At 41.1% G+C, this 72,089-nt stretch overlaps 1 protein-coding gene across 1 annotated transcript; it reads right to left on the bottom strand.

The window, feature by feature from the left end:
• Positions 1–8,948: 8,948 nt before the first annotated feature.
• On the bottom strand, positions 8,949–24,511 carry LOC147421554 (aquaporin NIP1-4-like). Its single transcript, XM_086502562.1, has 5 exons — positions 24,315–24,511; positions 24,025–24,234; positions 9,838–10,038; positions 9,648–9,712; positions 8,949–9,447 (listed from the first exon to the last, which is right to left on the bottom strand). The coding sequence occupies exons 1-5, from the start codon at positions 24,429–24,431 to the stop codon at positions 9,276–9,278; spliced, it is 765 nt and encodes a 254-aa protein (XP_086358688.1). The 5' UTR covers positions 24,432–24,511; the 3' UTR covers positions 8,949–9,275.
• Between the last annotated feature and the right edge of the window lie 47,578 nt (positions 24,512–72,089).

Here is a 72,089-nt window from a genome sequence, read left to right on the forward strand (position 1 = left end):
TAGCCTGCTCTCATCGTCGACCTTCTATGGATTGCTGATGGTGACCGTTCGGTTGGTGTTGATGATCAAGTCTACTTTTTTAAATTTGTGGATGGCTCCTAGGCGACAGATGATGGAGTGCTCAGCCCCCCCCCCCCCCCCCCCCCCCCAACCCCCAAACAACCTACGAAAGGTTCTTAGGTATGTTGAATTCATTGTGTTTTGATTTGACAAAAGCTAGTGTTATGTTGAGTCATGACTAGGACTTGGTTTTCCTGCAGCCGAGGGCTTGCCACCTATGGAAACCAAGTAAGACAATGTTGCCAATTATGTATTGCCAATTTCTAAAGCCAAGCAATGATGTTAGTAGTGATGGTTTTGCTTCATCTTCACAACGGTGGATGTCTTGGCTTAGTACGAACACGGTTACCTTTGTAATTGGTTAGCTAATAGCAAAAAAGAAAAATATTTTGGCTTTTTTTTGTTTTTTTCCATACTCACAATAGTGAGTGGAGATGTTATATTAACTCAGCAAAGAATGTACAATGAACGTAGCATTGCTTCTTTGCACTTTTCGTCCATGCTTAACCATTTCACTCATAATTCTCTCTTCCCTGCTGGGTCCAATTTAGTGAAACTCGATTAATCTCCCTTGAGATTTTGAGAGTTTGAGAATTTTGAAGAAAAGATACTTGCCGCGCCGTGATCGTTGCTCTGCACAACACACTGCCATTGCCATTGCCATTGCCATTGCTTACACTCCATGATCCTTCCCTTCCTTGCCCTTGCCTCATTGGGTAGCCATGCACCCTTTCCTTAATATGTTGACAACCAGTCGCGTGAGGCTCTTGCCACACACACACACACACAGAAAACCATTGATTTAATCAAAAAAATCTACAGTCTTGCTTGCACTCTCTCTCACTTTTCTTTCCATGTGCTCATCTCACCGACATTTGTGGGCGCTCTTCCCTTTTTCTTTTTTGTTTCCAAGAAGGTATCTTTCTAGATACCTTCCAATGAACACCAAAACAAGAACTGAACACACCTACAAATTGAACAGACCTACTAATGTATCTTGTTGCTTGCATTTTGAATCCTTGAGGATCATTATTTTATCGTATTTTTTAGTCAATTGCATTCAGGTAGGGCTGAACCCATGTCATTTTAATAGGAATCAACAAAGATCCCTTCACTTTCATTGAAGGGAATGAAAAAGCACGCATGAGGTGTCACTAGGGGGGGCACCTGGCACAACTCTTGGCAAGATAGAAATCCCTCTAAAAAAAGTTGGGTTCAAAATCCCAATCATGTTGTGCACAAAGAGGCGGACACCTGGGTGCTGCACGCGGTAGATGATGGGGACATCCAGGTGAGGAGCATGGAGCATGGACGAGACCTGAGGGACAAGGTGGACAACTAGGTTGGCTTTGCATCGTGCGATGGGGTGAAAGGGCCAATGATGCTTTTTTTTATAGCTTGAGGCTTCTTGCTAGGTGCAAGTACATGCTCGCAGTGTGGTGGCCAGCAGATATTTCTCATTTGATGGGAGACCTTGGTTCGATTTGCAGTTGCAGCATAGGATACATTGTTCAATTTTAGTAGACTCAAAGTTGAGAAAAGAAAAGATGAAGTTTACATTGGAAGGAATCTATGAAGATGCTATTTAAAGAAAAGAGGAAGAGGAATCTTTTTTTTTCTTAAAATGCTCTTGATGATCTTGATTTGCATTAATCACAAAATGTTACAACTAGCCCTGTCATATCCTTTGCACATGGTTGTCCAAACAAAAATACATCAAAGGAGATTGCCTCCCCCGACTACTTTTTCTTGCATAGCTTGGAACTTTGATTCCTTCTATTAAGGAGATGCCACCAACACGTTTCTAGAACCAGATTTGTGTCCAGAGGTTCATACTTTGTCTAAAAGAGAATCACATTTTTGGATTTTCAAACAGTTCTCAATACCGTAGCTCTAATTGTGCTTATTGCAGTTAGGAGATCTTCATTGTCAATGCGCCTAGAGCCCATTGCAAGGTCTTGTCTAAAGAAAGGAGTGTCCAATGAGTGTACACCCACCTGCAGACAGTTCTTGTGAAGATTTTGACTTTTGGACAATCATAGAACAGGTACGTGAGGGTCTCATTCGGGAGTTTGCATCTGACACAAGTGCCTTCACCTAAGCCTCTTGATTTAGTCTCATCTCCGATTGGCATTAAGACAAAAAGAACTTTCAATAGGAAAACCGTGTCTCTCTCTTAGCATTTGGCCTTCTAGATGTTTCCAACTACTTGTCTCCATTTTTTCTTTGCCTTGTAATCAACCTATGGTAAGTTGTACAATACTTGTTTTTAGCTTGACAAATAAATTGCCAAAACTTGGTAGGAAAACAAGACACTTTAGTGTCTCACCACATATGAATGTCTAATCATAGAACTAGTGTTAGTGCAAATGAGACACTGCATTTGGTTCCATTGCCACAAGGCATAAAAGAAATTTCTTGCATGTGGATCTATATGAATAATAATGTAGATGGTATTGTGGGAAGGTACAAAGGTAAATTGATACAGAAAGGGTAAATGCATGATTAGATGGACCAAAAACGTTGTTCTAAACAAAGGTTATCCCCTTTTGAAAAATAGTGAAATTGTTTAAATATGTACTTTTTGGTTTTAATTTTAGTTAAATGCAAAACTTTCAACTATGGACCTCCCAAATGATACCATATTCCCTCCAATTTCAAGCCTCTAAGAAAACCCTAACGGTACGTTTAACTAGTAAACCTAATCATGCATCCTCCCAGAAGATCATGCACAACCTTATGGAATCAATTATGAGGGAAGGTTTAGAACCATAGCTAAGATGGCCATCATCTATGCTATTATTGCAATGACTGTTTCAAAAAGTTGGGTTTTAAATAAAATGGAACAAATACATCCTCGCATAGTGACCTACAAAAAGAGGTGTGTATGGAGAAACCACACGGATATTAGGATTTGAGTCAACCCTAAATATCTTTGTGATCTATGGATTGAAGCAAGTACTTAGAGCTTGGGATAAAAGGATTGCATCATGTTTGGTTACTATTGGTGCTCATATGGCTCAAGCGGATCACTATTTGTCAGTGGGGGAGAGTGAGACACATATTGCAATTTGATGCATCTGCTTGGATAATTGCAGTCAAGAGACTCTATTTGGCCATGAAAAGGGACTAAATTTGACATGTGAAAAATTTGGGTGAACTATGATACTTTTTGGCCGAAATGGTTGTCTCAAAGGCAATATGCACTGAATATGCTATCAAAGTATTGGATGATTGTAATTATAAAGTTATTCCCTTGGATTAGAATTAAACGATGAGAGCTGATGTAGGTGACATATTTAAGAATCCCACCATGTATAGAGAGATTGTGGGTAGATTGATCTACTTTTGTTATAAAATTCCACATCTCGAGCCAACAATGTGTTAACAAACTCTTGTGACAATGGCATGCATGGTGAAGCTATGTCCAACAAGGCTTATGGTGATGGCATGTCATGTGGAGATATGCCCTACATCATATATCCGTTTAGTATACACATTTGGAGAGTTTATGATAATTAATAAATTGGTGGAAAGTCCTATAATATCAGATTTGAAATTCTAGGACGTGTATCTTTTTCAGCACTGATTTGCAAAAGCAAATTTATTTGAATATAGTTATTATCTCTAGAGGTATACAAAGAACATTTTGATCTACTAAGTATGGTTTGGTAAGAGGAACCATCTTGATTCAACCTCTAATTTATTTTGTGAAGTTGACAAGTTGGCTACCCATAGAGGCGCACGGTAGCTACCTACCTGACTATCTACTTTGTGATACAAGTCTTTGAAGATTTGAGTGCACACACACACACGCGCGCCCGCGCATGCACACACACACACACATAGAGTGACATTGAAAGAACAATCGCAAGTGCTCTCAAATTTGTATCCATAGTGTTGAACTCAGGTGCACATTGTGTGTGTGTGTGTGTGTGTGTGTGAGAGTGTGAGAGAGAGAATAAGGAGAAGAAAAAGAAAAGATATTCTAACATAGTTGGAACAATCCCAAAAGATTTCAAAGATCCACTTGATGAAACTTGAACTCAAGTTTGGAGGGAGGGAGAGAGAGAGAGAGAGAGAGACAGAGAGAGAGAGAGAGAGAGAGAGGACATATGGTAAAATTGGATCAATATAAAGGATGATACGCACAAGAGTTGAGCACAACTTTTGCGTCGTGTCTTGTGTTGTGTGTGTGTTCCAATAGCATTATACATAGACACCAACGAATTTGAACAATTTCAAAAGATAGCTAGAGACTATGTCAGGGAAGGGGGTGTATAATTCCATTTCATTGTCTAGAAGGGTCTTATACAATAGTGGAGAGGTCTAAAGAGCCTCCAAGTAAGATTGAAGAGATACAAGTCCTGCAAATCTTCAAACCAGCATACTTTGATAGCTAGAGTTGAGAAGGTAACCCTCACCTGCACCCATAGAAACAATACAACACTCAGTTAGTATTGGCACTGTATGCAGGTGATGCATGGGTATCTCACTTGTTATCGATGTCACCCAACTTTAGATTGCTATCAAAAAAAATGTAAAAAAGTATGAAACCATTATCATTGTAATAGATAACCAATGATGATAGTACCATGTATATCACTTTTATGTGTCAATGATTAATATGCATGTACCTTCATTTAACAAATTACCATGACAGTATCAACCATATCAAGTTACAACCTTGCTATAGTGGGAGCCGACTAATTATAGATGTCATGTAACTAGTTTGCATTTAAAGAATGGACAGTATAGACGGTATCTTTTAAAACGGATTCATGTATTTCAAAGGCTAACAAGGACAATGTTTAAAACCCTTTTTAGCTTTACAGGCCCTCAGCAGAAAGGGTTGAAGACGAGATTTGGAGGCCAAATTTGCCCCGAAGTGATCCATGTATGCCTGTCTCTTCACCTTGCAGAGCTTGGCATTAATGGCAGCAATTTTTTCCGGTTCAGTGATGGTGCTCATGCATGCAGTCATTGTATACTTAGGTGTTTGTTGTACACATACAAGTATTAAGTGTGCTTTTAAACATTCCAAATAAGTGTGCTTCCAAAACAGTCCAAGTACTACGGGGTCAATATAAGGCAAGGAAAATCTTAGTTTTCTACCTCATGGTCAGATGGGTTCAACACTAAGAAGGTCATGTGTAATTTAATACTAAGTCGGTTGGTCCTTACTAAGTGTGCATTCAGCTATTTCAGGGTTAAGTTGAGGCAAAGAGGAGCCTTATATCCTATTGTATGCAAAGTAAGGAGGCCAAAGGGTCAACTATAATAGAATCAGGGTGCACCCTAGTGTAAGGTATGACATGTAGAACTTCAGAACATGATTGACAGGCATCGCTCGGAATTAAGCTACTTGATGCCCACATCGTTAGGCTCACAGTATGTGAGTCTACCATTATACTTATGTAAATGCCAAGTCCTTCAAAACCATTATTTCTTCAAGGATAATATGATGCAAAGGAGAGCTTTACTTCCTACTATATGCCAATACAAAGGTTAAAAAAACAGCATAAGAAAACACACTTCATTCCTTATGTAACTTCTGGCATGCTTTGAGTAACACCACAGCGACCTCTCCACAAGAAGCCAAAAGACTTTTCAGACTAGCAACAGTACAAAGGGGACCTCAGTCACCATTAGTCCTGTTTAGCCAGCACAGTGATATAGCCTAATTTTACATAGACATCAAACAGAGGCAGTTCAGCCCCAAATCGAGAAGCAGCACTGCTCCCATCCCTAGCTCCAAATATCAGAAATGCTCATATCCATAGCTAAACCAAGTGGAGTTCCACCAGGTCCAACTCAAACCAAACCAAACCATAGGTCATATCAATCAAGCCAGAGATGTTCCAACAGGCCATGTCTTACCAAAACAACATGCCATAGTATGCATGTCAGAATGTTGCAATAAGATGCCAAAAAAATATATATTTATATGAACCAAGTTCTCAGCCATGCTTTGCCTTAACGGAATGGAGAAGAGTTGCCATGAAACCATGTAAAATTGACAGTAATGAAGCTCAGTTCTGATGCATGCATACCACAGTTAATTAACCGAGTTCTATATGCATCATCAAGTTAGGTTTACTATCCAAAAGAAAAGACTAAACACCCAACACTCATTATGGCCCTAGTGCATACAGTGCCTAGCCAAGCATAAGAATGCTTTTGAATCAGTGAATGTTAGTTAGAAAACTCAAAGGTCAAGGCCGAGATGCCTCATTACCATCAGAAACTAAACACATTCCCAGCATGTACAAGTGACTACATGCCAGAAAAACAGTAAATTACTTACGATACTCAGACTGAATCATGTATGGTTTACCTTTCTGTCATGGCAGTAGTCATATACCTTTATTCAATCCAAGTAGCCAAGAAGTCAGAAAGGCCAGGAGTTAGTTGCCTTGTCAGTTTGTCATGGTATGTCGATGAGAAAATTTAACCGGCAGTAAGTGTTAGTAAGAAAACTCAAACGTCCAGGCCGAGGTGCGTCATTACAATCAGAAATTTATCATATTCCCAACCTGTACATGTAAATGCAATCCAGAAATTCAGTGTATTACTTCCAATACTCAGATGGAACCTTGTACTGTTTACCAACTTATCATTGCAATAGTCATATACTTTTATCCAAGTAATCAAAGAAGTCAGAAAAGCCAAGAGTCATTTGCCATTTAGATTAGAAAAATTAAAAAGCAGTATGTAAACTTGCAGAGATCAGCTCAGAGTTTTTTTAAAAAAAACCTTTAATGGTGCGGGTCAAGGTGCCCACTAGCAACAATCCTTCCAATATGTGAATGTGAAACAGAACAATGTATTTCTTAAGATAATCAGACAGAACCGTGTATACTTTATAACTGTTTATTGGAGCAGACAAATGCCATTACTCGAATCAATTAGCTAAGAAGTCAGAGTGGTAAAGTGGCCCAACATCAAGTAATCATAAGCGCCTGCATGTCCAAGACTTGTGCATGTAAAGAAAAGATTACCTGAGCTTGCGTCGGAGCACCCAGCTCCACTATGGCTAGTTTCTCTTTGCCTTTAGCCATATTCCCCTCTCTTGAATTGCAAACACTCACCACAGAGAAGGACCAGTACAAATACTAAGTGAGCTATAGAGTAGCTCACCTATTTATATACACAAGAGAGCAGCAGCACCCGGATGGCTTGTGGATGTCATGACGGGCCTTGCAGAGTAAAGGGTATTTGGCACCATCCCATACAGAAGGAGAGGCAGAGAGAGCGCGCGCGTACACAAGAGAGAGCGAGAGAGAGAGAGGCAGAGTACGCAGCCAAACCAGAACGCCAGTAGTAAAAGCCAAGACAGTGCCCGATTTAGGGAAAACGGTCATGTACTCACCTACCCTTAGGTCGCAGTTCACATTGTGCTGAATTAAAGGCCTTTTATCAACGGGTCCCATAAGTAGTGTGTAGTTAGAGGTAGTGTGTAGTGGGTTAGAGTAGTGGGCCACGGCAATGGCAGGTAATAGGTTTTTAAATCCCAGTAGATAGTGTGTGTGTGTGTGTGTGTGTGTGTGTGTGTGTGTGTGTGTGTGTGTGTGTGAGAGAGAGAGAGAGAGAGAGAGAGAGAGAGAGAGAGCTTCATTGGAAAATCTGTAATAGAACTTATGTATTATCTGAGGAGTGTTGAAATTAGGAGCTCTTACAAGTGACCTCAAAGATATAGCCAACAAGTCTTCTTTAACTTAAGATGTGGGGAGAGAGAGAGAGAGAGAGAGAAGAGAGCTTCTAAATTTATATAAACACTTCCAAGAGACCTCAAGACCTATGTGAGGAGTCGTGAGGAGTCTTCGACTCAAGGTCGTGTGGAGAGAGAGAGAGAGAGAGAGAGAGAGAGAGAGAGAGAGAGAGAGACATCTATGATCTTCATCAAAGGCGACCCTATAGCATACTTGAGTGCATGCAATGCATAAGTCCACCTTAAATCCTTTGTTGTGTTACTGTTATCGTCATTAAGTAGATTAAAAAATGTATTATTGTATACGATAAAATCTTTATACGTTGATGTAGCATCCATTGTATAATTGATATTACATGATAGGAACATAAAACCAACACTATCTTTTTGTGCTTTGAAACAAAAGTTAGTTTCATAAGAATAAAGGCCATGTTTTTCTTTTGAGGCAAAAGCGCGGAGGTCATGTACTAGAAGAAACAAAATTACAATGAGCCTCAAGCACAATAAGCACAATTTGTGTCTTGAGGAGCCAAAATATACAAAACATTACATGCATTTTCCTTTTCATAGCCACCTACACAGTTAAAATTGAAGATGTGATATGGGCTGCTAAAACAGGGAGCCCTTAGCAAACACTTTCTTAATAGCTACTTTTGACAAGTGTTGGCTTCCACTCATCAAAGTTTTTTTTTATTTCCAACAGATAAAATACAATCCTCGCTTTCGCTTTCGTGTATGATTTCTTCAGATTTGGCTGTTGTAGGGTATTTTCAAAAACTCAAAGGTTTCTTGATTTCCACGCTTGAGATAACATAAGTGGACAATCTCGAGGTTGGCCAATCTTTGAAGAGGTTGGGGGGGGCGGGGGCGGGGGTTGCAATCACTATTTTTCATCTTAATGTATAGGCACCTTAAGTCCATTGGGCATGGCTTCTCTATCATATTATACCTTGGCTTCTTATTTGAAAATTGTATTACGCCTTGAGGCCCATGAAAAGCACAATTAAAGATACAATATGGCAAGGGGAATTGGCCTAGCGGTAAAGGTGAGGGCCTTAAGCACACCCACTATTGTTCAACCCCTACGACATGCGGGTGTGTGGGCACAATCCCGTAAAACTATCTATGCAAATCATTAGCTTGCAAACAAAAAAAAAAAAAACAATGACACTTTGGATAACAAACAAAAAGTAATATTTTTTATTGCATTAACAGAGTTGGCTCATTTGTGTCCTCCATTCAAGGCCATAGCTTTTACTACGGTTGTCTCCTAGAGATCACCTCACAATTTTGATATTTATACAAATTTAACAAGCAAGGAAAATATAGGTTTCACGTAGTTGCATACATTGGACTTGGACTATTTCCCCATGAAAGAATTGGCCATGTGAGCTCTGAGATCCTTGAAACCTCCATCATGTGTCCGGACTTTGTCTTGATCATTTGGGGACTTTGAGGCTATACTTCAAAATTTTGGACCTATGGGTAAATTGGATTTGGTTTATCAACACAATTTACCATTATCTTTTGGGCAAATTATACCATAAGTGACTCCACTAAGGATTGCTCCTCCTACTGGCCCCAATATAAAAATATACAAGGACTCAAACTTCAATCCAACTACTGCAGGTCCAATTGATCTTGCAGGGTTCATTGACAAACCACCGCACAATGGCCTGCCAAAAAAAACATTAAGCTCTCTCTCTCTCTCTCTCTCTCTCTCTCTCTCTCTCTCACACACACACACACACACACACACACTTTTTGAGTGGATATGATATATCCCTTTCCTTATCTGCATACAATTCGAGCTTCATTGTATGCTACTTGTGCCTAAATATTCTTATTGTAAAACAAAAGTCCCTTTTATTCTTACCCTGCGTAAATTCCCAACAACGCAACTGTGATCCCTACCATGAAAGCTCCTCCAAGAACTCCAACCTAGTCACCACATATGCAAAAACAAAAAAGGAATCAAGCACAAAGTCAATCTCCTTTGGTTTGGTTGATCTTTCATTGTAAGGTAAGGTGGAAAAATATATATAGTTTTGAAGGAAATGTCTCACCTTCCCAATGTTACATGCCACCTTCATGTTCATAAACATGAGAAAGAAAGTGGCAACAAACTCGAAAACAAAAGATGCACCACCATCCTGAGAGGGTTGATTAATGGCAGCAGAGAACAGCGTAGCATCGTGCACAATGACTAGCAAGCTTACTGAGGCGAACAATGAGCCTAAGATTTGCCCTATGATGTAAGGAACAACCTGCAACCAAAAGAGACAAGTGATCAAATGATGAGGCCTCCTAGTGGAAAAGCTTTTTAATTTCTCCATTGTGTACTATGTATAGAGAAAGTAGATTTAGAGGCTTAGGGTACAGAAGCCAATAAAAATATGGGTCCCAAAATTAGAACAGTGTTTGAGTAAACTTAATGAGGGAGACCTTTAATACCTAAAGAGTTTCACATCAGCTATCTTTTGACATCACTTTGATTCAAAATCATGGAATATCATGGGAGATTGAATTTAAAAAAATCTGAATTTCCCTAAACTGGCGCATACAGATTTGAGCGTCTCTAAATCGACTGCTCTACCCTAGACAATGTGGAGTCCTTGCTTCAAAATGTGTGGAGATTAAAATCCTAAAAACGGGAAAATCTAATAAAAGATTAGAGCTATAAAATAAAAAATTTGAAGAACATGTGTTATCCCTTTGAGCAAACCGTTTAGGTACCCTCTCCTTCCTCACTTCATCGTAGAATTTTCCATTCCAAGTGCCAAATGGCCTGTGGATTTTCTAATCATATGCCCGTTTGATTATAAAAGAGTTTAGATATTTAAAATATTCTTTTTCGAGTTCCTCAGTGTGTCAAACTACAAAACTAAAATTAATATGTTCAAGGAAAGCCCATCGTTATATGCAAACAAGAAAAAAAAAATCACTTATATAGAGCTAAATCAAAATAATTATTATTTGCGATAATTGATATCAACTTACATTCAAACATAATCATCATTTTTTGACTTAAGAAAACAAGGTGAAGATTCACGTTAGCAATGTCAAACAAGTAATAAAATTGCGACGCCCTATCAATTGAACTAGAGATGATCAATTTTAAAAAGACCGTTTTGGACAATTCTTCAACATAGCTGGTGGGAATGTACTCTTAACTCAAGAACCTCCCTTTTTTCTAAAGGTTTATTAATGTGCTTTTTACTTATAGAAATAATTTTTCCAAGGCATGTAATTTTTCCTTCAAATGTATAACTTTTTATCAATTTATCATTAGCAAAAAGCTATACTAACCTCTCAAAAAATCAAAACTAATCTTCAAGTTTGAGTTTAATGAAGGTTTTAAAAACAATAGAAAACTTACCCCACAGTTTTTTTTATTTTTAAGTGATACTTTAAATTTTCCTCCTTTCTTTTACAATAAACCTCAATAGTGCACATATAAACTTACCACGCCATAAATGTTTAAACTACATTTAAAACTTATAGCCTAATTTTACTAAGTTGATTTTTAGATCAAACTATATAGATTGAAAGGCTAAATTTAAAATTCACATTATATACTATATTACGCTCCTGATATTAACTTGATTTTTGCTCCTTTTTTCATAAAGTTTCATAATGAAGTTAAAACATTGTCGACTTTCAAGAAAGAAAACCATATCAAACTAAGGAGGTGTGTTTGAATGAATGACAATTTTCAGCTCTATACTTGATTTTCCAAAAGGTAAGACACCTGAAGACCCTCCTTATACAATTGCTATTTGATATATCTCTGGAATGAGCGGCTTAAAGGCCCCTATATAAGTTTCTGTTTTGTTTTGTTTTGTTTTGTGTGTGTGTGTGTGTGCGCGCGCGTGTGGGTTTTTTTTTAACCTTGTTAAAAATCTTAGTACCCCAAGGGTGATGGTCCTTCAATTTTCATCGTTAACCAAGTGTCCCAAGGGGACCTTAAAAGTCTTGTGAATAGAAAGAAATCGTAGCCTTTTAAATGTTATTCTTTAAAGCTTTTATTCACTTTTTTGGCATGTCTGGACAAGGTGAGGAGTCACTAAGGCTTAACTTTAAAGTTAAGGGAGGTTGGTAGCTACTAAAAGTAGGTCTAAATGAGTACTTACAATCACTTGTGATTTGCATTGTGTTTTAATATCAATTTTATTATCTATTATACACACAAAATCACAAATGTCTTGTATTTAGAAAGGCCCCACTTAATCAACAAGGTGAATCTTGAAAGGCACCCATTGGCATTTTAAAACAAAATGAAATGAAAAGAAAGTACAATAAGGAAAAAAAAAGAATGCATTGACAAACTCAAACAAAAAAAATATTTTTATGCTTTTATAAGAAAAGGCAGTTTAATAGCCAAAAAAATTAATTAAAAAATTTAATGGAGCTTTATGAGATCCTTAAATGAAAGAACTCTTTCATAAAATAAAATATTACAAAAGATTTCATCAAGTCAATATTTTTCATCATGAAATCAAACTCCTATAAATGTAGTGTTAGAATGGCTATAAAGTTTGTCCTCTTATTTTACCTTAAAACTTATTTTAAGAAAAACAAGTGATAAAATCACAAGGTCTGTCTCCAATCAAATATGGCAAAGGAAAAGAAATGACTTTTTTATAAGAGGAAAATATTAATTATCGAGAAACCAAATCCACTTTGGTATGCCAAACTTTCGCCTACAATGGGCTTGGAGGATTGGTAAGGCGAGCTTGAATATGAAATACCAACAAATATTGTTTTTGCTTGGTCACTTCAACCCTCTTTCTTATTCAATCTTGAATATGAAATAGCAACAAAAGATTGTTTTTGCTAGGGCTTCCTAAGCCACTTCAACCCTCTTTCTTCTCTTGACGTGCAATGCAACTCTCTATAGCACCACTCCTTGCTATCTACCTTGCTAGGGCTTCCTAGGCCACTTCAACCCTCTTCCTTCTGTTGACGTGCATTGTAACTCTCTATAGCACCGCCCCTTGCTATCTACCTTGTATCTTCTACCCATGTTCACCAATTTCACTCTACAATCTCGCCCTCGCAACTTGTGATCCACGTATGTGCAATTTGTAACACAAAAGGCTTTTTTTTTTTGTAGCATTGTTTCTCTATATAAAGCTAGCATATGCATGCTCACCCTTAGTGAAGCATGTATTGTTTGAAGAGCAAAGGAAAACTCTCTTGAGAAAGACACTCACGAAAGTGTCATTTGATAATCCAAATCAGGGGAGAGGGACCATCAAGAGTGGGAGTGTGAATCATTCTTAAAAGAGGTTTGGCGAAGAAAAAAGAAAAGAAAGCAATTGGGGAATCCAAGTTTGGCATTACAAGACAAATGTCTACTCCTTTCAAGAAAAGAATCTCTTTCAAAACTATTTATACATAGATACTCTCTAATTTTTTGTTAGTCCTTTCAATAAGTTTCTTGCATAATAAAATAAAATAAAAAGACATAATTAAAATAAGAAATGTTTTAATATTTTCTTATAAAAAAGATAGATTTAATAAGCATAGAAAATAATAAAACAACTTGATAAAATGATTTTTTTTAAATGCTTAAATGAAATGACCCTTATTAATATCTCATACCACGGAATCAAACCTCTATGAATATATTGTTTATTCATTTGTTCTCTAAAGATTTTGTCAAACATGCCAAAAAGTGAATGCACCTTTGGACCTTTAGGGAATAGCATTCAAAAGGCTATGATCTTTTTCTATTCATTCACAAGACTTTTAAGCCCTGTAGGGACACTTGTCGAAGCTCTGTAGGGACACTTGTCTAACAAGGAAAATTGAACGACTTTTACCCTTCGGATACTAAGGCCTTTAGAGGCCCAAAAGGCTTTAGAGAACAAAAGATTAAACAATATATTCATACGAGTTTGATGCCACGAGTTTCATTTAAGGACTTTAAAAACTTTCATTTCACTAAATTGTTTTATTATTTTTTATGCTTATTATATCTATCTTTTCTTATAAAAAGCATTAAAATATTCTTTTGGTAACAATTTTAATGTCTTTTTATTTTATAGTTTTTATTACATATCAATTTTCCACAAAGTATTATAATTATCAAATTTTTTACATTTTATTATATATTATGCATAATAGACCTATCTTTTTTTATGAATACAATTAAACTTTTCTTTTGTTTTAATTTGGCAATGGGTCCGTTTATTAATTTTACTTACTTTTTATCTTATTGTGCTTTTGAATGCCAATGTAAGCCTTTCAAGTTGTTATTTAAGTGGGGCCCTAGGTAACATATAAGCCATTTATGATTATCCCCCCCCCCTTGGCGACATGTGTCGCAAGCTCCTTGATCCAGCCACCTCTGACAGTGTTGCCTACAACTGAATGCGCTCAAATAGAGAGAAACGCCGATTGTACGGAGAGAGAGAGAGAGAGAGAGAGAGAGAGAGAGAGAGAGAGAGAGACTCTGATCGTATTAGCGTGTGTATAATAGACAATAAAATTTTATATTATACTTAAAAAAATCATGTGATTGTAAGCACTTATTCATACCCGCTCCCCATAACTCTCATCCCCGTTGATGATGGGTCTTATCTTTAGTAAGCCTTAGGGTAAAACCCCCAACTTAAGGCCACCTAAGAGAGGGAGTCTAGATCTCCGATCTTCGAGCCCAATTATAACCAATCAGTAGCTCATTTGATTCGCTTCATCGAGAGTTTTACGAAAAAATTGATCTCAACTTTTTTGGCGATCGTAGCCGAAAGTTATTAATCCATTTATGCATTCCTGTGTAACAAAAATGGGTGTGAAAAAGAAGACACACCAACCCCAAAAAAAAGACATGGGTGCCAACAAGGATTAAAGTCATCCATTGTCCAATGAAAAAGTTCCATTTCAAATAAAATGAACGTTCAGCATTCTTTTGAATTGCACAAAGTTGGTTCAGCTTTGTCTTATTATTGAGGGTGTCATTGTCCTTTCTTTGGGGGGTGGTTTTTTATTGACCCCTTTACCCTAGTGACTCTTCACCCTTTTCTTTTTTTTTTTGTTGGTGGGGAGGGGGTTGGGGGTTGTAAAATGTGGACAACTAAACAAAATGTCATTCACCAACCCTTTGAAAGGTGATGTCATTCCTTTTATTCCTTCTTTATCCTTTGAAAGGTGATGTCATTCCTTTTATTCCTTCTTTATCCTTGTCTCTTTCCACAATGACTTTTCAAACATGTTTACCTCAGGAGAGGTTTACACTCCATTGGAATCATTTTCATCATTTAGGCCATTTTGTTGGCACTTCCTTTCAAGAGAAAGATGATTATCAGCATTCTTTTTTATATTTCATACACAAAAAGGATTGGACACCTTGGCCTCTTGTGGAACCATCGAGAACGAGGATGGCAGAATTTAGACCGATGGAAAGAGGTCAATCGCCTATCCCTATACAAAGAGGTCCTTGTTGGTAGGCTCTTGGATCTCCTTTCTCCCATCTTCCTCCCACGTTGCTCCACGACAGTCGAGTGGAAGGTGTGGAAGTGGTCTGGGGAAAGTCCTTTCTTTCTCCCTTGACAAAGAGAGTTTATGAGAAGTTGGCTTTCTCTGAGCAGTGGGTTGGGTATGTCAAAAAAAAATTGGTCTAAAAAATGGAACAAGATCAAATGGAGCCACGTGCTGGACAACACATGGCACTCTGAATGCAAAGATGAGCGGAAAGTTTTGCTCTTGAAAATGTTTTTTTGGTTTTTTGCCAATTGAAGACAAGGCAAAAGTAAGGGGTCTTGGCGATGCAACCAGCAAACTGAAATATCCACCTCATGTGGGATGTCCCAATCAAGCGCTTCAAGTTGGTTTAATGTTTACGAAAGTTCTGAAGGGTCTTTCGGTCTTTTTATCCGAGTTTTGACTATAAGCAAAGAGAATGATCTTGATACTTGTTTCTTGGTGCTATTAAGAGGACCCTAGCTCCTTAGACATTGGTGATTTTTCTGAACATTAAAAATGGAATATTAGAAATTGAATGTCTCTTCTAGAGAAGAACTTGGAGACCTAGAGAGGATTCCAATCCTCTCTAGGTCGATGTCTTAGAAGACTTCTACGGCTATGCAGTTGCTGTCACAAAGTGATGACGTGGTGGATAGTAGAAATCCTAATTTTTGTCAGAAACCCTAAAATTCTTGCAAACCCTAATTTTTGCCAGAAACCCTAATTTTCGAAAATTGCGGAGGTCGAATCGAATTTTTTTTGTGTGGAAAATGATGAGCTACGCAAATTTCGCTTTTTCTCTACTTAAATGAGAAAGAGAGAGAGAATGCTTTTGCTTTCATGTTTTGACTCTCTGCGGGAGAGAGAGAGCAATTGTTTTTTATTTGAAGCTTTTGGGGCTCTGCTTTTGGGCATCCCTTGTAACCTTTAAATTAGTGGTGAGGGCCTCACTTCTCAGGGCATCTAGACGCAGAGTCTGAGAGTGAAACCCTAACCGCTCTCTTGTACTTTGATGATTGATTAATATAAAAAGAAATACCGAAAGGGGCGCCAGTCTTTGGGGCCAATATCTCTAGGCACGGAACTCCGCCGGGCCAGTGCAAATCTATTGTAATCTGTGAATTGTTTGGAAGTGGTTATTTGGTGCTGTCGCGGTTAATTCTTGACTTGGAGTGTCCAAGTCTGTTACAGTGGTATCAGAGCACGACCGATTTCTCTTCTACGGGAAATCCGATCCCCGAATTTTTTTTCCGCGTCACCTATGGCTTCAGACAATGATCAGTCGACTCCCTCTGCATCTGGAGATGCGAGCTGGGATCACAACGAAGATTCAGGCAGAGAGTATGGCCCGCCTTGGCCTACTTAGGCGGAGCGGCGAGAGATAGAGCGTCGCCAGTTGATTGGCGATGCAACAAAGATGATGCTCAATTTTGCCAAGGACCCGAAGATGGCAAAATATATGAACCAGACCTCTTTGAAAGAGGTACAGATGGAGTGGCGGAGAACCACAACACCACTCCCGAACCCCACTCTCAAGAAACCTTCTGCCTCCAAGAAATATACGGAGAAGGAACTGGAGAACGTGGTTGATGCACAGATTGCTCAGCTTTTTGACACGCAAAAGAAAGCCAAAAAGCACGGCAAAAAGCAGAAGAAAGGCACTGACTTCCCGGGATATTTGGGTCGTCGGTTGACATTTGACAAGGCAAAGAAATTGAAGAAGCGCGTCAAGTTTGAAGACCTACCCAGTTCTTCTTCTTCTTCTTCTAACAGTTCTTCTAGTTCCTCGGATTAGAGCGAAGAAGACAGAAAAAGCAAAAAGCGAAGCAAGACACAAAGCTTCAGAAAGGGCAAGAAGAAGGCTACATCTCGCCCAGAGACTGACAGTTCTACTGAGCACTCGTCTACAGACAGCTGAGATTCCGATGACGGAAAGTTTTATGCGAACAAGAGGAATTTTTACAAAGCCAACCAGTATGACTTTCTCGAAGATAAAAGCAAGAAAGTCCGAGAGTTTAAGGAAGGTGGCCACTCGATCAAGTTTGATACTTTTTCAGGATACTCGGATGCTTCGAAGGCTGTCTTTTTTCAGCAGTTTGACATCGCTTTCGCGGGAGGACGCTATTCAGAGCACTCCAAGATTCAGAGAGCTACCTCTTACTTTAAGAGGAATGCTCGTGCTTGGTGGTCCACGCTTCTTTTAAACAAGACTGCGCCAGTTAAATGGCTGAAATTTAAGAAGCTTTTTATTTCTTCTTGGTTGACGCAAGAATATGAACGAGATGTACGAGTTGCTTGGAACCATCTTCGGATGACCAAGAAAGATACAATCAATGCTTATTGTTAAAGATTCTGGAACTCTTTTCTACCCGCCTCTTCATTCAAGAAGATCTCGTTCAGAGAACAGATTGAGCGGTTTACCTTGGGTCTACCTACAGAGATCCGAGATCACTGCTTGGAACAGAAGTCAGCTTCTATTCAGGAGTTGATGAGTCATGCGAAGCGGGGGTTTGCCATTCACTCTGACAGTTTGACCTACCCCACAGATGAGGCCATGACATAATGAGCCGAACAGACTTCTGGGAATCAAAGAAGAATGAAAAAGAGCAACCTAGAGAAAAAAAAGGATGCACGACCCAAGCTTACTCCTGAGGAGAGAGCTCGCTTCATCAGAGAGGGGAAGTGCTTTGGATGTGGGGAACATGGACATATTTCCGCGAAGTGCCCTGATAAGGCACAGAAAGAACAGAATGATAAAGACGACGACAGGTCTGAGAGTTCGAGAGCAGCTAAGGAATGTGGCAAAAAAGGCAGATAGAAAAGCAGAATTGGTACCACATGGCGTGGGACCTGCACCGAATCTAATGAATGAAAGTACAAACTTTGTCGCTTTCGGGGCAAAGTGAAGGATCAGGAAGCTCTTTTGAAGGAGCCAAGGCCAACTTCTTTTCACTTGGAATTGGCGGCTCGATTTGGAACTACGCCCGACAGACTGACGCCACAGGCGAAGGTAGTTCGACTGGCACCCGGATGGGATGTTTCCATTACACCGAGCATTGGCAAACTTTGTTTGCAATGACAGGGGTGTTTAGGGCACGCGAGTGACGTTCTACTCGGGATCCCTTGGCCACAAGAACTACGCCGTGGTTGACTACCGGGCCGAGAAAGCGACTTTGATAAATGAAGGGCTTAGAGATTGTACTTGATGAACTTTAGTTTTCTTACTCATTCTTTTGGGAGAACTGAACGATGGATAAAAGTTGAATATGTTTTGACCTGAAGAAAAGAACGCCAATATTTTTTTCTCCACGCTCATGCCGATTGCTTTTGAGAGGGCCTGAAGATCATACCATTGATCTGATATCTGGAAGCACGCCACCGAATCGGCCACCTTATCATGTGAGCCGAGTACAGAATGAAAAGATTATGAACTCAGTGAAAGACCTCTTGGAAAAGGGTCTTGTCCAACCTAGTACTTCACCGTATTGCTCTCCAGTGTTGTTGGTTTTGAAGAAAGACGGAGCTTGGAGAATGTGCATCGATTATAGCACTCTCAACGAAATCACCATCAAGAATAGATTTCCGATTCCTAGGATCGATGATATACTCGACATGTTACAGGGATCCTCGTGCTTTAGTAGGATTGACTTGAAGAGTGGATATCATCAGATCAGGATAGCGCCAGGAGATGTTTACAAGACAGCTTTTCGGACGACTTTTGGGTTATTTGAGTTTTTGGTGATGCCTTTTGGCTTAACCAATGCTCCTGCGACATTTAACCGGATGATGGATAGGATTTTTCGAGAGTACAGGCTATTTGTTGGCACTTTCTTTGAAGACATCATTGTTTTCTCCAAGAATGAGGCAGAACATAGAGATCATCTGCTTCAAGTCTTTCAGGCATTATGAGATCACACATTAGTGATTAATGCTAAGAAAAGTGATTTTTTCCTACCAGAGATACATTTTTTTGGGACACATTGTGTCAACAGCAGGAGTGCAAATGAACCCGGCCAAGATAGAGACTATCCATGATTGGCCCGATTTGAGGAATGTCCATGAAGTTAGAAGCTTCTTGGGACTGTGTTCGTACTACAGGCGGTTCATACGAAAGTTTGCAGAGGTTGCTTCCCCTTTGCATACCTTGACACAGAAAGGAGTACCTTTTTCGTGGGGACCCACAGAGGTGACTGCCTTTCAGACATTGAAAGAGAAATTCACTACAGGACCAGATTTGACTTTGCTGGACTTGCAGAAGTCATTTGAAGTATTTTGTGATGCTTGTGGTCGTAGTCTGGGTACGGTCTTGATGCAAGAAGGCCATGTCATAGCTTACGAGAGCCGTTTGTTCTCTAGGCCGGAGATGACAGCACAGATCTATGGGAAAGAGCTTTTGACAGTTATCCACGCTCTTACTCAGTGGCGGCATTACCTACTCGGAGCGGATTTTACTGTCTTTACAGACCATCAGAGTTTGCGCTACTTCTTGTCACAGAAGCAGCTTTCGGAAAAGCAGATGCGGTGGGTGAACATCTTGTCACAGTTCCACTTCCAGATTGTCCATGTGCAGGGACAGAAGAATGTGGTGGCAGATGCTTTGTCTCGAAAACCGTTGGTTCTGGCTATTTCCGCGATACATCATAGGAGCTTCGAGGATATGGTCGATCAGTATGCCACAGATACAGATTTTGCAGATATTTTCACACGGATATGAGATGGGGAGACAGTAGCGGGATACTCCCTTCGGGAAGGCTACTTGATGAAAAAGACTATGTTGTGCGTTACACAGCCGTTGAGGGAAAAGGTTATGACTGATTGCCACTGTCCACCTTTTACGGGTCACCACGGCATTGCTACCACCATGAAAGGGGTAGAGAGAGATTTCTTTTGGCGGAGACTGAAGAAGGATGTGGAAGAGTTTGTGCGCAGTTGCTTGGTATGCCAGAAGGTCAAGTTTGACAGGCATAAGGCACAGGGATTGTTACAGCCTTTACCCATACCCACCCGCCCCTGGGAAAATATTGAAATGGATTTCATTTTTTTTTTATCTCTCGAGAATACAGAATGATCACGATGATTTTCCGATTACATGGCACGCCTGAGACGATTGTCTCCGACAGAGACCCTAGATTTATGAGTTTGTTTTGGAAGGCAATTTGGGAGAACATTGGCACACGGTTGCAGTTCTCGTCATCGTTCCACTTGCAGACTGACGGGCAATTTGAGATTGCCGATTAAGTGATTTTAGATTTATTGAAGTCTTGTATCTCGGATCAGAAGACTCAATGGGAAAAGAACTTACCTTTGGTGGAATTTGCCTATAGTAACACGATACACTTTTCGACGGGGAAGACGCCATGTGAGATTGTTGAAAGTGCTGCGAAGGTTCCATCCTTCCTGAGCACGAAAGATTAGATATTTGAAGCGGATGAATATTCGCGAGACTTGGATACGGCTTTTGCCAAGGTTCGCGAGACTTTGCAGAAGTCTCAAGAACGACAGAAAAAGGCAGCGGATTGCCATCGTCGCGACTGGAAACTGAAGGAGGATGATTGGGTGCTCTTACTTTTGAGAAGGCACACCTAAGAAAGAAAAAGGGAAAGGAGAGGCTTTTTCCAAAGCTTAGTATGTGATACTACGGACCTTTCCAAATTACTGACAAGATAAATGATGTCTCCTTCCGATTGAAACTGCCAGATACTTGGAGGATTCACAATGCATTGCATGTGAGTCTCTTGAAACCTGTTAAGGGTGATGTGCCTGATGATGGGGAGCCTGATGAGCAACCCAAAGTGGAAGAAAACGAGGAGATCCTTGTTCCTGAACAAATTTTGGCACATAATGATACGAAGAAAGGTAAAGTCCGAAGGCGGTTCTTGGTTAAGTTCAAGAACTTTTCTGCATTTGATGCGAAGTGGATGGAGGAGGAGGACCTAGCAGATACTCCTCGGATTGTGAAACTTTACCTCGATGTTTTGGTTTCGCATAGTCTACTCCAAACGGAACCCAGAAACTCAGCTTGGCCGAAGATCTGGTGCAGTGGGATGCACAAGAGGGGAGTTACTCCGCTCCTTTGTCAACAGATGCCTCGATTTTGATACTAAAGTCACTGATGTCTCTTTGAGCTTCAGGGATACTGAGAGCTGACAGTATTCTGCTGGATGACTTTATGAAATGGAATTCCTGATTATGATACTGATTTGTTCTTGACTTCTTGTGAGTGCAGGAACTGATAGCCGAAATGACTGCAGCATTTTGGTCTGATTGATCTCGAATAGACATGGTTGCAATAGGGGTTAGTCAATCGGACATCGTTGAGGTCCCGATTGGACCTAGATGTGATTGCTAGCTACATTGCCGATAAATCATGGTCTAAGATCCGAATGAATGTTGAATGTCATGTGATGTCGTGTGATGTCGTGTGATGTGACTGTCGATTTTGTACATGTGCTAGATGTGTGTTCCTAGTACGTAGGTACTAACAGTCAGTGTCTGCTAAGACGGTTTATGGCTTTTGTCGGTTTTGCAGGCGTAATCGCGGTCGATTACAATGCTTTCACGAGGGGGGTATGTCACAAAGTGATGACGTGGCGGACAGCAGAAACCCTAATTTCTGCCAAAAACCCTAAAATTCTTGCAAACCCTAATTTCTGCCATAAACCCTAATTTTCGAAAATCGCGGAGGCTGAAAAAAAAATTTGGAAAATGATGAGCGACGCAAATTTCGCTTTTTCTCTACTTAAATGAGAAAGAGAGAGAGAATGCTTTTGCTTTCATGTTTTGACTCTCTGTGAGAGAGAGAGAGCAATTGTTTTTGATTTGAAGCTTTTGGGGCTCTGCTTTTGGACATCCCTTGTAACCTTTAAATTAGTGGTGAGGGCCTCACTTCTCAGGGCATCTGGACGCAGAGTCTGAGAGTGAAACCCTAATCGCTCTCTTGTACTTTGATGATTGATTAATATAAAAAGAAATACCGAAAGGGGCGCAAGTCTTTGGGGCCAATATCTCTAGGCACGGAACTCCGCCGGGCCAGTGCAGATCTATTGTGATCTGTGAATTGTTTGGAAGTGGTTATTTGGTGTTGTCGCGGTTGATTCTTGACTTGGAGTGTCCAAGTCTGTTACAATTGCGGTTATGGTTAGTAGGTGCAGGCAGCACCTCAAGCATCCCTCTCTAGCAATACCCAAAAACTAAGCTTTTGAGTATGCTTCATGGTTGTAACTTTTAGATGGCAACGAAATATCTTGATTTTAAGAAGCTTTCCAAGAAAAGGTGTAAGATGCTCCAAATGGCCAGAGATGCACTTTGGTGAAAGCAAGGAGTCACAACACGAAGTGGATCCATGTGCTCAACATGAAAAATCACATGCAACAAGATATTCAATGGCTCGAAAGCAAGCAAAGTAATTTATACACACCTTCACATTAAAACAAACGTGGACATGAAAACACAACAATAAGTTAAACAAAGCCTTCGATGGTGCTGTCCCCCTAGCTATGTCATGGATTTTTGTTGCATACTAGTGTAATCTCTCCCATGGTCAAGGCAAAAAATAGTGATCAATCCCTATGGAAATCTATACTATTATTAAAAGGGGGGGGGGGGGGATTCCGCCCGGCCCCCCTCACGCGCAAGACAAGTGGCCAAAGTAGGTTGCTCCGATTGTGTGCCATGTGCCTCCCGATTCGCACAGCGCGTGACACACACACACACACAGAGAGAGAGAGAGAGAGAGAGAGAGAGAGAGAGAGAGAGAGAGAGAGAGGGGCGGCCGGTCAGACTAGTGCATTATCGTAGGGCATAGAAAGCATAAGTATTAAGTTGATTCGCGTTTGAAATAGACTTAGGTTAGTGTAATCCCACCTACAAAAGTTAAAATTTACCTCTGAAGTTTAAATTTGAAGACGAGGAAACCTACAAAATTTTGGGAGATTTAATGTAAAAAACTTTAGCTCTAAAATTAGTCATGCGTTGGTTTTCTAAGTATTTAGAAAAATGTTTATTTCAAGCACTGACGTAGAGATCCTAAAAAGAATTTTTTAAAAGGGAAAATCATTCAAAGGGAGAAGAATCATTGAGGTTAGGAATAATTGAAAGGTATAAACTTTAGCAGATAGAGAGATGGACAAATGGAAAGTGGGAATTCAAAAAAGGAAAAGGTCGGTCAGGTCACGAATGTTATCATTTATAGATTACTTTAAAGATACTCTTTGCATTCGTTTCTGTCTATCTACTAACATAATATGGTGGAAGGGCTCCTCTTTACACTTGTCGAAATCTGCGGCTTGAAGGCTAAAGTCCAGAAAGAAAAAAAGCCCAGTTGCACACGATAAAGAGGGAGAGACGGGGAGAGAGAGAGGCCGCCGAAGCCATACTAGTCATCTATAAATGTAGGCCTATTTGCATTGCAAACTTCAAAGTCAATAGCATTACGTGGAGTGGTTCAGCAGGCAATGCGTATTTGATTTGATGAGAGCCTCTCTCTCTCTCTCTCTCTCTCTCTCTCTCTCTCTCACACACACACACACACACACAAAAGCACACACAAACACGTGGCATGTTGAACCGAGTAAGGACGGCGCTTAGTACAAATAGAGCACAAAACCTGCTAATTGCTAATTAAACCAAACACCTCCCAATGCAAAACTTGTTTCTGGCATTTGTGTTGGTGTATTTGATGTGTGCCTCGTTTGCGGAAGCCAAATTTGTATGCCGCGCAATGTTCAAACCTCCCTTTAAACCCCAATTATAAATAAAAGAACACCTTGAAACGAAGAGGCTACCTGCTTCCAGGAGCAAACCCCAGCCATGGCAAAGCCTAGAGTGACGGCGGGATTGAGGTGGGCTCTAGAGATATGGCCTGTTGCAAATATCATGAGCGAAACCGCCATGGCACCGCAGATGGATGTGCTTATTGTTCCAAAACCGCTCAGAATGCTGCTGGCCCCTCCCGCAAACACTATAAGGAAGGTGCCGATCATCTCTGCTACTGCCTGCAACCAACAAGCGCTACTTTCACGCAAATATTGTGTGTCTCTGTGTGTGTTGTGTGTGTGTGTCAGAGAGAGAGTACCTCTCTGATGTACATGCGCGTGATTAGGCTGTTGCATATGATCGCTTCTTCTGGGGAGCTTGTTTCCATATCCTCTTGCACCTCCACATAATGATGATGAGAGTCCATGCCAGCCATCAAAGCTTCTCATTAGCAGCATGGGATGGGAGCCTTCAATCCAATGCGTATTTATGCGAGCAATCCCGGCCCTTTGGGGGGGGGGAGGGGGGGGGGGGTGAGGGGGGGATTTGACAACCAGTCTCTGTGTGTGTGTGTGTGAAAGAGAGGGGGGGGGGAGAAGAGGGGACACAGGCAGGGTCGGTATTGCGGGTGGGGACGCTCGCTAACCCCCTGACTTGCTTGGGGCTTCGCCATCGTCGACAGGACCACATTTTGTCTCACTTTGCTTCACAATTTTTAAGCGAGCGTGCGCCTGCCCGCGAGAGAGAGAGAGAGAGAGAGACAGAGAAAGAATGCACATGCACATTTTGTAGAAAAATGTATTCACATTCAGCATGTGCCTACCCATTTGCAAATAGAGAAAAACTACAGGTTTTTTGGCTCAATTGCTCCAAAAACTTTTTAGGTGAGAACCCCTCTTACTTTTTCTTCAAGCATATATCGATTAGAGCGGTCCCCCTTACATTGCTCAAAAGCGCTCTTGCAACAACAACGTCTTCCACTAGGGTAAGGGAGCCAGTTTAGAGATGAAAAATTTTGAACCCTCATGTTAGACACATATCCACCCCCAATTTAGAGGCAAAGAATTTGGAATGTTCCTAGCATCTTGCTTATGTGTCATGTTGTGATTTGTTGAAGAGTGTACCATTATTGGACCTTGAGTGTCTCTAATGCTTCAAAAAGCCTCAAAAGCTGAACTCTTTCAAATGGAGCATTCAAATAAAACCTAAAAAAGATTGATTTTTGTATCACTTGATTCGCATAAATATTAAAAATGATGAGATTCCCAACATATCATGTTTCCACAAAACGCCTCTCAACTGGCTCTCTTACCCTAGTGCTGGAGGCCTTTGATGGCTCTCAAGGATTGTTCAACTACCGTAGAGGCGGTAGCTCTTCCTTTTTCCTTAAGGATGTAATTTCTTTTTTGGGTAGAAATGCTCGCTAGAGTGAGCTATTTCATATAAAAAACCAAAAAATATATGTCACAAACTCATGCAAGGATATTGTCATGTGCATCAAACCGTTCATAAACTACCCATGTCCAAGAACACATTCTGGCTTTTCCAAGGAGCCACAACCTTGTGCATAGCTTAAAGCAAACAAAATATCAAAGCCATACTGGAGTAATCAGAGAGAGCATTGGGATGCCACCAACGCCACAAGCTTGCTACCATCCATGCCAATATCCGTAGTAACACCACCTCCCCATCCAGCTAAAACCTTGAAGCTCGAGGAAGAACCACCCTCCATATCAGCACCAATATAATCACGTCAAGGCCAACCATTTTGTATCCAAATGAGCCATAGAACCACCCATCAGCAAGAGAACATTGAGGAATCCATCGGTTGCCACAGATCAAGGCCATGCTACCGCCATCACCTAGTCCACCTCTGGATGTGTCCTTCTTATAGCAACGCACAAGATAACATGAATTGTTGTTTCTACTTTGAATACATAATGGAGGGGTGGATCCACTGTGTCCAAAAAGTGAGGGGTCGGTCGTGGAGAGTGAGCCCACACCACAATTGGGTACTAGCAAGGGGCCCACTTGGGTAACACCTTGCCCAACATGCCACAGACACCTATAGCTGATCTCGTCCTTGCTTCCACCACATGCAGTTCCCCCCATTGATCTCCCCTCCTATGAGCCTCTCTGCTCGCGTGACGAAGGGTGGGCACCAACTAACTTTATCGCAAGGGAGCCTAGCGCAATGCTAATATTGTTATAATGCATGGGCCGGTTTTTAAATTTTTGCTAGCCCCCCAAAAGTGCCTCTATTGGGCCTATGGGGGACTATTCTTAGAAGGAAGCAAAGTACTCCAAGAGGACCCAACACACCTCTATAGCATAGCCATATTACAATGTCTGTAGAAGGTTATGAGGGGCGCGTTGTGCCATCTTCTAATCAAAAAATCTAAAGGGAAAATTTCAAAACTATAGATAGTTGGAATTAACTAACCCTAGGGTTCTTTCAAGGCATTGTCTTTTGTGCGTCGAAAGTCTGCACTAGAGCAATAGATATGTCCCTCCAATGCATGTGTAGCTGCTTGTTTATGTGTTTTCATAGCACAAGATTGTGTTGCTCTAGTAGCCTTCCTCTCCCCCAAATCTCTCTCTCTCTCTCTCTCTCTCTCTCTCTCTCTCTCTCTCTAATGGATGTGTGAGGGAGTACATGTTTAAAAATGCTAGTGCCATTATCTATTGTAAGCTCTCTAGTTATTGATACACACATTCAAGGTTCTTCATGGATGTGTATGCATGTAAGGGATGGCAAGATCACAATGCAAAGCCAAGGAGTCTGTATTTGGTGCTACACGATCGGATGCTACACTTTCTCTCGGTGCGTTGCTCAAATCAAATAGAGCAAGATGGGAGGTGGAGAAGGATCTAGTAAAGCACGCCTTTGCAACGAACAATTGTATCATAACTTTTGCATATGGGACTCCTCACTTTGGTAGCATTGCTTTTTGGATTTATAGAGAAGTATAGCTATCATATAATTCCCCCCATCCCAAATACCAAGTGACATTTGGATGACTATTGGGGGACTAGAAAACTTCATACGTGTTGAGCATACACGGTAACACGACTTGCTAGCAACTGAAGATGTTAGAATTGAAAGAGAGAGAAAAAGAAGGGTCGTCGTAGTACTTGATAAATGGACAAACTTTCTTTAAGAATTCTAAATCTTGGGGGATCCTAAAAAATAGCCCCATATGAATTCTTGTTAATGCGGATTCCCCATGTCCTTATGTCTTCCACACATATTATAGGGCATCATGATTGTTGTTAATTTGAATTTCGGATGTTCACCATGTCAATTATGCTACAGTCATAGCATAAGGATCGTGATAAATTTTAAGTTGGAATGCTCACAATGTCCTCTCTTAAGTATACATGATCATCATTATTGTCCGTATGGCCAAAAAGAAATTTAATATCATCATTATTGTTGTCCCCATGATGTGGGAATGCCACCCTTTGATGTGCATATGACATAGTGGCTAGTGCCTCTTTTTCAATTTTATTATCTGAAATTAGCATTGCTTCCTTTCTCTCCGATTCGCAGTAAAAGTCTGATGCTAGACAATCTAGAATCGATCTCGAGTGGATGGAGAACGATTGCGTTGCTCTATTGTAGGCCACTCTACCACCATCATCTTGTTGAGCTCACACTCAATGCGGGAAGCAACTCTGAGCTTCTATTTAACAACAGAATTGTGGGCAAATTCGAGGTCAAAAGATCAATCAAGCAAGGCTGCCCACTTTCCCCTCTTCTGTTTGCCATTGGCTCTCATTTACTGGTTACAATGCTAGAAGACAATGCTGCAAGAGGGAGATTCAATGCATGTCCCTGCCTAACAACAACCAACTTCTAGCGAAGCTTTTTGCAGATGATTCCTCCCTTCCTCAAAGCCTACCCCCAAGTTGTTAGAAAGGCTCTAGAGATTGTGCAAACATTTGATGTAGCCTCAGTGTCGAAATGCAATACTGAAAAATCGAGATTGATTTCTCTTTTAAAAAACTATCCTTTCGATCCTTCTGTGTGGTGTGGATAGTCTCAAAGGGTACAATTTTTAGACACCTAGATGTGCCCCTGGGGATAGGGGTAACGCACAAACAAAGATTTGAATGGGTCTTGGACAAGGTGAGGAACAAGATGTGAAGGTGGGAGTATGTGTTGCTCCCCCTACCGACCAGAGTGAAAGTGATCAATTTGTATTTGCTCCCCTACATAGCCTTCAATAGCCCGATTCTAAAGGTAGCCAAGTGCCATTGGAAAGAGTTCCTAAAACTAGTCAAAAGATATCTACGAAAAAGTAACACCAAAGATACGGCACCATGGTAGTGGACACGGTGGGACATCATTGCGAGACCAATGGAGCAAGGACGCATTGGGTTTACCCGGCTATCCATGCATAGGCCCAATGTGCCAAATTTTGACGACAATTTTGAACAGAACTAGGCTTGGGCTATTATGGTAAAGGACATGATTGGGAAGGCTAAACTGCTCTCCCAAGATGGCCAATGGAAAAGACTGGAATTGCACGACAAGTTGATCGCCCATAGGTGGACCGGCCTCAAACTGGGAGGGACAATAGGCGAGCTCGTACAGAAGTGCAATAGTGCAACGGAAGCACTAGAGTGAACAATAAAGTTCTAAAACATCTGGCCCACTTCTGGGACAACAATAGCAGGAGCTAGAAAGATGTTGATCAATTGGCTTCTCAATTCAATCTAAACGGGATAGAAAGACTTTTGATAATCAGAGTTCTTGAAGGACATGTGGATGACTTGTCGGTGAATCATTTAGAGTTCAATTGGAAAGCCTGGCAATGGCCCAAGAACAAGCATTTTGGGAAACCAAAAACCAAGGACATTTATCTTTTGCTAATGCTCTCGACTGATTGGTTCCCCCCCTCAATAAGCAATGGGGAAAGTAGTGGCCAGAGGCAAGATGGAGGATGGTAATGTTGAACATATGGTCTCCACAATGGCCATGTCAATTAAGCTCTTTCTTCGGAAAGTTATATGGGGGGCTTTGCCAACAAGAGTGAAAGTTCAGGCCAGAGGGATTGGCTCATATAGATGCAAGGGTACAAAATGACTAGTGAGGACCTCCGTCCCTTGTTCAAGGATTGATTGAACCGTGGCTCGTTACTGCCACCTTTACCCTATTACAGCTTCATGCTCACACCGAGCCATGGAGCAACCATCACCCAAACATATAATAATCAACCATTGTCGGTACATGAAGGAGTAGGAAAATGGAACCATTAACCAAAAGAGAAGCAGAATTAAGGGGGGAGCCGCAAGCTCCATCATCATTTGTAGGGGCTCCAACAACCAACCACCGCCCGAGTGAACCTAAATCCGAGCCTGAGCAGAGTATCGAGATAGGCTATCATGGCAAGTCAAGCACCATCAAAGAGATCTATGACGACCGATGCCACCAAGGGGAGGACCCCTACCAAAAGTCCATCGCTTGTTGATCTCCATATGGTCACAACTCACAACTAGACATCATGGCCACCAGTTAACCCCATAAGAGAGGAGAGGAAGACGGTAGCCGTTGTTCCAAAGAAGAGGGGGAGGTCGAGGCAAGAGCGGCAAACATCAAGGCCGGCGATGTACGGCTCTTCGATTGCCCTGCCACAAGACAACATGGGCCTCTCTACCCCCTTGCACCTTGCAAGCCGCAAGTCCCCGATCAAAGCACTCCCTCGTAACTCTAGCAAACGTAAAATTATGGGGAAGGAGGTAGGTCAAATTGATTTCCTGCAATCACATGTCATTTTTGTTATGTTTTAATACGAAGTTGTACTCTCCATTATACACATTAGTATTGGGGAGAAACTTTTTTTAGAACCTTACACAATTCCTTTGGGTGAGTCTTCCAAAAGGAAATTTTGAATATTTTTCCGATATTTTCTTCAAAATCTAGGTGGGGATTTACCTTTCCCTTACTTGCTCTCAACCGGCTTTTTAATTTCAAAGCAGCACGACTGTAGGGTGATACACTTTTCTTGAACACTGGTACACACACAATCACAAATGTCGCATCTATACAAATAGATAACGGGGGAGCAAATTCCGCCCCGCCTTGCCACACATCAGCCTCTCTTGCATCCGTCGCTTGCAGCGTCCGAGAACACAATGGCGCAGAGAGAGAGAGAGAGAGAGAGAGAGAGAGAGAGAGAGAGAGAGAGGGGCGACGGAGCCGCCGACTGCACTAGTAGGTCCAATGGGCCTCAAGGTGAAATGTTCACATTTGGCATTCTAAAACATAATAAAAAGACATAAAATAAAAATAAAGGGACCCATTGACAAACTAAAACAAAATAATATTTCTTTCGTAAGAAAAGGCAGGTGTAATAAGCATAGGAAACAATAAAACAATATAATGAAATGGACTTTTATGAGGTCCTTAAATAAAAGGTCACAAATTAAAATATTTAGGAAAACTTCAATGAGACAATATTTCACATAATGGGATCAGACTCCTCTGAATGCACTCTCCAGTGTTCGGGAAAAATCATTTTCACAAACATACAAAAATCCCTCCAAGACAAATCTGAACCGGAAATTTTACATTACTAGCCAGTGTTTTTGCAAAATTACACTATTTTCCATGTATTTGAAGTGGAATTTTCTCCTTCTTGCACTCCCCTCAACCGGCTACTTTGATTTTGCAACCGGCTCAAGGCTAAGCTGAGGCACACTTTTCCCGAACACTGGCACTCTCTTACATTAGATTGACAATAAAATGTCTACCAGTGGATCTTTTGTATCTTTTGGATCCTCAAAACACATGCTGTGCTTTAGGCTTATTGTACATGCATTTATGACAGATATATAGCTCCCCACTCAGATATATAGCTCCCCACTCGCAATTGGGAGTATGGCCACGGGAAAAAAAAAAGACTCATTAGTTGAAGCTGTGCATACATCATCCCTGATGCCATTTTTTCAAGGTGACAAATAGAAACAGAATGGTATTTATTGTGATTACAACACATTGAACAAAAAAGTTGTTGTAAAAAGGTTTGATCTTCACCACAAACCGTAGGTGGGGCAAAGTCTCTTCTTCCTTTTTCCCATAGCTATGGCAGCTAGAGAAAGAAGCGTCTTACAACTAGGCCCATTTCTTGTGAGAGTTGTGTGGAATCAAATCTTTTACTAGTTTGTTAGTCTACCTTTAAATCCGTAGTGCGTTGGTCCAAAGGACGATTTTGTACTTCTTTTACAACTACGCCTACCTGTGTGACTGTATTATAAAGTCACCAATACATATACAATTTAGCCTCAAGCTCAGGCCGAACCTTGAGGGACAGGGGGTTACATCCAAGCTTAGTTACAAGTACCTAGTAGCTTATTATTGTGAACCTTTACAAAGCAGGGCTCGATCGGATGGCGAGGGTTGCTCGAAGCCAACCATCCGAGCTATGCCTCTTACTTACTAGTAACATATATTATCTCCTTGCTTTCTTTAACAATCTCTTGAGAAGCTAGCCACAAAGAGGTCTCTATCAAAGACACGATAGTTCCTGGTCTTTATTGAAGAAACAATATCTGCCAATTTGAGTACAAATTAGAAGTGCAAAACTTCAAAACTGTTTGCCACCAAGGCACAAATCCCTCTTGAAAAACCCTATCTTCCATGTCCTCTGTATCCATTTGCACGTCTTTCCTCTAAGGCCTCTGATAGCCGAGCATTCCAAGAAAAAGTGATCGAGGTCTTCGCTAGCCAATCTACACCCTGAACATCCATCGGGTCTGATACCACGCACTTGAATCTTGACGCCTGTCAGCAAGGTCCCCCCACCGTACCTTCCACAGAAATATCTTCATAAATTGAGGCCATTGTGGATCACAGATGTTCTTCGTGACCTCTACCCATCAAGCCTCCAACCATTGCTTCTTCCACTGCTTGTTTAAAGGGGCGAACCAATCAGCCTCATAAATTAACACTTGGTAGATGTACTTCGTATAGGGTTTAGAGAAACGGCTACTCATGGGCCATTTCCAAGCTTTCCACTCAAAAATAGATTCATAAATCGGCATCGGAACAAGGCCCATGCCTTCTACAACCATGTTGACAAGTATCTTCTCAATGCCATTGAGTTGAAACTGGGCAACCACTTGGTCAGAGGATTTTCAGTACTTGCTATTTCTATCCCAAAAGTGGCACAGTCGTTGGAGTCTTGTATTGTTCATCCTTCTTGCAATTTCTCTCCAATAAGTGTTCAAAATAACCCTAACAACTTTAGACAGCTAGCGGGACCAGCGAAAGTATCTGGTTAATTCACCCCATTCCAGTGCCCATGTTGCTTTGTTGCACTTTCTCACAAGCTCTCTCGTGTTGCCACTTAGTCTTAAGAAAGCCCACTCGGGGTTAAAAGTTTGTCGTACCCCTTGATCCCTTTCCATTGACCACCTTCAAAGCAAAGTTTTGCCTTTTCAATCATATCCTTGGCCATGATAGCCCAAGAATGGTCTTGATTTGCTATTGAGACCACAAAATTGGCACACACGGCCTCAACATGAACAACAGGGTTGAGAATTTCAAGATCCCCTTGGACCAACGGACGAGTGATACCTTCCCATTTTTCCCATTTCCAGGGTGTTGTTCCTCCATAAGAATCTTTTAACTGGTTTCAAAAACTCCTTCTAGTTACATTTGGCTATTTCAAGATCTAGCTCGTGAAGGAGATATAAGGAAGCATCAATAAATTGATCACTCTGACCCACCTTTGGAAGGGAAGCAATACATACTCCCACCTTCTCATTTTCCTCTGAATCTTCTCAAGAACCCAGTAGAATCTTTGCTTGTGGGTAACATTTACCCTAAGGGGACCCCTATATGCCTAAAAAATCCTACCTTTAGACACAATCTCTGCTAACTAGACCAATGGGTCATATGAGTTGTTTTTTGTCAGGGAGATTAGTCTAGACTTCTCAATATTACACTTTGACCTAGAAGCAACAACAAATGTCTACACAATCTCAAGGGCCTTACTGAGCACCTGAGGGCAGGCTTTCAAGAAGAGGAGGGAGTCGTCATGTAAACATCTTGGCCAGGAGCTAGTTGTTACCGGAAAAAGTTAACCCTTGTATTTTTCCTTGCTCAACATCATCTTTAAGCATCATTGTTAGAGGATGAGACCCAATAGCAAAGAGAAGAGGGGCCAGGGGGCATCCTTGCTTGATCGATCTTTGTCTTCAAAGGAGCCCACAATTCTATCATTAAATAAGAGCTGAGATTGGCTATCATCACCCAGAGTGTGTACAAGCTGACAGAGGCGCTGCCCAAAACCTAGTGATTTCATGACATCTTCAATGAAGGACGTTGAGTCCAAGTCACCTTAGACTCCAAGTATGAAGTTTGGAAAGCCTTAGGGTGAAATTCTAACTTGCCACAAAATTTCTAATTTTTTAGCAGGTTTTGGGAGCAGCGTGGCAGAACCTCGAAAGCATTGTGCTAAGGTTTTGCACAAGAGGTGAAAGTTTTAAAGACCAAAGGATGACCTTTATTTTCACCAAATATTATCCTAATTTAGTATGTCCTAAATAGCACGTAGACTGTAGCCATGTGTCAGCTTCATAAGCCTCCAAGGTTTGTGCAAAGGTCTTGCACCCAAGCTAATTAATAAAAGGGTAACTTTATGGTTTTTATAAATGAAAGAGAAAAGCTAAAGACTAAGGTTAGATCATCCCTTCTTCATTTAGTAAGTTGACTCTAGTCTTGGTTTACTAAGCCACATGTCCAAAGTAGCCTACAATTTATTTGAGTGAACAAGTATGTGTGAGTGTGTGTGGTGTTTCCACTTGCCAAGATGAGTCCCAAGAAGGGGGGGGGGGGGGGGGGGGGGGGGGGGGGATGAGTTTTATCATGCAATACAAGAGGGCTGGAAAAGTGTCAAAGCATGCTTGAGTTGCATTATGAGGTGTTCCCACCTTATTAATCACGTGTATGGCATTCTAACTCAAGACTAGATGCACACTTGCATAGCTATATAAGAGAAGGATCGTTGGATTTTGTAACATTTAATGGCCTAATAACTTATGTGTAGCGGAAATTAGCATGAACATAGTGGGCATTTCATTAGAGTAGATTCCTAATGAGAATTACAAGAGTGCTTGGGTGGAGAGAGCAACAAAAAGCATAACACCTAGTTAGATAGCATCGACAATACTTTCAAAAGAGAGAGCAATTAAGCTATTGACAACAGTTGAGGACCGGATTTTCATGGAGCCGGTCCCCCCTCCAAAAGGCTTTGTATTATGGTTTCTCCCATCAAGAGAGACATTGTACAATACAATTCTTTGTGTTCCTTCAAGACTAGCTAGTGCAATGAAGATGGAAACTTCATGCACTAAGCAAAACACTTAACAAACACAACTTGAATTATCCCCGTTCTCAAACCCAAGACCTCACGCACCTTCGAAGATGGTGAGAGCTAGCAGGGTATGAGAGTAGATTGAGAGGAAGAAGGAGTATCTTACGAGAAAGATGTACATCTCCTCACATAATCACTCATATTTAGCATAGCTTAGCTTAGTAATTAGCTTGGTAGAGGAGATGAGCATGCATTGAAGCTTGGCTCTTGGTTGGATTTTCATCCACATGCCAAGAGAGTGTTGATGTAGGCTTCTATCTCACAAGCTTGGAGTAGGTGATGAGTTCTCCATTAAAGCTTGGGAAGAGATAGTCTTCTCTTTCTTCACACATGAGCTTGTGTGAGTGTGTGTGTGTGATAATGCCTTGCAAAAATCAGCCCCCTCTCTCTCTCTTGGGCGAGCCCTCTTGCTAAATGCTCTTCCTGAAGCCTCATTGGCCCTCCCCAAGTCAAGCCAATTACAATTAAGCAGCATAAGTGATAGCCTTCTGATATGTGTCCCCCTTTCCCCTTTTGTGACAGCTTTAGGTAATTAAATAATTAAACTAAACTCTTATTGGACCCCTTTGCCTCCTGGCCAATAGGAATCAGGCAAGCCATGGGGCTTCTGAATGCTCATTGGACCCCTTGGGAGACTGCCCAATAGTCTTCTAGGAGACTTAATTCTCATTGGTTTCTTTTATTAAATGTTTTTAAATTAATTAAACTAGATTTAATCTAGCTTAATTTTCATTGGTCCACTTCAAGGGTCATCCAATAGAAATTGGGCACACCTTGTGGGCATCTGGCCTAGGGAGCTGACATGTGTCCCTCATTCCCTTTGTGTAAAGGGAGCCTGTGTGTGTGTGTGTGTGTGGCTTTCTCTCTCATCCCCTACCTTTAGGGCTCGCCCCCTCCCATGTAGGGATGTGCAAAGACTTTTAGGGCACACACAAAGCATCCAATTTTCCCTAGGGTTGACCTTTGGACACAACCTTTGAATTTTGGAACCTTAGCATTTTGGAAGTCTTAATGGGCTGAACCTTAGGGTCTTTTTTGCCCGTTGTTGCGCATGGCTCTTTTGCAGATGGCCCCCCCTTTGGATCCCTATTTTCCCTCCTTTGGATCCCTACTGTGGCCGGTCTGCTAGCTTAACCAATATTCTAGCTTTTTCTCCCCTGGCCTTCCCCACATTAAATGATCAGTTTAATATGAGAAAATCATTTAGGAGAATTAGATATTGATTATTATGACATTACCTCTCTCTTGAAATCATAGTCGTCCTCGACTATGGTGTAGAGAAGATAAAGCATGTTCATGAGTCCTTTTCTTAGCGGGTAGAGGATCCCTATGTTACCCTACGACATCATTCCACAATGGATGACTAGTCCATTTGGCGCTTGAGAGCCTGAGGCTGCCGCAAGCATGTCTGCACATTAGTCCTATCAATCTTCCATAGTAGAGTGACAAGCTCTACTTGGTGTTTGGGAGACGTCGTCTCCGCAAACTTGATCTAAGCATGCATACTACTTCATTTTTGTGCACAAATAAAGAAAAAGAGAGTCTTATAAGACAAAAATTTTGTTCATTTTTAACATTTTGTACATTTGCTTACTCTTGGGAAGCATTGTAAGCATTGACAAGGTTTAGGTTATCATTTAATTGTATGCCTTGCATCCATCTAGCATCTTCAAAAGGATAATTCTTAAACTTAATAAGATATCGTCGGATAGTCTTACCGCCTCTTAGTACCTTGTCTTCATGTCGGAGAATGGACTCGGGCTGCAGCACCTCTTCTTGGTCCTCGATCTCCGGTGGGTCTTCAATAGTTGGTTCTTGAGGTGGCTCTCCTTTGTAAGGCTTTAATAGGATCACATGAAAAGCATTGTGTATGAGCCAATGATTGGGCAACTTGAGTTGATAGGCCATCTCATTGATTGGCCTAAGAATCTGAAAGGGACCATAGTACCTTTTTGCTAGTTTAGCATAGTACTTTTGGTGACCCGTAGGATTCTTGCCCGTTGTGTGCCTTAATCGAGCCTTGGAAAACTTTAACAAGACCCAATCGTTTTCTTTAAAGGCTTGGGCTCTTCTGTGCTTGTCAGCAGCAGCCTTTTGCCTTTGCTGTGAGATAGAGATAGCATCCTTAATCTTTTGGAAAGATTCTTGTAGGTCTCGGCTATACTCATCTGCAGCGAAGATCTTCCCATGTACCTTAAGTAGCAAGGGACTTTTTTATCTTCCCTCAATTACCTCGAAAGGTGCTTTTCCTGTGGAAGTATGTACAGTGTTATTGTAAGCATACTCCACTAAGGGTAAGTACTTCTCCCATTGGGATCTTTGATCTACTTCCATTACATAGGCTTTTAGTAGATCAAGAATGGTTAGGTTAGCTATTTCACTTTGGCCATCAGTTTGTGGATGATAGGCCGAAGAGAAGTTTAGCCTTGTTCCTAAATTCTCAAAGAGACCCTTCCAAAAATTACTGGTCATTCTAGGATCTCTATCCGACACTATGGACATGGGCAATCGATGGTACTTGAAAATTTGTGAAATAAAGAGGGTTGCCATTTGATGGGCTTTGATAGTCTTTTTGACAGGTATAAAATGAGCTTGTTTACTAAACCTGTCTACTATCATCCATATTCCCGTATTCCCATGGATAGACTTAGGCAATCCAAAGATAAAATCCATGGATATGCTCTCCCATGGTGAATTAGGGATTGGCAAGGGTTGAAGCAATCCAAGTTGCTTCCCTCTATCAAATTTTGTCTTTTGGCATACCACACATTTGGAAACATACTCTTGTATGCTCACTTTCATGGTAGGCCAATAGAAATATGTTTCAATTCCGTTTAAGGTAGACTGAATCCCTCTATGCCCCGCATAAGGTGGAGCATGAGATTCATACATTACTTTCTATTGCCATAGAGAAGATAACCATCTTGTAAAGTAAATGGTTCTTCTTTCTTCCCTAATGCAAGGGCTGAAATCACATCTCTAAAATCGGGATCAATAGCATACTCATCTATCATTGAAGATAGATCATTGTGAGTTGCTATGGAAACCGCATTCACTCTCGGCCGTCTTGAGAGTGCATCAGCTACTTGATTATGCTTGCCAGCAATGTGAGCAATATGAAAATGAAATTGCGAAAGGAAATTTGCCCACCTCATTTGTTTGTCGGAGAGCTTGGTCTGTGTCATGAAGTACTTAAGAATTTGGTGATCTGTTTGCAGAATGAAAGGAGTCCCCAATAAATAGTGCTTCCATGAGTCTAAGGCATGTAGAACTGCAAGGAGTTCTTTTTCGTATATGCCTAGAGCTTGCTCAACAGGGTCGAGCCTTCGACTCTCATAGCCTATGGCGTGCCCTTCTTGGAGCAAAACAGCTCCAAGGCAATCACCACAAGCATCGCATTGGACCTCAAATGGTTTTGAGAGATCCGGTAGTGTAAGCACAGGTTGAGAGATAAGCTTTTCTTTAAGCTTTTCGAAAGCATTGTTCTCCTTAGCAGACCATGTATACCTAACACTTTTCTTTGTTAGGTCATGTAATGGTCCCGCAATTTGTGAGAACTTTTCTATGAAGCGTCTATAGTATGCACACATACCTATGAAGCTTCTTAGTTCATGTAGATTCCTTGGTTTAGGCCATCCTTTTATTACCTCTAACTTGGATGGATCCATTTGGATGCCATCTTGAGAGATAATGTGACCTAAATACTGAATCTCTTGCAAGAAAATTTCACTTTTCTTTCGATTAACATAAAGTTTATTCTCTCTTAAAACTTGAAATATTACCTGGAGGTGTTGCTTGTGTTCCTCCAATGAATTAGAGTAGATGATAATATCATCAAAGAACACTCTAGTGAAGGTTCGATGAGGCCTGAACAGCTTCTCCATCAAGCGGTTGAATGTGGCTGGTGCATTGGTCAAGCCAAAAGGCATGACGATGTATTCGTAAAGATCAAATGTAGTACGAAATGCGGTCTTTACAATGTCTTGATCAACTATCCTTATTTGATGATAGCCACTTTTTAGGTCAACCCTACTGAAGTAGGTCGATCCTTGTAGCTTATCAAATAGGTCTTCTACCCGTGGAACGGGAAACCTATTCTTGATAGTGATCCTATTTAGTGCTCTATAGTCGACACACATACGATATGTGCCGTCTTTCTTTTGCACTAATAGCACAGGTGAGCAAAATGGAGATGAGCTTGGCCTAACCATACCCTTCTCAACTAACTCATGCACTGGCTGCATAATCTCCTCTTGTTGAGCTTGAGAAACTCTATAAGGAGGTTTATTAGGCGGTGAACTTCCTGGAAGAAGTTCAATTGCATGGTCATCATTACCTCGTTTAGGAGGTAGCTCACAAGGGATGCCGTCAATAAAAACATCTTGAAACCCCTTGAGAAAATTGGATAACTCTAATTCCTTTTGGTTGCTTTTATTTTCTTTTGCTAAAGCATTAGGTTCATTTTGAGAGTCTTTAACAAAAATCATGTACACGGAAATAGAGCTCTTTATTGACTTGTTGAAAGCTGGTGTATGTACAATGGGGATGGTGTTACCCATTTCCTTAGCATCTATATACATGTCTTTTTCCCTGAACTTAAAGGAGATTCTCCTTTCAGGAAATTTAACATCAGCAGCCAGGCGGTCAAACCATGGTGCCCCTAGGATTACATCCTCATGCTTGAGAGGAGAGATAAAGAAGTCCTCTTTGTCCACATAGCCTTGGACATGAAGCCTCAATTTCCCAAATAAGGGAGTGACTGAAGTTTCTTGCCCCTTGAAGGCACTGTCTGCGGGTAGGACATCTCCCATCTCGTAGGATTGTATTCCTAGCTTGGTGGCCAACTCTATAGATATAAAATTGTGAGTAGACCAGGGTCAAAGAGAATAAAAGCATCATGTTCTCTTACCTTTCCCCAAGCATGTCATAGAGGAGATCCTTTGTGGTGAGTTTGGTGAGTCTCCTCTTGTTGGATTTCAACCAAGGAAGCTCTAGGAGGATCTTGGCAGTTGTTCTTTTGGGGACAAGCGCGGTACGCATGCCCTTGTTCGCGCACTTGAAACACCGGTTATCCTTACGATAACTCTCAAGCTCTTCAGGAGAGAGTTTATTCTTACCTTTGTAAACTCCCTTCTCTTTAGCTTTGTTGGAGTTGCCCTTAGGAGACTTTTGGACATTGTCCTTCCCCTTAGGCTCATTGGAACCCTTATTTTCCGGGGGCTTATTATTTCTTTTTGCCCCCGTTTGGAAATTGATTCGAGAGGCGACCATAGTGTGGTGTATTACCGCCGATATGGTACTTGGTCTTTGGGAGTTGACATACTCGGCCATTTCTTCGGTTAAGCCCGCAAAAAATTGTTGCTGTTGCTCTCCAAAATCCAACTTTTTGAAGACAGTGGCTTTGAGTTGTAGGTCCCAAAACTTGTCTACATATTTGTGGATAGATTCATTGGGAGAGAGCTTTAAGCTTCGCCATTCGGTGAGTACTTTGTCTTTGGCATCGGTGGCCAAAAACTGCTTCATAATGGAAGCTCTTAAAGCTTTCCATGTTCGTGGAGCTTCACCGTTGGCTCGTAGGCTAGACCACCATTGTCTGGCGGACTTTTGAAAGTCATAGCTACATGGCGTAGCTTAGAGGACTCCGTGAAGCCCTCATCTCCAAACACCGCATCGAATTGTTGGATAAAGGCCAAGACTTTGTCCGTAGCACCAAAGGTACTATCATAGGTAAGGAAAGAGATGCTCTTCCCTCCCTCTTTGAATTTCTTCAACTTGGACGACCTCTTCCATGCGGCATAGGATTTCCTATGACCTCTTCTTTTTTATGGTTCAAAGGTTGCACCATCACTTTCTTCAGAAGGTGAAAAATTTGAAGAAGGTGGAGAAGAGGGTGACCTCTTTCGCGCCTTTTTCTTGTCTTGATCTTTGTCGTCTTCACCATAGCTTTCATAAGAGGAAGAGGATGAAGAAGATGGAGAATAGGGTGTCCTCTTTCTCGCCTTTTTCTTCTCTTGCTTTTTATCATCCCTCTTTGAATTATGGCGTGGAGAAGAGTGTGATGGTCTTCTCCGCTTTGGTGGTGATGGAGAGCGTTTAGCCCGCCGTCTTCGTGGAGCCATCTCCGCCGAGGTGGCGGGAGACTCGCTTCTTTCTCGTTCCTTCGGTGGAGGCTCTTGAGTTCTCCTTTGGGAAGGAGATGCATCATCAAGAAGTAAATTCTTGAGCCCTTCATATGGATTCTCTTCTTCTTCCCGAATCGGAGAGAGACCTCTTTTGGTAGTTTCACAAGGAGGCTTCCTAGGTGTTCTCTCGTCATGGTGATGAGCTTGGAGAATCCCGTGAGCACGGAGCTGCCGTTGCACTTCACTTTGGAGAGATGGATTGCCCATGGCTTGTTGAAGCCTAGAAACAAGATAGTTAACAAGCATTGAAGCATCATTAGTAGCTTGCTCATGAGCAAAATCAAAGTTATCAACATTAATTTCACTCTCTTTACTATTGTCAGCCATTCTAACAACTTTTAGGTGTAAACTTTTTAGGTGTACTTTGGCACTTCAAGCCCTAGTTTCTACTCCTCTTTACCCCTTTAGAAAAAGCACTCAAGCTACTGTACCAGCGGCTCGAATACCATTAATTGCAAGGAATAGAAGAGAGGATCTTTCGACACCAAAACAGCAACGGCTCCTGTCAAGCTTCTAATAGCTCAATAGTGGTTAAGCCGTAGGCAAGCCCCATAGGACTCCACTATTAAGACCATAGCTCTCGACGGTGATGCCCCGTTAACTGCACGAAGGCAGGCGCACTGCAAGGCTGAAAAATCCCTATTCTACTTACTCACAGGCAATTAATAATACCAACCATTTGTAGCTAGCTTGAGGACCTCCCTTCTTGAGCAAGAAAAGAGAAACCTTGAGCTCTGATACCAATGTAACATTTAATGGCCTAATAACTTATGTGTAGCGGAAATTAGCATGAACATAGTGGGCATTTCATTAGAGTAGATTCCTAATGAGAATTACAAGAGTGCTTGGGTGGAGAGAGCAACAAAAAGCATAACACCTAGTTAGATAGCATCGACAATACTTTCAAAAGAGAGAGCAATTAAGCTATTGACAACAGTTGAGGACCGGATTTTCATGGAGCCGGTCCCCCCTCCAAAAGGCTTTGTATTATGGTTTCTCCCATCAAGAGAGACATTGTACAATACAATTCTTTGTGTTCCTTCAAGACTAGCTAGTGCAATGAAGATGGAAACTTCATGCACTAAGCAAAACACTTAACAAACACAACTTGAATTATCCCCGTTCTCAAACCCAAGACCTCACGCACCTTCGAAGATGGTGAGAGCTAGCAGGGTATGAGAGTAGATTGAGAGGAAGAAGGAGTATCTTACGAGAAAGATGTACATCTCCTCACATAATCACTCATATTTAGCATAGCTTAGCTTAGTAATTAGCTTGGTAGAGGAGATGAGCATGCATTGAAGCTTGGCTCTTGGTTGGATTTGCATCCACATGCCAAGAGAGTGTTGATGTAGGCTTCTATCTCACAAGCTTGGAGTAGGTGATGAGTTCTCCATTAAAGCTTGGGAAGAGATAGTCTTCTCTTTCTTCACACATGAGCTTGTGTGAGTGTGTGTGTGATAATGCCTTGCAAAAATCAGCCCCCTCTCTCTCTTGGGCGAGCCCTCTTGCTAAATGCTCTTCCTGAAGCCTCATTGGCCCTCCCCAAGTCAAGCCAATTACAATTAAGCAGCATAAGTGATAGCCTTCTGACATGTGTCCCCCTTTCCCCTTTTGTGAGAGCTTTAGGTTATTAAATAATTAAACTAAACTCTCATTGGACCCCTTTGCCTCCTGGCCAATAGGAATCAGGCAAGCCATGGGGCTTCTGAATGCTCATTGGACCCCTTGGGAGACTGCCCAATAGTCTTCTAGGAGACTTAATTCTCATTGGTTTCTTTTATTAAATGTTTTTAAATTAATTAAACTAGATTTACTCTAGCTGAATTCTCATTGGTCCACTTCAAGGGTCATCCAATAGAAATTGGGCACACCTTGTGGGCATTTGGCCTAGGGAGCTGACATGTGTCCCTCATTCCCTTTGTTAAAGGGAGCCTGTGTGTGTGTGTGTGTGTGTGTGTGTGTGTGTGTGTGTGTGTGTGTGTGTGTGTGTGTGTGTGTGTGTGTGGCTTTCTCTCTCATCCCCTACCTTTAGGGCTCGCCCCCTCCCATGTAGGGATGTGCAAAGACTTTTAGGGCACACACAAAGCATCCAATTTTCCCTAGGGTTGACCTTTGGACACAACCTTTGAATTTTGGAACCTTAGCATTTTGGAAGTCTTAATGGGCTGAACCTTAGGGTCTTTTTAGCCCATTGTTGCACATGGCTCTTTTGCAGATGGCCCCCCCTTTGGATCCCTATTTTCCCTCCTTTGGATCCCTACTGTGGCCGGTCTGCTAGCTTAACCAATATTCTAGCTTTTTCTCCCCTGGCCTTCCCCACATTAAATGATCAGTTTAATATGAGAAAATCATTTAGGAGAATTAGATATTGATTATTATGACAGATTTTTAGAGCTCTTGCTCCTCTCACACACTCTCTCAAGTTGGCAAATAAATCTCTCTCTCTCTCTCTCTCTCTCTCTCTCTCTCTCTCTCTCTCTCTCTCTCTCTCTCTCTCTCTCTCTCTCTCTCTCTCGCGACAGACTCTATGCTCAAGCTCTTGGCTATGGGTGCAAATCCAAGCTAATGAAATCTTCTTCTCCTCCATCTCTACTATTCACTTATACTATGCTATGCTAAGAGCTTGACCATGAGAAAGTGTATACAAAAAATCCATTCTTTTGCTTGAAAAATACTTCTTTTCACCCTCATCTTCTTCTTTCCCTACAGTTCCTTTCTCCCTGCTGTGATGTTTGGGCTTTAGAAGGAGGGTTATATCATGGAATATTGAAGACACCATCTGCTTGATTCAATCAATGAAGGAGGGAGCCAAGAGCAAAGTAGAAGAGGAAGATGAATACGCACACACACTCACACACACACCACCATAGCCACACACACAGGTTGGAGGGGGAGAGCAAACACACACTGTGTGCCCCCTTTCTTTCTTCTCTATCTTATGCACTAAGGCACAATACACATTGTACTTAGTGTTAGTGGCTCACACAAGTGTTAGTAGCAGTTAGTGATGGGCGGTCGGCCACATGGCCATTAAACCTAACATTCTCCCACTTGATGGCCAATGTGGGAGACCGCAAGAATGGAAGAGAACCACTCTTCACCCAATGCCCATCAACTCAAGACAGTGCTAAAAACTGATGGCTGGAGAGACTTTTAGTGAGTGCATCCGTTGTGTTCTCTAACGTAGGAATCTTCACTAAATCAAGGCTCTTGTTTGCCAGGCATTCACGACTGAAGTGATAACGCACATCATTGTGTTTTGTTCTAAAATGAAACACTAGATTGTTAGCCAAGGCAATGACACTCTGACTGTCACAATGAAGAATTGGTGTACACTGCTCCAATCCAAGAAGCTAAAGCATAAGGAACCTTAGCCATTGCATCTTTTTCCTTATCAGATTTGGGACAGTCGTTCTTGCTAAGTTTCAAAATATGAAGGCAATGGAGTACTCAAAGCCTTCCCCTTCTGCATGTTGAAACGATCAAGAACCTTGTGCACATACTCTTTTTGATAAAGGTACAACAACCTCTTCTTACGGTCACGAGTAATGTGCATACCCAAAATGTGATTGGCTTCACCCAATATTTCATGTCAAATTGACTTTTCAGCTTGATTTTCAAGTCAGCAATGTCCTTCTTGGAATGGCCAACAATAAGCATGTCATCTACATAAAGGATAAGCATAATAAGCTATCCATTAGGTTGTCTTTGCACGTAAAGACATGGATCCTCATTATTGTGCTTATAGCCTAGGGAACGTATAAATGCATCAAACTTTTGATACCATTTTCTGAATGATTGCTTCAAGCCATAGAGACTTTTTAGAAGCTTATAGACCAAATGTTCCTTGCCCTTTAGTACAAAACCTTCAGGTTGCTGCATATAAATCTCCTCCTCGAGATCACCATGTAAGAAATCTATAGTGACATCCATTTGATCAAGCTCCATACCTTCAGTGTGGAAACCAAAGCAAGCAACATTCTCAATGTGGTCATCTTGACCATTGGAGAAAAGATTTCTTGGAAATTGACACCATATTCTTGCTTGAAACCTTTGGCCACTAAACAAGCTTTGTAATTGTCAATCTTCTTCTTGTAAATCCATTTACAAGGTAGTGCTTTCCTACCTTTTGGCAATGGAACAAGTCCCCATGATTTGTTCTTTGCAATACTGGACATCTCCCTCTTCATAGCATGGTCCAACTAAACCTTATCATTGGCTAGCATAGCCTCTTTGTAACAAGAAGGCTCACCACTATCTGTCAGCAAAACAAAATCCACGCCTGGAATAAAACGTTCGGGCGGATGTGAGACTCTTTGAGATCTCCATGAAGATTGATCAGAACTCATACTAGCCTATGTAGTAAGTGGCTCGAGAGCTGTTTGGAATAGAGGTGATACATCAAAAATGTCACTTTTCGGAATTCAACCTGTTTCATTGGCTGTCTATGCATCCTAGCCTCATTAAAGACAACATCACTTGCTACGAATCACTGATCGACTTTCCGAATCCCATAAACAATAGCCAAATTCACCATCTACACCATAGCCAATGAAGATGCATTTCCTGGACTTAGGATCTAGCTTAGCACGCAACTCCTTGGGTACATGTGCATAAGCTTCACAGCCAAATGTGTGGAGTTTTTCATAAGACAATCTATGTCCTGACCATAACTCCAAAGGTAGATGAAACTGTAATGAAGCATGTGGTGATCTATTGATCAAATACACGGATATGTATAATGCTTCAGGCCAAAACACTTGCGGTAAATTAGCCTATGATAGCATAGACATAATTTGCTCTTGGATGGTCCTATTCATTCATTCCGCAACACCATTTTTGCAGGGGTATAAGGAGTTGTAAACTCACGTTTAGTTCCCCTACTTGAACAGAAGTCTGTAACTCTTTGGAGACATACTCTCCACCATTGTGTGAGCACAAAGCTTTCAACTTATGTTCAGACTGAGTTTCAACACTAGATAAGAACTTCTTGAAGCAAGAAAAGGTTCATCTTTAGAGAGACCCAAACATGCCGTTTTGCATCTTCAATGAATGTAACATACCACCATGGGATTTAGAAGGCAGAGGCCCACATAAATCATTGTTTTAAGGATTTTATTTCTTTGTCAAAAGAATGTGTACGATGTGTCCGTGTTTGGTTTCCATATTGACAGTGCTCACAAAAGGGAAAATCAAAAAATGACAAAGACGTAAGTAGCCCAAACAAGAGAGTGTCTCCATTCCCTTCTTTGACATATGTCCTAACCGGCTATGCCATAAAGCAACGGTTGGCAGCTCGGTTACAGAACGAACCCTATTTTTATCAGATACATAAAGAGGATAAAGTGAACCAACTTTAGAACCATGGGCTATAATAAGATGACCCTTTGTAACACGCCAAGATTGCTGATGAAAAGTGACTTTGTAACCCAAGTCATCAAGACGTTCAAGAAAAATCAGATTGTGTGTCAAGGCTAGAACATGACGCACATTGTTGACGATAAACTTCACCCCATTTTCCATAACCATGGCAATATCACCTACCCCAACAATGTCACAAGAGTAATTGTCACCAAGTGTAATAGAGCCAATGGTTTCCTCGTCTTGTAGGTGTGACATGCAACGAAGCATACGAATCAAGAATCCATGTATGGGATACTTCACCACTAACAAGGAGTTCAGTTGGCATACAACTCTTCATATCTTTCCTTCCTTTTAGTTTTCCCTCCCAAAAGCTCTGCAGCAGAAGTTTTAAGCTTACTGCGTTCTTGAGGGCTGCATTCTTCTCAAGCTGAATTTCTCCATTACTCCATGGGCTTCACTAAACACCTCTAGCTAAAGCTAAATTCTACAGTGTATCCTTCTGCTACATCATCCCTCTTTCTTTCCTCAGCAGGTTTCTTGCTCCTTCTCCATTAAGCTCTCTAGAGAGGATCTACTTCCCTCTCAAGCTTTGCAACATTATCTTCCATATTAAGCCAACAAGCAGGTGGAGCAGTAGAGCAGTAAGTGACATCCTTCACTTTTGTGTACCATCAAGATTCTTGCTCTTTATATAGATGAGAAAATGGATGTGCAATGTCTAGTCATAAGTGTTTGTGTGCAGGTTGTGCCACTATCTCCCATGGCATCATCAAGTACTCAATGACCTAGGAGTGTCATTGACTCCATTTCATGCAGCAATGTACAAGAAGACAATGGATATTGGGTGACGATGGAGTTAAAACGAATGATGTGGGTGACAATGCAGCTTAGCTCAAGAGGTGCACACAAGGTCTCAAGGAGACACGTGGCTTCTCGAGCACACCATTGGAAGGGAAGAATCATGGAGTTCAAGAAAACACAAGATGTCAAGAGGCTTGCAAAGGTGCATCATGTGTATGTTGCTTCACAACTGAAGCTAGAGACATCAGTGGCTCCATCGAGGTTTCCTGCAAATTGTAATTTTTACTCCTCTTACAAGTTTTTTGGTTATCTATTTAGTATTTATTCCTTGTGTGTTGCTTTTGATGACTGTAAGATTTCCATTACTTTTTGTTCATGTTTACAGATGTTTTTCCACCCGATTTTGTAGAGTGGGAGCCAATAGAGTCCTTCACAGGAACTTTTGAGACCATCCACACTGAGCTTGGCAAGTTGCTCTATGTTGGTTGTCAGTCCTCTGAGCTTGACTCACGTGAATTGTTTTTTTATGATCATACTTATGTCACAACTAGGCAAAATGGATATGGTAATCTATCTCTGGTTCACTCAGATTCACTCACCAACTAGGGAGAGTTTGGAATGGCCGAAGCCAGATAGTGCCTTGATTGCAGCAACCAAAAGGAGAATTGAGGTGGATATGCAAGCAGTAATGAAGTGCACCTATGGTTCCCATAAAGCCACGGTAACATGGTTTATGTCTCTTCATGTGTTTGTGTTTATATTTCGACTTCAGAGTGTTCACAGGACACCAGTAATGTGGACTTGAAAAGGGGGAAGTCTGATCAACGGGTTTCTTGCAGCTAGATGGGAAACTAAGGTGGTCAACCACCAGGGAGATAGAATCAAGTGCTCTGTAGTTACTGACAAGGTGGTGTTCATATACCATATTGTGAAGAAAAGCTTGTCGATGGTCTTTCCCTATATAAGATGGAAGCTGAGATGGGAGACTGGGAGGCACTAGACTCTGAGGTTGTTGCTAGAGAATCAGTTGACCTGCAAATACATCTCCACAATGATGCAGTGCACCACATTACAGTGAACAACGACTGTCATCTTAGTCACCTTTGTGAGTATCTTAATCTCAAATATACCTTGCCCAAGTAATATCTCTTTTTAATCAATGAAAAGATTGTTCGCTTCAGGAAAGAGAAGAGCTTTCTGTGTGAGAACGTTCCGTTTTCGCGATGTATTTTTGTAAAAGCTTGTAACTGACATGGATTTTGTCCACATTAATACAGCGGTGTTTTGAATCTCGTTTCTGCGCATACTTGTTTGTTCTCAGCTTGTTCAAGTTTTTGATTGTAATGTGCAATTTATTTGTTGTAGAGCACAAATGTTTTCAATGTTGGTGTCTTTCAATGCTTTGTCGCGTGATTTTGTTTAAAATAGTTTAAAGTTATTTTGACATGAATTTAAGTGCTTTTTAAAAAGTGACTTTGGGTATATAAGTGACTTTCTAGTTTTTAAACTTATTTCTCACATTCACAAAACTCTAGCTCTAAGCTCTCTTCGCATCTTCTTTGCGAACGAACCCATGGCAACGTTTACTGATGCACTTCTCACACAATTAGAAAAGGTAGGACTTGCAAATCGAGAACATGAACTACTCAATGTGCTTGAGGGGACAATTGACATGCAGGCCACTTCCAACCTTCATGCAGAGGCATTCAAAAGCTTTCTTGACTACATGGTGCAGCACATGGAGGAATATACCATAATTTTTTAGGGATCTGACACGGCGTGGTTGCCAGTGGATTTCTTGAAGCATCTCTATGCGGCTGACAAAAACTTCCGATTTTGCTTGTTGAGGTTTATTAAAGGCCTCACGGAATGGGACTTTAAGATAGAGGATGAGGATGATCTCATGAATTTGGGCATGGGGTGCATAGGCACCCAATTTATTTCATGGGGCATGGTTCTGGTATTACTTGTGCTTGAGGGCATGGACAAGGGAAAATAAAAGGAAAAGGTCAACCAAAGACCTCTGTGACCATTGTGGAGGAATCAAATGAAGTTATCAAAGAGATAGATGAGCAAGCCAATTCTATGGCACTCGTACTCTTGCAAGATCCCAGCGCCACTAAGTAGGAAGATTGAATGATAGAGGGAGATGAGGTGCTGGAAGAGGTCCCGAACCTCCAAATTCTCACTTTGCATCCAGTGGTGGTGGATGATCATTAGTTTTTGTTCCTTGACGACATTGCCAAAACGTTAGGACTCAGAGAAGATGAGTTGCTTACACTACTTTCTATCTATGCGGGCATGAAGGATCCCACTGGGAAGGAAGAGAAAGTCAATTTTCAAATTGATTTCAAAGACCAAGATCTCCCAGCAAGCCTCTCTTTCCTCCCCAGTGAAAATGAACAACAGTTGGTGCAAACAGTAGCAAGTACACTAGTGGCAATAAAATCATGTGCCTCTTTCTACGAAAGCGTACCGGAGAGTGCATTTCATCCACACAAACCACTAATTGCAATTGGTAGAGATGATCGATCAAGCATCGATCTTACAAAGAAAAATCTTGAAGAGAGGGATGAAGAAATTGGGGTAAATAAATCTTAACCTGGTTGAATTCCTAGTATTCCTTACTACAAGTGTTAATATCAACTAAAATGCTTTGCAAACAGCTTATCATGTTGATAAGTTTGCAATGCATACTGGAGGTTTGTGCAACGTCTCCATGGGTAGGGATAGCTCTCTTTGGCACTAATCTGGGGCCATCGATTCTTAGAGTTTCTCACATAGAGTTTGTTAGCAGCAAGCTAACACGGACACCATTTTTTGGAGTTCTCCTTGTAAAACAATTATTAATATTTTGATAAATCGGGAATATAGTAACTCATATTTTCTTGGTAAACCTTGTAATTAATGAGCCGGGGCTACAAGCTTCCAGATTGTATCAGCCAGTCAATTCCCAGTTTTGGTAGAACCTTAGATTATTACTTTTGACCACCCAAAAACCTTGGCTAAGGTATAAAAGCCAATTTTTGTAAGATTTTATTAAGTTTTTGGATAAGAAATACACAGTGTGAGCTAACGGCACTCACTTCTCTCCTTCTTGCGCTTTCTGCTTCCTTTTCGGTTGTCACATTGCGAATGCGTTTGTTGCATTGCAACCGTAGGTAAGAGCTCTATGCATTGATGTAAGCCATTCACAGTATTTCGTAGCTTTTGGCGTCGCCGACCCGCGGCCTAATTTTATCATAACTAGGAATTTACACTTTTAAAATGAAAACTAAGCATATGCGGGGTATTGGGGCATCATTGCTAAGCATTTAGATGCATTCTAGGTAAAAAACAACTAGGTCAAAAATCCACTGCTGTTAATAATCGTGATTTTGGAACTTGACCTAAAGTGGGGTTTGAGGCCATAGGCATGTGTGCTTAGGTCTTATAAACTTGTTTGAAGGTTCGTTACGTTTGAATGTCATTGATGCTGTAACGAATGTGATTTGCTTGCCGATGAGCGATTGGCTTTTGGTGATTTCAGTCACTTGAGTGTAGCTTGAGTTAGATGCGAGTTGTTAGTTGTTTTCCAAGAGATTGACAACCTCTTGTAGCCTCTATGCAATAGTAGAGTCAGCTTCATTCCATGGTTTGACAAATTAATCGTGGCTCTTACTAATACTGCAATAAGATAGGATGGTGAGGTTAGACATGCGTCCCACATTTGGCACCATTGCCGGGGATTGAAGAGACCTAAACTAGGGAAAAACACGAGCGTCTTGTGTAATTGTCCTTTAACTTCCTCTAGGTTTGCTTAGAGTTCAAAACTCTCTTTTAGAAACCGCATAGCTTAAGATTGTCGTCTTTTGCTGTGTAAGGTAGCTTGGAAGTAATCGTACTTGCTGAGTACCTTTAGGACTGTAGAATTGTAGATTTAGGTTAGGATTTGGAGGATGATTGGTAGACGAGACAAGTCTTAAGATCAAGACTCTGAAAAACATAAAAAACACAAGAAAACGAGTGTTTATAGACACTTTCCACAACCCCATTGCATGAGAAACTAGGAGTAGGGTAAGTAGGATCAAAGGTGGATTTTGTAGCATTGCTCTCTCTGAAAGAATCAAGTGTGAGTTGTTATGTAAAGTTGCAAAATTTCAGGTCTACGGCTAAAAATTGCACGAAAAGACTCGAATTCACTCAATCCAACTGGGGAGTAAGCTTAAGAGTTGTCCAAACCAGTGGGTAAGCTCAAGGACACTTCGAGGTAAAAATTTCAAGAAGTTGACCAAAACTCAGATTATTTACTTTTTCTTGACATTTTAAGCCAAATTAAGTTTTGACTTGATTTATAAGCTTTAAAAACATCATAAAAGGATTGTCTTTGAGAAAATTGCAAAAAAGTGCTCATTTCAAGCCTCAAGTTAATAATCGTGATTATTAACTTTTTGCTCTAAATTGGCCAAGGCTCATACCATTGACTCATTGCATGTGTACAAACAACTTTTGTAAAGGCCCAAGAGATTTGGATCAATAAACTGACAAAAAACTAGGTAAAAACTAAAGTTTGTACTGACTTTTTGAACCTTGAGCGTGAATTGAGAAAACTTTATCCAATCTTGTTGAAAATTGATTCATAGGCTTATGTTGATGTGATAACATGTGTATATGCTCTGTTGACCAAAAACTTGCAAAATTTTGGCAAAAGTAAATAATCGCGATTATTTACATCTGCCCTGTTTTTGAACCTTTTTGACCAAGTTGGCATACCACTCGCTTTACATGTTGTAATAAGCCCACAAACCAAATTTGGTAACATTTGGATCATTGAAGTGAACACTGTGACAAAAATTGCAAAGTTAATCTGCGGACAGATACTTGATGACCATTTGACCAACAAGTGTCCAAACTTGATGAAAATTGGCTAGTGATCTTAACATAAGGTGCTTAATAGATCTGTGTCAAAGTTGGGACAAAAAGTTGCAAGAAATTGTCAAGAGTAAATAATCGCGATTATTTACATCTACTTCAAAATTTGGTGATTTTGCAAATTTGAGTATACCACAAGGTCAAGCACATCAAGTAGACCCCACAAATCAGTTTTGGTGAAATTTGAACCACAAAAGTGAGACTTAAGCTAGATTCTCAAAATCAGAGTTTGCGGACACGGAACAGTGGGTAAACTTGATCAAATTTTGTCCAAACTTGTTGAAACTTACCCAAGGGCTTTAACAAATTGTATACTTGCCAAACCAATCCAAAAAGTGCAAAAAAGTGACAAAAGAAAATAATCGTGATTATTTACTTTTTCTATCCAGAGACTTCAAATTTGACTTTTGGGCTTATACAGTGTTAGACCAACATAATATAAGGCCACAGGTGTTGGGGTATAAAGCCCAATGTGGTCGCCCAGGTAAGTGGGCGGGCCGCCAGGTATGTACACATATTCTTTTGTAAAAACCTAATAAGAACTCACTATGCTCTACAAATTATAGTAGAGCGAGTTCACCATATCGTCGTGCTCTTCTTCTCGCACTCTCTCTCGCGTCGCACTTCCGCTCGTACTCCTTCAACTGGTATCAGAGCTCAGATCGAGGATCGGGGCAGCATTTGCAGGTAGCCATAGTCACCTGCTCAGATTGGAGTGAGATTCGACAGGCGAAGACACGGCCCCAAATTTTGTGGGCGGGCTCGCAGCGCTCAGTGTTCTCAGAATTTCATTATGAGGTCATCTCGGCCACCGTTCGGCTTCGACAAAGTTCTGCGCAGGCAATTTTTGACTACGTGGTCTTGGCGGGTGCAGATCCGACTCTGCAAAGTTGGGGTTTCGGCCTACGACTGCAGGTGCTGAGGATATCGGCACTCCCAGAGTGCTGATTTGTGGCTGTCTACACATCGAAGAACGGCTTACAGTTCTTGGAGGCGTGTCACATACGACACGGGCGCATCTACACACAAACTGTAGGCGACATCCACTAGTTCATCAGGTAGCTTGTGTTTGCTGCTTGATATTCCATATTTCATCCTGACATTGCAGGTACTTCCACATGGGATGTATTGTCCGAGATGATGTATGTCTATTGAGGGTTTGCTGGCTGTGAGTCACGCAGCAAACAATCGTCGCAGCGGTTACAACATATAGTGGGAAATTTGTGGATGTATGACTTTGTGGGAAGTCTATGTACTGTCAGATTTATTGCAGCCTTTGTTGAGGGTCGAGTGAGGTTTTATTGAGCTGGGGGATTCTCGAATGTTGAGATCCTTTCGGTGATACAGGTCTTGGAGCGATCCCTCGAGCACCCTTAGATAGGCAGCTAGGATGTATTGACTGTGAGTTAGACAGTTGGGATTGCATCTTTGCTTTACTGCCGTTGAGGCATTGTCGTAGTCTATGCTTACTGGACAGTGAGAGACATTATAGGTGCAGGACAGGTTTACCCACAGCTTACAGTGTTAGAGAGACAGTGGTTTTTTGAGCTGTTTTTGGTCTGTTTTGAGTACACCAGAGCCATTTTACAAAGGAGACTCTGCTGAAATTTTTGCACAATCTGAAGCTTTCTTGGTTCATTTGACAGGTTGATATTGGTTCAGAGGTCAGTTTACAGGGGAAACTCTGTCGAATTTTTCCCAGGAAAGTAAACTACTGTGAAGCGTAGCTATGGCTAGATCACAGGACACTGCTCTTTACAATATCAAGAAGCTGGATGGAACCAATTTCCCATTGTGGAAGAAGCAGATTTGGCACGTGTTGGTACAAAAGAAGCAGATAAAACCTATAAAGCTCAAGGGGATAAAACCAGAAGATATGGATGAAGATGAATGGAGCGAAATGGATGAATTGGCACTTTCTACCATTATGCTGACTTTGGCAGAAAGCGTTTACTTCAATGTAGCAGACGAGATGTCGGCTTATCAAGCATGGTTAAAGCTGAGTGATCTTTATGAGAAGCAGAGTGCAGCTTCACAGGTATACTGGCTTAAGAAGCTTGTTGACTTGAAGATGAAAGAAGGGACACCTATGTCCAATCATCTGAATGAATTCAACACCATCTACAGTCAGTTGTCAGCTCAAGGTGTCAAGTTTGATGAACCTGTTAAAGCTATGTTCCTGTTGATCACATTGCCGGAAAGTTGGGACACTTTTCGCACAGCTTTGAGTAATTCTGCACCTCCATATGGTTTGACCATAGCAGGTGTAGTAGGCAGTCTGCTTACTGAAGAAACCAACAGAAAGACAGTGGACAAAGGCAAAGGAACAACCTTAGTTGTCAGGGAAAGGACCAAAGAAAAGTACAAAGGTGGAAAGAGGGATCAGTCTCGTAGCAAGTCCCGCAGTGTTAAAGGCAAAAGTGACATAGAATGCTACCATTGTGGCAAGAAGGGTCACATGAAAAGAGACTGCAGAGAATGGAAAGCAGAAAAAGGCAAAGAGAAAGCTGAAGACCATGGTGAGAATAACAAGTCCTCAGTGAAGATTCAAGAAATAAATGTGACAAACACTGTTGCAGAGGATGACAGTCTAGTGTCAGGAGACATCTACTTCTTGAAGAATACAATGGACTCAGCTCTTCTTACAGCATCTGATGGAAATTCACTGAGTGACTAGATTATAGACTCAGGGGCATCACTTCATGTGTCTCCAAACTAGGAGTGGTTTACCTCTTATGTGACCACTAAAGATCATGTTCGGCTAGGCAATGGGCAGACATGTGAGATCTTAGGTGTTGGAGATGTTCAATTGAAGTTTCAGAATGGCTCTTCTTTCACGCTGAAGAATGTGAGACATGTTCCCGCAATTACAAAGAGCTTGATCAGCACAGGTTTACTTGATGATGCTGGCTACGTCACCACTTTTGGACAGAACATGTGGAAGATATCCAAGGGTTCTATGACAGTAGCACATGGAGTAAAGTCTAGGAACTTTAAATGATTTATGTATCAAATGTCTCTAAAAATGTAATCAATGTAACCGAGCAGCCGAACGTTTCTTTGTGGCATAGCCAGTTAGGACATATGTCCAAGAAGGGAATGGAAATCTTGTCTCGTTCTGGTTATTTGCCTGGCTTTTCATTTAATGATTTTGAATTCTGTGAACATTGTCTGTATGGTAAGCAAACACAGCAGCCACATAAGCATAGAAGCAGTAGAAGAGATACACAGTTGGCACTTGTTCATAGTGATTTGTGTGGACCTATGCCTAACCTATCTCTAGGGGGAGCTTCTTACTGTATGACATTTATAGATGATTACTCGAGGAAAGTATGGGTTTACTTTCTCAAGCACAAGGATGAAGCGCATAGTGTTTTCAAAACGTTTGTGACACTTGTGGAGAATCAGAGTGGCAAGAAGCTTAAATGCTTACGCACTGACAATGGTGGAGAGTATGTTTCAAAGGCCTTTCAGGACTTTTGTGAGTCGAAAGGTATAAAACGTGAACTTACTGCTCCTTACAATCCTCCTCAAAATGGTGTTGCTGAGAGGATGAATAGGACCATACAAGAGAAGGTCAGAAGTATGTTGTCTAATGCACAACTGCCAAATGGGTTTTGGGCTGAAGCTGTATCAACAACTGTTCATCTTATAAATAGATCTCGTAGCAAGGTTTTGCAGAAGGATTCAGTGGCAGAGATGGTATGGTCAGGCAAAATGCCCTCATACAAGCATCTCAGAGTCTTTGGCTGTGAGGCATATACTCATGTTCCAAAGAAATTCAGGAACAAACTTGAGCCAAAGAGTAGAAAGTGCATCTTTCTAGGCTATGGTAATTCTGGTGAGATGGGGTACAAACTTTGGGATCCCGAATCCAGAAAGGTTATCCGCAGCAATGATGTTCACTTTAATGAAGCCAAATATCATTCTAAACCAGAGAGGGTTGAGGAGATTAGAAGAGTTTTCTTCCAAGAAGATGGACCTGCACGTGCAAGACAAAATGTCAGGGCTCAAGAGGAGCAAGGACAGGATAGAGTGGAACCACAGGTTGTGGCTGAGCATGAGCCACCTATTTTGCGTAGATCTGGACGTATCACGCGACCTCCTGATAGGTTTGTTCCATCTATGAGCTATGTCATGTTGACTGATTGCAATGAGCCTTCATGTTACAAGGAAGCAATGCAAATGAAGGACTCCGGGAATTGGCAATTGGCCATGCAATCAGAGATGACAGCTCTGCATAAAAACCAGACATGGAAGCTAGTTAAATTACCACAAGGCAAAAAGGCTCTACCTTGTAAATGGGTTTACAGGTATAAGATCACCGCTCATGATAGTCAGCCAAAGTACAAAGCAAGTCTTGTTGCCAAGGGCTTTAAGCAAGAACAAGGCATTGACTTTGATGAAGTCTTCTCTCCGGTGGTCAAGATGACTACATTGAGATGCTTTCTTGCATTGGTTTCCATATTAGATTTGGTGTTGCACCAAATGGATGTCAAGATAGCGTTCTTGCATGGTGATTTAGATGTGGAAATTTACATGCAGCAGCCAGAAGGGTTTTTTGAGAAAGGCAAGGAAGATTGGGTATGCCAGTTGTTAAAGAGTCTTTATGGCTTAAAACAATCACCGAGGGCATGGTACCATAAGTTCCACAAGTTTATGCTTTCTCAAGGCTACAAACGTAGTGAGTTCGATCAGTGTCTATATACAAAGAAGGCTAAGGATGGCAGTTGGTTGATCCTTATTTTGTATGTGGATGACATGTTGATTGCTGGCAAGCACTTGGAAGAAATTTCAGCTTTGAAGTCAAAGATGGCAAAATCGTTTGACATGAAAGACATGGGTGAGGCAAGTCATATACTTGGTATGCGCATTGAGAGGGACAGATCCAAGAAGTTGATTTGGTTATCTCAAACAGAGTATATTGACAAGGTTTTGCAACGTTTCAATATGGAGAAGGGAAAGGCATTAAGTGTTCCATTGCCACCATATGTGAAACTTAGCAAACAAGATTGTCATGTGTCTGAGGAAGAACAGGCTGAAATGGATAAGATTCCATATGCGTCTGCAATGGGTAGTTTGATGTATGCAATGATTGCTACTCGCCCAGACATTGCATTTGCAGTGGGAGTAGTAAGTCGATACATGTCAAACCCAGGCAAGAAACATTGGGAGGCAGTGAAAGGAATATTGAGATACCTGAAAGCTCAAGGAGTATGTGTATATGCTATGGGAGTCAGGAGCTAAGTGTAAAGGGTTTTACAGACTCAGATTATGCAGGTGACTTAGACAACCGAAGGTCTACGTCAGGGTATGTCTTTACATTGGCTGGTGGAGCAGTATCATGGCGTTCTAGATTACAAGATTGTGTTACTCAGTCTACTACAGAGCCTGAATATGTTGCAGCATCAGAGGCATGCAAAGAATCAATTTGTCTTAATCGACTAGTAACAGATTTGGGAATCAAAGAAGAGATGTGTGTGTTATATTGTGATAGTCAAAGTGCTATACAATTGGCTCGCAATCCAATTTATCACTCAAAGACAAAGCATGTGGATGCGAAGTATCATTTCATCAGGGAAATGCTCGAGGATAAGCAACTTCAGCTCGTAAAAGTTCACACCACAGAAAATCCTGCTGATCTACTTACAAAAGGACTTCCCTCAGAGAGCTTTGCGCATTTTCGCAAGCAGTTAGGTGTAGGATAGTACATCACTTCTCTACATCTCTTGTATATTAGCTTGTATGGTAGATTCTCTCACACTTAAAGTACCACATTGGACTTTAAGTGGGAGGTTGTTGGGGTATAAATCCCAATGTGGTCGCCCAGGTAAGTGGGCGGGCCGCTAGGTATGTACACATATTCTTTTGTAAAAACCTAATAAGAACTCACTATGCTCTACACATTACAGTAGAGCGAGTTCACCATATCGTTGTGCTCTTCTTCTCGCACTCTCTCTCGCATCGCACTTCCGCTCGTACTCCTTCAACAGGGAAATTTTACGTTCAATCGGATCAAAATTGGTACAGATACACTCAGTTTACAGATTGCAGATTAGACCTTTGATTTTGCTAAATTTGAAAGTCAAAATTTTGACTTCCATAGCACGAATTGAAGTGAAATACAGAGACCAATCACTGGAGTTCTCAAGAGCTCTACTGTCCTTATAAAAAAAATAACTAATTTGATTAGTTTTGTACAGGAATCAGGTTGTAGACAAGGAATCAGTGGCTTGACAGAAAGTTGCAATTGAATCAAGTGGAAATTGACGACTAGTCAATCTAAGGTGAGTACTCAATCCAGGGCTTCATGAGTCTATATGAACCTTAGATCCGATAGTGTATTAGGAAATCAAGGCCTATTCGGAGAAAACACCAGTAGAGTATCCACTGAAGAAAGTGTGAATCAAGGCAATTCCTTGCACACAATTCCTGAAGAAGTCTCGGACACTTTTTCAGATTCAACATCCGAAATGTCTTCTTACTCGACTCACTCGGAAACCGGAACGACAATGCGCTATAAGCATATACTCTCTTTTTACAAGACTAATCGTCATGGAGCCCAGGTTTACTTGGACCCTAACAAAGAGTATGCTATTCGCATTGATGACCATGGTATTGAGTTCAAAGAAGAAGTTAGGGAAAACAAACAAGGAAAAATGTACATGGATCGAAACGGAACTCAATATGTACAAGTTGAAAATCTTGATGTGGTAGACAAAATGGGGCTTAGAAGTAAACACTATAATCCCAGATATGTCAGCAAAAGAAGGACCACCAACTTTGGAATTCGAGAGATACGATCAAGTAGACTTGAAGCCTTTGAAACGGCTTAGTACGGATAATCCTAGGATCGGAGTCTATTGTTGGGAAGATAGAAACATAAAAGATCTTTTGTGGACTTCTCATGCTAGACCAGGGCAATTAACGGCCATGAAGATCATTTATATCTTCAAAATCAAAGATAAGGGATCTGCGGACCTACCAACTTACTTGTTCAGGGATTGTTATAACAACAATTTTGTTATGATGACTCTTGAGGAGGTAGAACAAACCAAATACCAAGGGTATTCCATACAGGATTGGATATTGGGTCAAGGACCAGAAACCACTTCAAGAGACGAACATCGTGAGAGATCATCTGAGAGTAATGTGAAGAAACCAGAAACCACCTCATCACATAGAAAAATGGGTGACACTAAGGCCAGTCCAAGGCTACATGAGTCACTATTTCCGATAGACTGGTTTGAAGGACTCGGAACGGGACCAACTCCCAAAAGACCTGGAGTTGAACCAAAGGGACGTATCAGACCAGCAGATTTCCAAAAATGGGTCAGAAAATACAGTGGATCAGGGGATCCATATGACCACTTAGCAAGCTTTAAGCAAGTGCTAAGAGTAGAGCGTATATTTGATTTCCATACTCAATTCGAGGGGTTTGGAATGGCATTAGAAGGGAAAGCTTTGACATGGTTCCAAAACATTCCACCAAGGTCAATCATGGATTTGAATACATTAGCTCAAGGATTTGTAGCTGCTTGTTCTAAAACGGGGATCAAACATAATACAGTAGCTCAAATCTACAGCTTTAAACAGAAACATGGTGAGTCTGTTAGGGATTGTGCAACTTGAATGAAATAATACATTGCCAGATGCCCAGAGATGGAGATACCTGCAGAAGAACGACTTGTATCATTATTTCTAGAGGGATTGCTAAACAAAGAACTTCATGCTATACTCCTTAGTAAAAATCATACAACCCTAGAGGCATGTGTGTCTGATGCTATTGGCCTAGGAGACAACTGTGAGATCTTCAATGAAGAGGATGTCCCTAAGGATAACCAAACCGAGAAGACTGCATCCACAAAACTAGCACAAGTGGGAACGGCTGCTGTGTCACCACTCTCAGCCATAGAAGATATGTTAAAAAGGATGAATGACATGATGAACAATATGTAACAAGCACCTATGAGAGGACCAAGACAGGGGATAACCCCACAGGGACAACCAATTAGTCCACAAAAATGGTGTGCAATCAAGGGTAAATGGACCAACCACGAGACCCACAAGTGATACTTCAGACCAAAGTATGACGGGAATGTTCAGTACGTGCCAATGAGGCCCCAAGGACAATCCATGTACAAATATCAGCTTAATATGGCTCAAGTCCAAAGACCACCAATGGGTATGGAGAGACCTCAACCTGTGTTGGGACAACAACCTCTTTCCTAGGACATAATGCGGTGCCTGTAAAGTACATGCACTCAGAAGGAATCATAGATGAACAAGCATTAGTGCATGTTACACCCTATGCAGATCCTAGTCCATATACAGTAATGGTAGAGGGATATTGGTATAGTCCACACCCACCACCAATGGAGGAAACCATGACTTATGCTCCACCAGAGCTCGCACCAATGTATTATGTAGCTAATCAAGGTGTCAGACCTCCCATGGGAAGACCCATGATGAAGCCCAGAACACGAAACTGTCATAACTGTGGTGCTGATGACCACTGGAAGAACGAATGTCCAGAGCCTGACAAAAAAATCAAACCAATTGAAGCCTATTGCATACAATGTTGTAAAAAGGGAGGACACTTTCCGGAAGATTATCCTAAGAATCTTTTGAACAAAGGAAAAACTGTAGTCAACATAGTCCAAGTGATGCCTAGTAGCTCACCAGAGAGCGAACCGATTGTTCCAATCAAGGTAATCACTAGAGCCCAAGCAAAGGTAATCAAGGTAATCACTAGAGCCAAAGCAAAGGAATCAAAAGAAGCAGAAGCAAAAGATGAGATGAGAAAACAAAAACAACGGGTTGAAAATGAAGAGAAAGCAAAAATTCTAGCCCAGTACAAGTTGAAAGAAACTGGCAGTGAATTCAAGGAAACAACCGTGAAATCTGGAGGATCCATTCTGGTTGATAAAATTTTTGAGCCTATCAATGCCGCCTTGGAAGCCTACCAAGCAGGCCAAAACATGGAAAACAAATGGAAAAACTATCCATCTCCAGACATGGAAGCAGCTAAGCTGGAAGCTTATCAAAATTTAGTAAGAATCACGTAGGAAATGCTGGATAAACAGAAACCCAAGCTTGAAAGTATTGCAAAACCCGAAGAGCTTGCGGTAGAAGAAATGAAAGTAAAATCCGATGTGGTAGCAGAACCCCATCTTGAAACAAATGAACCATAGCTTATAGTGCCGGACAGTGGAGATGCCTTAGACGGAATTCCATTCGTAGAGGAAGACTGGCCAGGACACTTATGGGAAAAGGTAAGGGAGATCAATTATGGGAGCCTAACTTTAAAGTCAGCTCCTATAGAGGAAGACTGGTTAGATAACCTACCATTTGATATGAACATGGATTTATAGTCCTTGTATGGGGATTGCAGATCGGAGGCTTCAGGGATATCTAAACCAATGACATTAAAAACATTACCCTCTTACTTGGGAGATAATGAAGATGAATCTGCCATTTGCAAGACCACTCAAGTAAAAAGAGCCAAATAGACCCTAGAAGTAGACAACATTCACTCAATCATGTCTACACCTATCCAATGCACTCTTACTTTGAGAGAACTGTTGAAACTCAAGCCATACTTATGGGACAATTTACAGAAAACCCTAGAGAAGGTGGGGATAACGGGGTTAATCTCTAAGAATTTGGGAAACTCGAAAAATGAAACGGAAAACAAAAGATATTCAATCAGTTCCTATGAACAAGGTCGGAGAATATTATGAAGGGGAAGAAGGAAACACTACCCTCCCAGTGAAATATAATAACATTGAAACCATGGCAATACTGGATAGTGGAGCTGGCATAGCCATAGCCGCTAAAGCAGTATGGGAATCCTGGGGACAGCCAGCCATTAGACAAACGCGAATGAAATTACAGTTGGCTAACGGACACATTGAGAGACCACTAGGGCTAATAGAAAAAGTGATAGTCAACTCCTGTGGAATTGAATATCAACACACTTTTTCCATAGTAGACTTTGGGAAAAAACTCAACTATGAAATCATATTGGGAAGACCTTTCATGCGATAGGTACAACTTATCCAAGATTGGGGAAACGACTACCTGTACTTGAAGCAGGTGGGATCTATAACAAGGGTCAATCTAAAAGACCACACCTATAGAGACGTTTGGAAAACACCCATCCAAGAGTTTGATTCAGTCTCTTTGGCTGAAACTAAACTCCCGTCTTGGCTAAACGAAGATAATCCTATTTTGATGTGTGGAGCTTCAAAAAATGGAAGCTTGAGACGAGAGGAATGTATCCTAGAAAGGTACTTTACAGATGAAGCCTACATACATGAACCCTTTCTAGAACATTTATTCAAACCATTTGAGTATACTCAAATGTTAGCAACAATGGATGTATGCGTGAATACGTCTATGCCTACTCAATTTTGCAATGAGGATGGCTACGAGATAATTCCCATCCAAATGATATCAGTCCGTAACATTGAAAACAAGGATGTGGAAACCAAGGACTTGATGAAAGCTCAACAAGTCTTTTATGACCTCTATTACGACGCAACTGATAAGTTAGATGAACACTATTATGACCTCTATTACGACGCAACTGATAAGTTAGATGAACACTCAGCTACCTCAGAAGATTCGGGATCAGAAAAAGAGCATATGAGGCCTCAATTACTCTTAAAAGGAGGGGAGGAAAAGTTTTTTGACTTTCCAAACCATAAATCAAGAAGACAAAAATGGTATAGAAGAAAGAGAGACACTAAAATTGTGAAAGCACGACCTATGCCATCAGTCTCCAGTAAAACACAATTCCTGATGTAGATAGATGCTAGTGATTGTGTCAAGGACAAAATAACTGGCAGATATCCTTTGAACGGAAACTCAAAAATGTCTCAGACATTGAGAAAAATAAGGAAGGGTAATCACGAAGAACATCAGGATAAAAAACCACTCATGACCAGAGTCGAGCGGAAAAAGAAATATCAAGAGTTGAAAAAAAGCTCTTAAGGAGATATACACCACCGAAATGGAAACCACGAAAGAGGATGGTAAGGATGTAATGCATGTTCCATCCCATTACAAAAAGTATACTCTCCAAGATCAGAAAATCATAATTGAACAACCTATTAGGGAACTACGGAAACAAGGCAAGTCTTACGAAGGACTTGAAAATGCTAAAAGGGTAGATTTGGCTGAACCAGGAGACGAGCTTAGACCGGCTTACATTGCAAATGACCTAACAGAAGAAGAAGAAAATCTTTTGCTAATCTTGTTAAAGGAATACCGGGATATCTTTGCTTGGTCTTACAAAGATCTCAAGGGTGTTGATCCAGAAATCTGTCAACATACTATACCCATGAGAGATGATGCGAAACCAAGTAGACAGAGACCATACACTTATAACAAAACATTTGCCAGAAAGATCAAAGAAGAGATTGAAAAACTAAAGGAAACTTAATTCATTTACGAAATTGAACACACTGATTGGGTGTCTCCAATTGTGGTAGTACCTAAGAAGAATGGGAAATTATGAGTATGCGTTAATCTCAAAAAAGTGAATGTAGCTACCATTAGAGACAACTTCCCTCTTTCGATAAGTGAGCATGTTTTAGAACAAGTGGCAGGAAAAGAAGCTTACAGCTTCCTAGATGGTTTTTTGGGATACAATCAACTTTTGGTTGACCCAAAAGATCGGCATAAAACTGCTTTTGCAACAGAATGGGGTATATTTGCCTATCGAGTTATGCCGTTTGGGTTAACTAATGCTCCAGCCACATTTCAGAGATTGATGAGCCATGCTTTCAAAGAGTATCTTCGGAAATTCTTGGAAGTATACATGGATGATTTATGCATAAATTCGTCAATCCGAGCTGATCATTTTGAACACCTCAAAAAGGTATTCGAGAAATGTAGACTTTACAGGATTTGCTTAAACCCTGAAAAGTGCACATTCATGGGAAGACAAGGGAAAATCCTTGGACACATAGTGTCTAAAAATGGCATAGCTACCGATATTGAAAAGATTCATGTCATTGCTCAATTGCCTAGACCAACAACAGTTAAAGGGGTACAAAGAATCCTTCATGAAGCTTAAGCAAGCTCTCACCTCAGCTCCAATATTGAAAGCACCCGATTGGGATAAGGTATTCCATGTACACGTAGATGCTTCAAACTTTGCTATTGGTTGTATACTAGCCCAACCAGGAGATGGAAAAATTGACTTTTGTATTTCTTATGCTAGCCGACAATTGAATATGACAGAAAATAATTACACCACCACTGAAAGAGAAGGACTAGGAATGATCTATGCCATTAAAAAGTATAGACATTACCTATTGGCCAAACAAGTTTGTTTTCTTTGTGGACCACCAAGCTTTGTTATATTTGGTCAACAAGCCATGCAGCACAAGAAGAATACTGAGATGGTTTATCATTCTTCACGAATTTGATTTCATTGAGGTTGTAAAAAAGGCACTACACATCAATGAGCAGATCATTTGTCCAGGATTGTTTTAGGGGAATCACCTAAAGGGGTAGATGATGATCTACCAGATGCCTATTTGTTCTCCGTGGAAATGATACCTAGATGGTCTGAAAAAATTGTGTCATTGATGACAATAGCTCAAGTGAATTCACCACTTTCCATCACAATTTATTTAATCGAGCAATCGGCTATGTATCAATTACTAGCTGGGAGGCTATATAAAAGAAATCGAGACGGGATATTGCTTTTATGCATTAACCATGAAGAAAAGGATCAGTACCTAAGTCAAGCACTTGTTACCATAGTAGGACTTCACTTTGCAGAAGACCAAACTATGCAATGAATCTTGAGACTTGGAGTATTTTGGCCGACTATGAGGAAAGATGTTAGATCTTTTGTAAAAGATTGTCCTCGGTGTCAAAAACAACCACCCATTCCTCGTGTAACATTGTTTCAAATGTCACGTGTTCCTAAGTGGAGTAACTATTTGGTTACTTACTTATCAAGCCGAACATTTCCTGAGGATATGAGTAAACGCCGTCAAAGAGCAATTGAATTGGAAGCAAGAGACTATGCTCTTATTGGGAACCAATTATATCAGCGAGGTAAAGATCAACATTTGCGTCTTTGTGCAAATGAAAACGAATATATTCCGATTATAGAACAAGCACATGCTAGATTAGCTGGAGGTCACTTTTCTAGTGAGACCACCGCAAGAGCAATCTTGATGGCAGCCATATGGTGGCCAACACTTTTTGTAGATGCCAAAGAATATGTTCGATGGTGCGATGCTTGTCAACGAGCAAAAATGCCAACATGAGTAGACAGCATGCCCTTAAGACCAATTATGGGGACCAGAGCCTTTGCAAAATGGGGTATAGATTTTGTTGGACCGATATAGCCACCTGCTTACAGAACCCAAGCTCAACATATCATTGTAGGTACGGACTATTTGACCAAGTGGGCTGAGGCTAAAGCAACCCAAAAGAATGATACCAGAACCACTGCTGCATTCTTATATGAGTATGTATTCACAAGGTATGAACTGCCAATAGAGATTGTCAGTGATCGGGGAACTCATTTTGTCAATGAGGTAATAGAGTATTTGCTTAATGAGTTTATGGTTATCCATAACAAATCAGCTCCATATCACCCACAAGCAAACGGACGAGCTGAGCATATGAATAAAATTCTTAGCTCGGTACTGACCAAAGTGGTTAGTTCAAGAAGGACAGACTAGGAAATGAATCTCCATGCTGCTCTATGGGCTTATCAAGTTTCATTCAAAACAGATTTAAATGCTACACCCTTTAACCTTGTTTATGGTCTTAATGCCATACTGCCAATAGAATTTCTATTGCCGACATTAAGGGTAGCACAGACTCTCGAGTGGACTGGACATGAATTGTCAGAAACACTTGAAGATTTGGAAAAGCTAGACGAGCAAAGGCTAACTACTGTAGCTCATATCTATGCACAAAAGAGGAAACAAAGTAATTTTTTGATTCCCACTTAATTACCAAAATTTTCAAGAAAGGGGATTTAGTTCTAGTCTATTCCTTTAAGCAACACATTCCCAAGTTTAAGAAAAAGGGAAATGGACCATTTATCATTGAAGATGTATCTCCAAGTGGAGCAGTAAAATTGTCAACCCTACAAGGTGAACCAATGGCTAATTGGATTAGTGGATGTTGTTAATAGAAATACAATTTGCCACTAACCAATGAATTGCTAGAGAGAATGCATGCAGCCAAACAAAGGAAGATGAAGCGACAATAGGTTATTGATGAAGCCCAAGAGGAAGCTAGACTTCGGGTACTCAAGCGTAAAGCTGCTCTCAAGAATCAATAGATACCGATTCCCATCAACACTTTGGAACTAGACGATCGACAATGGGAATTACCTAAGGATGCAGTTTCAACAAATGATGACTGGTTATATGGAATGGATCTGCACATCAAAGTACAACTCAAAAATCATAGCACCAATGCTTTGGTAGACACAGGAGCTAGGAGTGAATGTAGTCAGTTATTCCACATACAAGAAAGCAATAAGTCAAGCATTGACCGTAGGAATAACAACAATCAAAGGATTCAACAAGAATCCAACTCCAACATTGGGAGTAGTCAACTTGAACGTGGTAGTACATGGATGTTCATGTCCGCATTAGTTTGTATGCTTGCCAGATGAACACATGAATGAGACGATGATTCTTGGCATTCCTTGGATGTGTACTTACAAAGCAGTACCAAATTGGGATACGAATCAGCTAAAGCTATCACTTAAAGGAGGGCTACTCATTGTTCCTATTGCACCAAGCAAAGAGGAATGGAAAAGATGCAATCAAAGGACCAATCCACGAAGCAAATCTTCTCCATCCCCTCAACAAACAAATGCTACAAGTAGCATGCAAGGAGTGAGGAAAATCTGGGTACCAAAAGCACAACTTGTGGATAAACCGAATTAGATCTGGGTACCTAAAATTTCACCAAAGAAACAGAAGACGGTTCCAAGGATTCGAGCACAGAATTGAGCATCTATGGACAAGGAACCTAACATGAAAAAATTTTGGAAGAAAAAGGAGCACTTATCTTCTCCACACGATGTGCAACCGATCAAACAGTGGCGAGTTAAGTCGCAACAGACTCTCAAACACCATGCACCAAGCAGACCGAGCTACCAATGGCGAGAAAAAGCTCGACGACCGTCTAAAGTGCTATAAATAGCTCAAGCAATCAGCGTGCGTAAACACCCCGATGGTACTATCAAACAGAGAGCACAAAGGCTACAAGATCTGCTCTTTGGAAGACATCAATAGCAAACCTCGACATCAAAAACCCTTGAGTTATTTACTCAAGACCCAGCTCTTGCACAACATATTGAGTTGAATTGCATTGATCTTCATATCATGGTAGAGCCAATCATGGCTATGCATAGACACAATTGTTCAACCCATGCACACAGTCGTCCCGAAGAACGCCATCTAGGAGGGGTGGAAGAGTACTACTAAATAGTAAGTAATTAAAGGCAATGTTTGAAGAGGGAGGAAAAAGTTTCATATTAATGTGTGATTTTTTGCAAAATTACTCAATAATGCCCTTATGATTCATCGACAAGGGAAAATTCACTGATAATATCTTTCCAATGGGTGTAAATAGTGTATATACTATCGAAAAAACATTAAAAATAGTACTTTTTTGGGTATTTTTCATCTCTTTTGTTGAAAAGGAGGGTTAAAAATGGAGAAATCCAACAAAAAACAATAAAGTTGTGTTTTTTAAGGGATTTTCTTAATTATTGGATTCTCACTTTGCTTTTTTAGAGAATTTTTCTATTTTCTTTGATTTTTTCAAATAAAAAGGTTAAAAATTAATAATAAATAACAGGGAAGCTCATATGGAAAGATGGAAGACACCATGGTGATCAGAAAGACAAGGCGGACAAACACAAAAATTTTCAATGAAATCAGAAGATGGAAGCGAGAAGCCCAAATTAGGCGGCCAAGCGTACTTTTGCAAAATTCTTCTAGAATGAGCTACAGGAATCCGATTTTGAAATTTTTTGAGCCTAACATAGATTTCATGGCCTAATAGGACTAACGGGGGAATCTGGGGAAAATTGGTCCGAGAAGTCCAGGTATAGATATCCAACCTAGGCTAAAACCACCTCATTTCCATTTGGAGCCTTTGCAGAGAGAGCATTTCAGCTTCTTTTGCGCGTCATTTTCGGAGCCCATAGTTGACATTTTTCAGTGCCGTCTCACACGAGACATGAGGGGTAAGTTCCTTACTAATCGATGATCCATTTTGTACGGCCGGTAGCTAGTCTAAAGCCCTAGAAAAAACCCTAGAAACCGAGCAGTGCAGGAAGACCTACGACATAAAAGTGACCATAGCGGCCTGCCAGCTTGACCAAATCAAATGGGATTCGAACCATAGCATGCCCTAACATAATAGAACCATTCCATACCATCAAATGACCATTCAACTAGGGTCAAGGGTCAGCAATAGAGAAATTAGGGTTTTTTGGGAAAGGCCAGAATTCCGACTTGACTCCACAGATGGCTTGCTAATGAGGTTCATATACAATGTATATGATTGGATTGAAGAAATCCATCAAGTAAAGTCCTCGAAAAGCGGAAAACGGCTCGAAGGTTACAAAGCGTCAAATTCGACATACAAGACCAAACTGACTCCAAATGAGCCAAAATTGGACAGGTAGCTTCATGACGGTGTTACGGACAAGTCCAAAGCCTCAAAGTTGACCAACCAACCCAACAGACAGAGTAATCACAAAAAACAGTGATTTCAGAGTCGACAGAGCACAAAGTGATGCCGGCATGACCAGACTTGACCAAATTCAATTTAGGACTTGTATTAGGTGTATGAAACATGTTTAGGTCAAAATTTATGTGAAATGCAAAGTTTTTGTCATTGTAGTAAATAATCATGATTATTTACTTTTATAACATTTTTGCTTGGAAATTGTCAATTCACCTCACCCATCATGTGTACACACCTATTACATGCCAAAAATCAAGCATGAGCCAATATGATCACCCATTACTTGCAAAATTGCCAAAAAACGCAAAGAAGTCTGTGTAAGCCAAAATTTGGGTTAAGAACAACTTTTCTTGATCCAAATCACCTCATACTTCATACCCAAGCTTTATACCATGCCTAGAACCAGTCTATGCCAAAAAAAATCAATTTTGGAAGAAAACTTAATAATCACGATTATTTACTTTTTGGCCAAAATGGGGCAATTTGGATATTTTGTCATCATACATCCAAGGAGCAGGTTGAGATAAGCCCACTAGCCAATTTTAAGTCAATTTGGATGTCAGAATCTCAATTTTTCTTTATATCTACTGTTTTAGTGACGTAAACCCAAAACTGGTACCATTTTCACCCTGTACATCCAAATGAGCCCATATTTCCCTTAGAGCATGTAATTGGCACATACTTCAAGCCTATAAAGCCAAGCTTGCAAAAAAGTTGAAATTTTTCCCATCTGTAAATAATTGCAATTATTTACTTTGGTTGCAATTTCTTATTTTGACCATACATTTTTGTTGCTTGCATGATTTTATACATAATTGCTTGTTCAAAAATTGATTTGAAGCAATTTGGACCAGATTATCAACATTTTAGTCTAAAAGGACATTCCTGAGAAAAATCTGACAACTCTGCTAACTTTGCACTCTACTCACTGAATAGGAGCAATGCAAGCCGTGGAGAAGGCCAAGAAGAAGTTAAACCAAAAGGAGAAATTGCAAGAACTGCCCCCGTATCAATTGGACCCCGAGCCGATCAAAGCTGCAAAAGCATCCTACCTTTCTAAAGAACAGTTGGAAGAACACCATACCACAGTCTTCATTGGAAGGTTTAAGAGTGAAGAAGGGCATTTGGTGGAGTTGCAGCTCTTGCCTAAAGAGGTTTATGATGTTGCAGCAAAGCTAGAAACCAAAGAGGCTAACCACAGGTTGGGACTCCAATACTTCTATGAACAAGAACCCTGCGGAGTAGACTTTCAGAAAGCTTACGATCTTCTGTCCACCATCAAGGAAGACGGAACTGCCCAAATCTCAAACAACCAAGGAAAGAAGGTCGAGGTTGTAATTACAAAGGAAATAGTGGCAGATGCACTCAGATTGCCCACTGAAGGGATGACCATGCGGGCAAGAGATAGAAAAATAGTGGACACGTTTACAAAGAAAACAGTTGCGGCCACATTTGCCGATCTCATCCACAAGCAGGTGAAAGAGCCAGCCCGTCTATACCATCAACATTTCCATTTTCTGGCGAAAAGGCCACCAAGGTACACGACACTAAATCACGCCGCGGCCACCACTTTTACACAAGTTCTGAAGTCAACCACAAGACAACCTCTGGACCACGCACAATATGTGCTGACAACATTGAAGGCCACCAAGAAGAAGGGGAAGATAACATACTTGGGCGCGCCGGAAGTATTGACCAGAATAGCCTATCATGCCATCGGCATGGCTGACAACCTATCGCCTGTCCCGGATCAGAATACATGGATCTTGGCAGCTCAACCCTCTCCAAGATCTACAAGATCTGGTAAACGATCATTTAAATCAGGTGATGAATCCGATGAAAGCTCATCAAAGAGACACAACAGTGAAAGCTCCGACAATGAAGGAAAAAGAGCTAGGAGGGAAGAGATGAAGCGAAAAGCCGTGGCTGCCCACCAGGAGGAGCCAATGCAAAAACAAGAAAGATTTGAAAGAGAAAAACAGGCGTATCAGCGCACTAGGCAAGCATAGGGAAAAGAACCAGAAAAGTGGGTACCCATCGGCTTGAAAGGACTTCGAATGAAACATCATTCAAGGAAAGAGGCCGAGGATCCCAAGGATCATTTAGAAAGAATGTACCAAGAGGCAGAGGCCTTGAAGCTGAAAGAGGCGAAAGAAGCGGCCAAGAAAGTTGAGGAAGTAGTAACTCAAGAGCAAGGCCAGGCATCTCCTCGACCCACCCCACCGCCGTCGGAACAACAAGAACAGCCCATGCCTACTCCACCATCATCACCGCCAGGCTAAGAGACCACTGAAGAAGCCGAGACCGACAAGGAAAGAGATTCTAAATTCACCCACCAAACGGAAGCTACACAACAAACTAACCACGCCAAACAACATGAAGAAAAGGAAGCTGAACCAACACCAGAGCAGACAGCCGAGGAAACTCACAAGGAGGCGGATGAAACTGGTAAAGAGCAAGATACAAAAAAAGAGCAAACCACTACACATGAGGAAGAAACCGAGACTGAGAAGGCTGAAAGGCCTGCAACCGTGGAACCGGAAAGGGTTGAGACCACAAGAGTAATTTCCACTTAGCCAACAACTGTTGAGGTTTCAAAACCTCAGGATGGCCAAGGAAAAGCAACCATATCTATAGAAACACCAACAATAACAACACGGCAAGAAGCAACGCAAGAGGCTGCCGGCACATCTCAACTTGCAAGACAGGAGGAGTGGCAATCCAATGATGAAGTCATTCTACACACGAACGAGTATGCAAGGCAGATGCAAATCATGACGGAGAAACTCCGCTCAGCAGCCTTTAACCGTAGTACTAAAGCCAAAGAATTAGAAATGGTCATCGATGCTCTTCAAGGTGAGCTCGACAACAGAATAGTTACAATCACTGATCTCCAAAATTAGGTACAAGAGCTAAAGACAGAGGCAAAACAGCATCAAATAGCACGAGACAAACAACAGAAGGAAATGGAGGAGCTAGGCGACCTCCTGACTAAGTTATCTGATGCATGCAAAGTGAAAGATGAGCAGCTGACAGAAGTGACAAACAAACTTCTTACCACCTCTCTGTCAGCTCAGAAGATTCAAGTACAAGTAGATGTAGCAAACGCATCTCTGCAGTATTCTGAACAAAGAATTAATGATCAGGCCACTTTCTTGCGGAAACTAAGAGAAAATCCAACCGTGGCCTTGATCAAGGGAACAGATGAAGTGTACAAAGCTCTTGAAAAGAAAAATAGATATTTAGACTGGAGTTGAAGCTAGAACAGTCACAACGCAGAGACCTGGCACTCATGCGGGTCCAAAGAGAGGAGGAACTCCTTAAGGAAATTGTAGTATCTAAAAGAATGAATCAACTCCTCAAAGAGGGAAAGCCAAATATACAGGAAGAGGCAGGCACTTCAGAGCTGCCCCAAGTTGAAATCCCCTCGGTCTCATTTGTTGAATTCGAGACACAGTCTACCGAAGAGCCGAGTGGTGGAGAGGATTTTCAGGTCCAAATCACAGAAGAAGACACAGTGCCAATGGTCTAGATGTCAAAGGCTGAAGAAGATGCACTGAAGGAGAAGACCGCCTTAGAGGTAGATGAGCAGTGGAAGGCAGCTATGGATTGGGAGTTGAGAGTTTTACACTCTGTCAACGTCACTCAACTCACTCCCAATCAAATCAATGCTCAATGGCACCAACAATC

Source organism: Adiantum capillus-veneris, chromosome 27 (genome assembly GCF_014529385.1).
Source record: "Adiantum capillus-veneris isolate H3 chromosome 27, ASM1452938v2, whole genome shotgun sequence".
NCBI lineage: Eukaryota > Viridiplantae > Streptophyta > Polypodiopsida > Polypodiales > Pteridaceae > Adiantum > Adiantum capillus-veneris.

Coding starts and splice junctions, on each gene's coding strand:
- LOC147421554 (XM_086502562.1), bottom strand. CDS start 24,431: ATGGCTGGCATGGACTCTCATCATCATTATGTGGAGGTGCAAGAGGAT. Junction 9,713..9,837: donor TGGCATGTAACATTGGGAAG/GTGAGACATTTC, acceptor TGTGGTGACTAG/GTTGGAGTTCTTGGAGGAGC. Junction 9,448..9,647: donor TTGTTGGGAATTTACGCAGG/GTAAGAATAAAA, acceptor TTTTTTTGGCAG/GCCATTGTGCGGTGGTTTGT.